This window comes from Nicotiana sylvestris, chromosome 10 (genome assembly GCF_000393655.2).
Source record: "Nicotiana sylvestris chromosome 10, ASM39365v2, whole genome shotgun sequence".
In the NCBI taxonomy this organism is placed as follows: domain Eukaryota; kingdom Viridiplantae; phylum Streptophyta; class Magnoliopsida; order Solanales; family Solanaceae; genus Nicotiana; species Nicotiana sylvestris.
Window position 1 is genome coordinate 11,659,689 of NC_091066.1, and position 72,089 is coordinate 11,731,777.

The 72,089-nt window shown below is 37.1% G+C and overlaps 5 protein-coding genes and 1 non-coding gene across 6 annotated transcripts; 2 read left to right on the plus strand and 4 right to left on the minus strand.

The window, feature by feature from the left end:
* Nucleotides 1-230: 230 nt before the first annotated feature.
* Nucleotides 231-336, minus strand: LOC138880565 (small nucleolar RNA R71). The gene has a single exon (XR_011403299.1). It is a non-coding gene; the product is annotated as a small nucleolar RNA R71 (small nucleolar RNA).
* Nucleotides 337-4,840: 4,504 nt separating this feature from the next.
* Nucleotides 4,841-5,251, plus strand: LOC138879005 (uncharacterized). Its single transcript, XM_070158577.1, has one exon. The coding sequence runs from the start codon at nt 4,841-4,843 to the stop codon at nt 5,249-5,251; it is 411 nt and encodes a 136-aa protein (XP_070014678.1).
* Nucleotides 5,252-19,435: 14,184 nt separating this feature from the next.
* On the minus strand, nt 19,436-24,162 carry LOC104236848 (probable pectinesterase 29). The gene is made up of 6 exons (XM_009790864.2): nt 24,001-24,162; nt 23,023-23,168; nt 22,399-22,558; nt 21,596-21,808; nt 20,538-20,782; nt 19,436-19,732 (listed from the first exon to the last, which is right to left on the minus strand). Exons 2-6 carry the CDS (start codon nt 23,151-23,153, stop codon nt 19,561-19,563), a joined length of 921 nt encoding a protein of 306 aa, XP_009789166.1. The 5' UTR covers nt 23,154-23,168; nt 24,001-24,162; the 3' UTR covers nt 19,436-19,560.
* An 89-nt stretch (nt 24,163-24,251) lies between these two features.
* LOC104236847 (large ribosomal subunit protein uL13z) lies at nt 24,252-28,973 on the minus strand. Its single transcript, XM_009790862.2, has 4 exons — nt 28,619-28,973; nt 25,160-25,276; nt 24,987-25,074; nt 24,252-24,586 (listed from the first exon to the last, which is right to left on the minus strand). The coding sequence occupies exons 1-4, from the start codon at nt 28,888-28,890 to the stop codon at nt 24,443-24,445; spliced, it is 621 nt and encodes a 206-aa protein (XP_009789164.1). The 5' UTR covers nt 28,891-28,973; the 3' UTR covers nt 24,252-24,442.
* Nucleotides 28,974-30,411: 1,438 nt separating this feature from the next.
* On the plus strand, nt 30,412-33,697 carry LOC104236849 (cytochrome b5-like). The gene is made up of 3 exons (XM_009790865.2): nt 30,412-30,598; nt 32,278-32,344; nt 33,292-33,697. Exons 1-3 carry the CDS (start codon nt 30,509-30,511, stop codon nt 33,558-33,560), a joined length of 426 nt encoding a protein of 141 aa, XP_009789167.1. The 5' UTR covers nt 30,412-30,508; the 3' UTR covers nt 33,561-33,697.
* A 4,779-nt stretch (nt 33,698-38,476) lies between these two features.
* On the minus strand, nt 38,477-41,862 carry LOC104236850 (cyclin-dependent kinase inhibitor 5-like). Its single transcript, XM_009790866.2, has 3 exons — nt 41,171-41,862; nt 39,079-39,282; nt 38,477-38,976 (listed from the first exon to the last, which is right to left on the minus strand). Exons 1-3 carry the CDS (start codon nt 41,656-41,658, stop codon nt 38,907-38,909), a joined length of 762 nt encoding a protein of 253 aa, XP_009789168.1. The 5' UTR covers nt 41,659-41,862; the 3' UTR covers nt 38,477-38,906.
* Between the last annotated feature and the right edge of the window lie 30,227 nt (nt 41,863-72,089).

The following is a 72,089-nucleotide window of genomic DNA, read 5'->3' on the forward strand; positions in this document are numbered from 1 at the left end:
GGTCATACATTGAAGATCCTCAATAGCACTTGAACAATTTCCTGTCAATATTCAAAACTCAAAGACAGTCCAACGCAACTCAGGAAGCAATAAAGTTGTTGTTGTTTCCATTCTCGGTGACGGGAGCTGCCTAGACTTGGCTAAACTCACTCCCCATTAACTTCATCATGACTTGGGAGGAGTTAGTCAAGCAATTTGTGAATAAGTTTCATCTATCCAATAAGACTGCTCAGCAAATTGATGAAATTTTGAGCTTCAAATAGAAATCAATGGAAACACTGCAAGAAACATGGGAATGATTCAAAGGAATGTTGGTTATATGTCCGCACCATGCTATTCCAGAGTAGATGTTGGGGCAGTGATTTTATATGGGTCTGATAGATGGTGTGAAGGCTAATGTTGATGCTTTAGCTGGTGAAGCATTTTTGAGTAAAACATGAAGAGAAAGCCAGAGCCTGCTTGACAAGATGGCACAGAATTCGGGGTGGACAACCAGGAATGCACCTATCACTCTAGTAGTTCACTCAGTGCCCTTAGATCCATCCAACACTCTTGCTGAAAATATGGCCACATTAATGACACAGATGAGTATACTCACCAAAAAGGTGAAGAGTCAGGACAGAAGTAGCAGGTACACTTTGTTGACACTACCAATGGGGGATTATGCACATCTTGCATTAGTCAGCCAATTGGTAACCAATGGAATGCAGAAAGTGATCATCATCATTACCCTGAGGACATGAATTATGTGTCTAATTATGGGGGCCAGAGACAGGGTGGTCAGAATTGGGACTAACAGAATCAGCCATACAGGCCAGTCCAGCCACAGTTCAACAATGGAAATATGGGAGGTATGCGACCTCACAATAATATGGCGCCATACCAACGGCCACAGGGATATAACAATCAAAATTAGCAGCAGGATTTTCATCCTCCTCAGCAGCAACATAGTGGGAGACAGGAAGATGGGTTTGCTAGACTCGAGGCAATGATGCAACAGGTTATTGGGTCAAATGCAAAAATGAGTGAAAGGATAGATGCACATGAGTCACCTATAAAGAATATTGAAGTGCAGATGGGCCAAATTTTGATGTCTTTGAATAATCATCCTCATGGGACATTGCCTGCAGACACGCAGGTAAATCCAAAAGATCAAGGCCCGAAGCAGCTGATGGCAGTAAGTCTATGAAATATAGAGACTTAGACTTGGAGAAAGAGAGGGCTCGAGAAAGCAGATAGGCTGAGACACTTGTACCAGTGCCCATTGAGCTAGATGATTCAACGAAACTGATAGAGGTAACAGTACAGCCTGCCCAGGAAGAACCCAACACATAGATTGAGGCTGAGAAAGAAGCTGAGGCAGCCCAGGAACCGGTAGTTGAGGTGGTGTCTGACAAAGAGAAAACCCAAATAATTGGGAAGAAGAAACCTCTAGCACCATTCCCACATAGGCTGGCCAAATACCAGAAAGAGGAACAATACAAGAAATTTTTAGAGATGCTGAAACAAATCCAGGTAAATATTCCATTGATTGATGTTTTGAAGGAGATGCCTGGTTATGCAAAAATGATGAAGGACTTGATGTCCTGAAAATTTGATTTCCAAGACTTGGCCACAGTGACTCTAACTCAGACCTGCAGTACCGTGGTGACTAGACCAGTTGCTGAGAAGTTGTCTGACCCAGGGAGTTTCACAATTCCCTGCACCATTGATAACTTTGCTTTTGCCAAGGCACTTTGTGATTTGGGGGCTAGCATAAATCTTATGCCCCTGGTGATCTATAAGAGGTTGGGGAATGGAAGAGCTAGACCCACATCTATGTTGTTTCAGCTAGCTGACAGTTTGTGAAAAGACCTTCTGGTATCTTGGATGACGTGTTGATTCAGGTAGGGAAATTTGTGTTCCTTGTAGATTTTGTGATTTTGGATTGCAAGGTGGATGAAGAAATTCCCATAATTTTGGGAAGGCTATTCTTGGCCACAGAGAGAGCTCTCATTGATTGTGAAATTGGGGAGCTCAAGGTGAGGTTGAAAGATGAGGAGATAACATTCAATATGCAGAAATCTATGAGGCAACCAAGTGAATTTGCCAATTGCTCTCTTATTGATGTCGTGGATGTTATCGTAAAAGCAGATGATGAGACGTTGACTATTAAGGACCCTCTTGCTGCTTGTCTTGTAAATTTAGATGAGGTGAATGGGGAAGAATTGGCAGAATGGGTACTAGCTTTAGAGGGCACAGGGTTTTGGGATAGAACACTTGAATTCGAGCCCCTACATTTAGAAAACAGAGAAACTCCTCCAGCCAAACCATCCATAAAAGAACCACCAAAGCTGGAGTTGAAGCCACTGCCCGCCTATATCAGGTATGAGTTCCTAGGACCTAGCTCCATATTACCTATTATTAACTCATCTAGTTTGTTAGATGTGCAGGTACAACAACTTTTGCAGGTACTCAAGGAGTGCAAGACTGTCATTGGGTGGACCATGGCAGACATTAAGGGGACCAGCCCGGCATATTATATGCATAAAATTCTGCTGGAAGAGGGGCACAAACCTTTCAGGGAGCACCAAAGAAGGATGAACCCCAACATGAAGGAAGTGGTCAAGAAAGAGGTGATTAAGTGGTTTGATGCGGGAATCATTTTCCCCATCTCTGACAGCAACTGGGTTAGCCCGGTGCAATATGTTCCTAAGAAGGGTGGTATGACGGTGGTGAAAAATGATAACAATGAGCTGATCTCTACAAGAACCACCACAGGCTGGAGAATTTGTATGGACTACAGGAAATTAAATCTGGCCACCCGGAAAGACCACTTCCCACTTCCCTTCATTGATCAGATGTTTGACAGATTGGTAGGGAGGTCCCACTTCTATTTTCTGGATAGGTATTCAGGGTACAATCAAATCTCCATTGCACCAGAGGAAAGAGAGAAGACCTCCTTCATATGCCCATATAGAATTTATGCTTTTCAGAGGATGCCCTTTGGCCTATACAATGCACCCGCCACATTCCTAAGGTGCATGATGGCCATATTCACTTACATGGTCGAAGACATAATGGAGGTTTTCATGGATGATTTCTCAGTGGTGAGAAACTCATTCGACGAGTGCCTTATAAATCTGACCTGAGTGTTGAAAAGATGTATTGAGACTAACCTGGTACTTAATTAGGAAAAGTGTCATTTCATGGTACAAGAGGGAATAGTCTTGGGACACCGGGTATCAAGCAAGGGAATCGAGGTGGATCGTGCTAAAGTTGACGTGATAGCAAAGCTTCCACCCCCCACTTCAGTCAAGGCAATCAGGAGCTTCCTCGGGCATGCCGGTTTCTACCGGAGATTCGTAAAAGACTTCTCAAAAATTGCCAACCCTCTCTGTAAGTTGTTAGAAAAAGATCACCCTTTCTTGTTTTCTGATGATTACAGTGTAGCATCGAGGAGTTGAAAAAGAAGCTAGTCATAGCACCTATCACCATTGCCCCCGACAGGGAGCAACCATTCGAACTCATGTATGATGCCAGTGACTATACAGTGGGGGTGATGCTGGGATAGTGAAAAGACAAGCCAATGCACCCAATTTACTATGCTAGTAGAATGTTTAGTGGAGCCCAGCTGAACTACACTGCGACTGAAAAGGAGATGCTGCCTGTGGTGTTTGCATTCGACAAGTTCAGATCATACCTGATTGGCTCTAAGGTAATTGTATATACTGATCATGCAGCTCTCAGGTACTTGATTGAGAAGTAGGAGTCCAAACCACGCCTAATTCGTTGGGTGCTGTTACTGCAAGAGTTCGACCTGGAGATTTGTGACCGTAAGGGCACAAAAAATCAAGTCGTTGATCATCTATCACGACTTGAAGGAGCTGAAAAATCAGTTGAGGTAGAGGATATTTTGGAAACCTTTCCATATGAGCAACTACTCGCTACAGGCCTTGAGGAAGTGCCATGGTATGCAGACTTTGCAAATTACCTGGCAAGCGGTATAGTTCCCTATGACCTTTCCTCTGTGCAAAAGAAAAAGTTTTATCGTGACTGCTGCATGTATTACTGGGATGAACCTTATCTGTTTCGAATATGTGTTGACAATATGATCCGGAGGTGTGTCCCCGAGATAGAACAATCTTCTGTTTTGCAGGCATGTCATGCATCGGCGTATGGCGGGCATTTTGGAGAAGTCAGGACGGCATCAAAAGTACTAGAAGTCGGGTTCTACTGGCCAACAGTGTTTAAGGATGCACATCAATGGGTGAAGGGCTATAATGAATGTCCTCGAACCAGGAACATTTCCCGTCACCATGAGATGCCCATAAACCCAATTCAAGAGGTTGAAGTGTTCAATGTTTGGGGGATAAACTTCATGGGCCCCTTCGTCAGCTCCTTTGGCAATAAGTACATACTTGTTGCTGTAGATTACGCGTCCAAATAGGTGGAAGCTGCAACACTTCCCACCAATGATGCAAGAGTGGTGGTGGGGTTTTTGAAGAAGAATATATTCACCCATTTTGGGACCCCGAGATTTATTATCAGTGACGGGGGCTCTCACTTCTGCAATCGAGCCTTCGAGAAGTTGCTATAAAAGTACGATATGTGCCACAAGGTGGCAACACCATATCATCCTCAGACCAGTGGACAGGTCGAAGTGTCTAATAGAGAGATAAAGAGTGTGCTAACCAAGACTGTGAATTCCACAAGAACTGATTGGGCAAAGAAGATAGATGATGCACTCTGGGCCTATAGAACTACTTTCAAAACACCAATTGGTATGTCACTATACAAGTTGGTGTTCAGGAAGGCCTGTCACTTGCCAGTAGAACTTGAACATAGAGCTTAGTGGGCAATGAAACAGCTGAATCTGGACACTGAGGCTGCGGGAACAATTAGAGTCGTAGAATTGCATGAGCTCGATGAGTTCCGATATCTTGCTTTCGAGAGCACGAGGTTGTATAAGGAGAGAATGATGCGGTTGCATGACAAGAACATTGTTGGGAGAAATTTAAATCCTGGAGACATGGTGTTGCTTTATAACTCAAGATTAAGCCTATTTCCGGGTAAACTCAAGTCACGATGGTCTGGACCATTTCGAGTGGTCAAAGTATTCCCTTTAGGTGCCGTAGAAATTGCCTCAGAGAAAGACTCTCATACATTTAGAGTCAATGGGCAGAGATTGAAACCATATGTGGGCATGGATGAACCAAAGGAAGTGTTAGTGATCTATCTGACTGAACCTCAGAGGTCGAGCGAGCCTTAAATGCGCTTATCTGCGTCGTGCCGCGATGTTAAATTAAACACTGTATGGGAGGCAACCCATTGATTTGTTGTAACTGTCATGCCACGACATTAACTAAGGCGCTGGTTGGGAGGCAACAATGATAGTAAGTAGTTGTTAGTTTTGATTTTGGTAAGTACTAACCAATGCAGGTAAGCTTGGGCAGGTGATAAGTCCATCGGACGTGGAAAGAACGGGTGAAAAAGTGGAAAATATTTCAGCCCAGGAGCGCGCCCGCTCTACAGGCCGCGCATATGGGCAAACATTCTGCCTCAGCATCTCAACCACTAGCGCGACCGCGCTATGACGGCGCTAGTGACCGCTTTAGAAGCGTGACCGCGCTATTGGCCATGCTAGTGGCTGCGCATATGGCCAAGTACATTGTTTTCACTAGCGCGACCGCGCTAGTCCCGCCTATTTAACTTAGCATTTGCTTTAATTTTTTTATTTTTTTATTTCTTATTCTTTATTTGGTATATTAATTGTATTAAGTGTTTAGTAACCTCCCCCCCTCCAACCAACTATTCCCCTCTTTTTCATCCCCAAAAATCCCTAACGCCCAAATTCCCAACCCTAACTCCCATCTTCTTGAAAATTTCCTTCTTCTTCATTCCCAAATTCCCCAAGGCTCAAGCCCAACTCTCCACTACTTTTCTTCACTTCTCCCCACATTCTCTCACTACAGGTATGGTTTCTTTTTGCCATTTTTCCTTTTTTTGCGCAGATTTTCGTTTTAATTTTTTTTAATTATGTAGTAGCTTTTTCTTTTCTTTTCTTAGTAGAAATTTGTAGTGTTTGTGTAGTGTTTGTGGGTGGTGATGTTGGTGGAATTGTCTCTTAACTTAATGGGTAAATTTGGGGAAATTGTGGTGGTCATGGGGTTACAACGTGTTTAAATTGGAGATTGGGTATATAAAGTCCACAAGGTGTTTGTTTAAATGCCACAATGAGTGTAAATGGGTAATTGTGACCAATTGTGCGAGTGAAGTCTGAGTAACCGCAATTTAGTCACACCTTTTGTGCTGTGCTAATGCTATTCCTCTTCCAGGTACTATGGCTCCATCCAGGAAACGCTGCACCATAGGTGCTTCTTCAAGCAGTCAAGCTGGATCGTCCAGGGCGCGCGGGTCAGCTCCTGCTCGTCCCTTTGATAGTAGCAGGTTCGTCTCTGCCAAGGCTTAGGACCGCTTTGCGGATAAGGCCCCTAAGAAATCGATACCGGAAAGGGGCATGGATATAGGGTCGGTCCAGTTGGGCTGCCCTAACTTGTATAATGAGCTGGTAAGGTAAGGACTCCAAATTTGAAGGGCCGGACGAGGGAAATGTGATGGTCGTCCGTGAATTTTACGCCAATGTAAAGGAACATGTGAATGGCACAGTAACAGTGCGTAGAAAGGCGGTGGATGCCTTTGTTGAGGCTATACGGAGGATATACCAGTTTCCCGCTCATGTGGATCCATATGAAGACTATTATAAGATGTATGTCAGATCACACACGTAGTGGGAGAGGTTCTTTGCAACAATTTGTGTACCTGAAAAGGAAATTGTCTGGATGAAGTATGGTCAGAAGTTTTACTCCGTGGAGCTAACCTTTGAAGGGAAGTGCTGGCTGTATGTTATCAACAACCGCCTGATCCTGTCTTCCAATACCACGGAGGTGAATGGTCCTTGAGCGGCTCTGATTTAGTGCTTTATGAATGGTCACAACTTTGACGTGACCAAGGTGATTCATGAGGAGATGTTCACCCGTTGTCCGGTGAAAAGGTATGGGTTCTTATTCCCTTCCCTAGTCACTCGACTTTGCCAGGCAGCTCAGGTGCCGAAAAATTTTCCTGTGGATGGGATAGTGCCAAAGACCACAAGTTTCGAGCAGATAAGGTCACTATTGGGAAGGAGCCGATGGCAGCGGGTGGTGATGATAATGGTAAATTTGATGACTCTGAGGAAGAGGAGGCTGAGCAGGAGGATGTCAGGGTTGAGTCACCGGACCATGAGCAAATTGCAGAGGGTGCAGCACCATCTAGGGCTGCAGCACCATCTGGGGCTGCTCGGGTTACTCAGTTCACAGCTTTGGAGCAGGAGGTGTCCGGATTGCATACCTTGGTCACTGACTTAGGTACCCGTGTTGACACGGTGGCTGCCCAGAAGGTGAAATCGGAGAAGAAAGTATTGGGCTGTCTAGAGCTCTGGGTCATGCTTGCAATCTGAACCCAGACACGGTCTCCGATCAAGAGTGATCATTCAGGGAAGTTCCTTTACCTCACTATCCTTTATTTTGTATGCCATGAGGACATGTCTTCCTTTTAAGTGTGGGGTGGGGGATATTTCAATGTATGTGTGTATATGTAACAACTTGACTATTTGATGTTTTCTTTGTTTTTCTTGATTGTTTTTGGTGGTTTTGAATAATAGTCAATTAGGTAAGTTAACGTGTCCCGACGATGGATCTCTTTCGACGGGGTTCTTGAGGGTCTAAGGCGACGTAAAAAAAAATTGGAAAAAAAACAGAAATATGTTGGACTCTTCCTGATGACGAATCTTCTAGACAGTTTTCTTGAGGGAAGTAAGTCTAAAAAATACCAAAAAGATTTTTTTTTGTTTTAGGTAGTGTAGTAACTCCCCCTTGGTTCTTCTTTGGGCCACGGTTCTTTTCCAAGGGTTTTTCTTGAACCGGGTGTAGTTAGTTTTTGTTTATTTTGTTTTTAGTTTTTAGTTAGTATTGATGGGCTATGATCTGAAATAGAATGAGAACCCTTGGCGTTAATACACCTTAACACAGTAGACACTAGAGTGTGACACTTAGTCTCAGTGGTTGATTCTTGTTGGACTACCTTAATTTTATGTTTGTAACTGACTTGACTACTCAAACAAGAGTGTTTTGATAAGCCAATCTGGAGTGAGTCATGTGTCATGTGTGTGTGAGTTGTACTACATTCTATACTTTGCATGTGATTCCTAGAACTTGTCCTGTGTGTTTGCAAAGCGAAATAGTAGCTTTATTCAGTCTTAGAAGTGATATAGGCATTTCTTTGTAAGCCAAATATATAAAGTAGACCCACCTAAATGCGATACATCGTAGTTAACCCCGTTGAGCCTATAAGCATGTTTCTTTGGCAATCACATTACAAACCTTACCCAATTATTTGAACCCTTTTACCTCTCATGAGCACTTGAATGGTTATGAAATATGCAAAAGCTAAAGTGTGGGGTGGTGGTTTATTTTTTTGAGTGGAACCGATGAAATAGAGAAAAAGGTGCAGTATTTTGAAAAAAGTAAAAGAATAAGCACCACTTAAAAAAGAAAAAAAAGAAAATGAGTAAATGTAATATTTGATAAGTGGTGACTTGATACAATTGCACCTAATGGAGTTGGGGTGTTATAAATAGAAGTGCGGTGGAATGTCTGGTTTGACATCAGTATGGTTTTGAATGTTAATGTGATTGTATTAAAAGTTCTTAGGGAGGTTAGTCACTATATCCAAATATATCCTACCCGTATCTTGGCCTTCATTACAACCAAATGAAGTCCTAATTGATCTTAGACTGAATGGGCTCGATTAGTAAAGTAGTACACTACGGGCAAGCCTATGGTGCATCTGTGTGGCATGTGAATGTTCGTTTTGAGAGTGAACAAATTTTGTCTATCTAAGTTCCTAATTGTTCTTAATATTATTATTTGTGGAACTACTCTCTTGTGTGATGTGAGGGCATATGATTCACGAAGGAAAGGTAAGTCTTGACCTCTGTATAGAGTAATTTGAGTAAGTGTGAATATTGCACGGCACGTGAGAGTCGACTTTTGAGGCAAAGATTGTCCACTACTAGACGTATCTTTGGTGATTTGTTCTTGGCGTGATACGTTAGGGGAAAAGCTTAGTGAAGGAACCTTTATAGAGTGTGATGGATTGCTCGAGGAATAGCAATGATTTAAGTGTGGGTGTTGATAATAAGCTAAATTCATGTAATTTGGCGACTGTTTATGCCCCAACTTGACTATGCTTCACTGTTCTAGGATAGTTAAATGACAATAAATTGGCTCTAATTGTGAGTTTCATGTTTTGTATGAGCGAGTGGCGCTTATGAGAACATAGCACAGTGTTTAGAGCTAAATTAAAGCAAGGGAAGCCCCTCGGAGCTAAGTACGTGTGAAAGAAGAGAGAAAAGAAGAACTAAAATGATGGCCCAGCTTAGCGCGCCCTTAGCGTGACCGCGCTAGTCCAGAAACTCAAGACAGAATACTATGCTATATGCGCGACCATTAGCACGGGCACGAGTGCGGCCGCGCTAGTCCAGTTCGGAACATATAATTCAGGGGTAAATTTGGAAGTTCGAGGGTAATTCCACTTAACCTATAAGAGGTCCAGCTCGCCCAAAGGGACATTATCAAGGTTTTTACAGCTTAGTTGAAGGCAAGGAGAGGTAAGAGGTAAGGAGGATAATTCGACATCGAGTTCTTCCTTTCTTCCTTTTGTTTTTACCATTTATGATGAATTTTGTTGTTGTTAGTATGAATACAATTATGAGTAGCTATATATTTAGTCTAGGGTTTTGATGGAACCTGTTGAAGGATGAACTTCGTGTTATGTTAATATAGTTTACCCGGTTTAATCTCTATTTGTTCAACTACGTTCTCATTGTAGTTAATTGATAGGATCCTCAATTAGCTGTGCCTATTTAGTATGTATTACTCGGGAGAGAGTGCATATTAAGTAATTTTTTAACAACACCACTCCCAAAGTATATGAGGAATCAATAACCGAGGGTTTAAAGGTGGGATTAGGGATAAAAAAACTTGGGTGCGATCTAAAGTGAGCCGTAATAAAAGTAAGCTAGCGTAACTCGGGAGAGTGCGTCTAGTAAATTATCGTAATTACTCGGGAGAGATTTATGGTAGTAAGAGTGCTTATGATCGATAGAGACGATTAGGCAATTCTATGCGAAACATAACAGGAAGGGATTCCATCAATAGGGGAAATCACAACCTTAGATCCTTCTCTTATTTGTTTACAACTCAATCATAGTTAGCTTTTAGTTTACTTAATTTTATTCAGTTATAGTTAGTAAAAACATCTCCAATTATTATTCAAAATATCTGAGAAGTTGATTACGAAGAATTTAGTGAGTCTAACAAGAGTAATTGGTAGGTTAATTCCCTGTGGATTCCATTCTAGCCTAAATACTTGGATTATATTTTGCAGCGACCGCTTTATCCTTTTTATAAGGCATAGTTGGGCGTGATCAGTCTAGCACTTGATTCTTGCTATAATTCTTTCCACCAGTGGCATACATTGAATTGTTGATAACTTTTTTGTTGACAGTGACACTCCCAAATACTTGAATAGGAACTTCCCTAGAGAAAAGTGCATTTCAGAGAGTATTGAAGTCTTGAATTCCTCATTTACTCTAGCCACATAGAATGAGCTTTTTTCCATATTCGCTTTTAACCCAGGTGACAACAGAGAAGTGATGAAATGCCTTGAGAATTAGTTGTATTGATATTCTGTCAGCTCTGCAACACATGATCAAATCATATGCAAAACACATGTGTGTTAGTTTAAGCTTGGCACACCTTGGATGATAATTGAAATCTGGAACTTGTTCAAGTGTCTTCAAACTTCGATTGAGGTATTCCATGACCAACACAAACAAGTAGGGGGACATAGGATCCCCCTGTCTCAGTCCCTTTTTTGCTTGAAATTTAGTTGTCAAACCCCCATTGAGTAAAAATGAGTAGCTGAGTGTCATAACACATTCTATTATCATATCTACTATCTTTACAGGAATGCCATATTCTAACTGAACCATCCTTAGAAATGGCCACTCCACTGAGTCATATGCCTTTCTTATATCCACCTTGATTAAACATCTAGGAGATACACCTTTTTGTGTGTAACCTTTGACCAATTCATGTGCCAAGATTACATTGTCCAATATATTCCTCCCTTCAATAAATGCAGATTGTGCAAGCCCAACTACATAATCCACCACTGATTTCAGTTTCTCTATTAGGATCTTAGCTATCACCTTGTATAAAGTAGTGCAACATGCAATGAGTCTATATTCTTTAACATAAGTAGGACTTGCTACTTTAGGTACCAATGTCACAATTGTGCAGTTCACACTCCTTAACAGCTTTCCATTTGCAAAGAATTCAAGGACTGCCTTTGTAATCTCTATACCAATAGTATCCCAGTAGTGTTTAATGAATTCAGTTGAGTAACCATCAATGCCCGGGGCTTTGTCATTGGGCAGTTCTTTGACTACCTGAAAGATTTCTTCCTTTGTAACCTGCTTAAGCATCCCCATTTGTTGTTCTTTGGTTAAGCATGGACCAAGCTTAACAATGCTTACATCCAAACATGGTAATTCATCTGCACAAGTCCCCAATAGCTTTTGAAAAAATTGAACAAATTCCTTTTCCACCAGCTTAGGTTCAGTCAGTCTTACTCCTTGTTCATTACATATAGAACCTATTCTATTTCTAGCTTGCCTTGCTTTCACTTAGGAATGAAAAAACTTTGTGTTTGAATCCTCTGCTTGGATCCAAGTGGCCCTAGACTTCTGTCTTAAAACTTGATCATGTATGCCTTCCCATTTTTCTATCTGATGCAGCAACTCTTTTTCCTTTGTGATCAAATGATTATTAAATAAGTCAGTGTTCATCTGCTCTTTTATTTCTTTCAGCTCAGGTCTCATAGGATTCAGTTTCCTCTCCAAAGAGGAAAATTCTCTGTTTATGTGCCTTGCACCTTGCTCAATCAGTTTCAATTTTCTCCATACTGAGTATATGGTATACCACTCTATGTTCCGTCCCCATACCTGTTGCGCCACTTCTTTGAATTCTTGTTGTTGTAGAAGTGCATTTAACAATCTAAATGGCTTGGGCAGCCTCTGTTTGACTCTGTTAGTGCTAGTGAGAATTGGTGAATGACCTGATACACGATGACAATCATAGAAAGCTTCAATCTCATTGTAAAGCATGAACCAGTGAGGATTCCCAAACACCCAATCAATATTGCTGTAGATTCTTTCTGTTTCCTCTCGTTTGTTGTACCATGACCATTGCCAGCCCTTTCTGTTCAGTTGTTCCATCCCCATATTTGTTATACAATTTTAGAAGTCCTAAATTTCTATTTGGTGGGCAAGGTTTCCATTCAGTCTATCATTAACTGACAACATTGTGTTAAAATCCCCCATCACCAACCATGGAACCTTTATGTTATTATTAAGACTTTTCAGCTGATCCCATAGTTCTTTCCTATCTACAATTGTATTGTAACCATAGATAAAGGTCAATTCACAAGAGAAATCAGAACCTTTATCTTTTACAATACAGTGGACCATCTGGTGACTTGCCATAGACACATGTGTTTCCACTAAATGATCCTTCCAAAGCACCCAAATTCTCCCCTTTAGGAGCTACAGTATAGTTGTCATATATTGTCCATTCTCCTTCAAATTTCCTTTTTACTTTAGCTACTTTTTTGTCTTTCACTCTTGTCTCAAGGCACCCTATTATGGACACTTTATTCTTAAGCAGAAAGGCCTTGAGTTCCTTCTGCTTAAAGGGCTTATTTAGCCCTCTGATGTTCCACGAACATACTATCATAGGGGAAACTTATCAGAGGTACTAGTGGCCCTTTCTACTCCTTTGGTAATCTCTTTTGTTTAAATCCTCAGAGAGCTGAATCTGTTTTTGCTTAGCAACTTTTCTACTTCTTCATCAGTCATGACACCTTCCTGAGATTCACTTCTTTGAGGAAGGACTTTCATTTTCCATTTTACTATTCTGGCTTGTTCATCAGTATTCACTTTGCCATCAGCCTGCACAGAAACTTCTTCCTTCCGTTGTTCCTCTTGTTCATGCGGTTTAGGCATGTTATTTTTCACTTTCCATTGGGCTACTGGCTATTTTTTCTGCCTTTGTCTTCTTCCTTTCCGGTTCGGCTCTTCTCCCCTCTCATTTATTATCAGTCTTATGTTCCTTCTTACAATTGCCAGTTATGTGTCCTATTTGTAAACAACCCTGGCAATAAGAAGGCTTCCATTCATATTTCAATTTCTGCTCCTTGAAGCCACCTTTCTCATCCTCAATCAGTACTTGCTCAGGGAAAGTTTGTGAAATGTCTATGTCCACCAATATTCTAGCATATTAGATTCTATCCTCTTGTGTTGTCAATTTATCAGTGCATACAGGTTTACCGAGGTGGCTCGCAATTATGCCCAAATTCTCAATTGCCCAATATTGTATCGGCAGCCCAGGTAGAATTACCCATGTAGGAACAATTCGATTGGTTTCTTTGCTAATATCAAAATTCGGTTCCTAGTGTTTTAGCATCATAGGTCTATTGTTGAATGTGTATGGGCCATACTCCAATACCTTCAGCTTATCTTCATCATTCTGAAATCGGAAAATAAAGTATCCAGCATCATGCAAATATATCTGTGGTGTATCCACAAATTGCCAAACTCCATAAACGAATTTCAGCATTTCCTTGAAATACCTTTCAACACAATTATTACGCAACCTCAATCTTATTTTTTCTCATGGCAAACAATAATATCAACCAACAACAATATCATCAAAGCATGATGTAACCTAGGACTACCCGGACATATGCATAATAGTAGCTACGCACGGATTATCATCACCTCGTACGTACGTAGCCCCTAAAAATAAAAGCACATATCCAATTAATTCACCTATGGGGACAATTCCCTCTTACAAGGTTAGAAAGGAGACTCATCTCGCTCTGAAGTTCCATAACCGACATTCTACGCCCTTTCGAATACTCAAATCGATTCACAACGCTCCAAAACTAGCCAATAATTATGCAAACCCATTAATATATGTTCAATTACTCATAATAATCTAATTTATAATAATTTCTAACCTCGATCAAAAAGTTGACAAAATCGCCTTCGGGACAACGTACCCGGATTCTGAAATTTTTTGAAAATAAAGTTTGCCGACAACCTCACGAACTCAAATATATATTTTACTCTCAATTTCATGACCAAAATCGTGGTCAAAATCCAAGAATACCAAATTTCTAGGTTTTCATCAAAATCCCAAATTTATAGTAATTTCCATGTTAAAACACATACATAATCGATGTATCGAACTCAAACCAGCATATACCACTTACCTCATGCTTGGTGGTGAAAATGGCACTCCAAGTTGCTCCAAAATCGGCTCACGTGAAAGAAAATGGAGTGAAAATGAGCCAAACCCCGATTTTAAAGAACCTCACTGCCTCCGGCCTTTTCGCACCTGCGATAACTTAACCGCTTCTGCGGTACCGCAGGTGCAGCCCCACAACCGCTTCTGCGGTCTATCACCAGGCCCCTCACTCTTCTTCTGTGCTTCTCCTTCTGCAAGTGTAGTCCTGCTTCTGCGGCAAAATGACCGCATCTGCGGTCCCAGCCTAGCCCGGTCCATTTCCGCTTCTACGACACAAGGGCCGCTTCTGCGGCTCCACACCTGCGGCCCAAGCCTCGCAGGTGCGGTTACACCAGAAGGCAGTTGCTTCATTTCTTCTTTAAATTCCAAATTTGATCTGTTAACCATCCGGATTCCACCCGAGGCCCGCGGGACCCCAACCAATCATACCAGCCAGTCCCAAACCGTAATGCGGACCTTCTCGAGGCCTCAAATTACGTCAAACAACGCTAAAATCACGAATCATACTCCATTTCAAACATGATGAACTTTAGAATTTCAAACTTCAACTTTCGATGCCGAAACCCATCAAATCTTGTCCGATTGACCTCAAATTTTGCACACAAGTCATATTTGACATTATGGACTTACTCCAACTTCCGAAATTGGAATCTGATCCCAATATCAAAAAATTTCACTTCCGGTCAAACTTCTCAAAAACCTTCAAATTTCTAACTTTAGCCAAATGACTCCAAAATGACCTACGGACCTCCAAATCCACTTCCGGACGCGCTCCCAAATTTCAATACCAGAGCCACCATACGGAGCTACTCCCAGACTTGAAATCCCAAATGGACATCGATAGCATCGAAATGCACTTCAACCCAAATTTATAAAATTCTTGCAAAATGCTAACTTCCACAATAGGCACCGAAACGCTCTCGGGTCATCCAAAATCCGATCCGGACATACGCCCGATTCCAAAATCATCATACGAACCTGTTGGAACCTTCAAATCCTGATTTCGATGTCGTTTACTCATAAATCAAACCCTAGTCAATTCTTTCAACTTAAAGCTTCCGAAATGTGGATTTTCTTTCCATATAACTTCCAAACTTCCCGAAATTCAATTTCGACCACGAGTACAAGTAATAATACCTGAAGTGAAGCTGCTCATAGCCTCAAACTGTTGAATGACGTGTTAAAGCTTAAAACGATCGGTCGGATCGTTACAATCAACATTGCAGCGAAATCCCTATTACACACCTCTCTTTCACGGAAAACTTTTTACACACTCAACCTTTCAAAAGTGTGTCTAAGACACACCACTTTTGACCAGATAGCACTTGTGTGTTTACACACACAAAAAAGTGCGTGAAACCCGTAAAAAATCACATTTTTTGTCTCCCCTCCCCCTCCCTCTGTTCTTCTTCCTCACCGCCCTCCCCCTCATTTTATTCCCCAAATAGAATTTTTGAAAGAACATATCAATTTTAGATCTAAAATTGAGCAGATTTTGTTGGTTTATTGTCTAAATATTGTGAAAACTATTTATTTATTATAGATTTAAAAGCTTTAATAGTAGAATTGAAGGTTTGGTGGAAAAATCTAGAATCCACCATTGTTGGGGTATCGAAAAAAGCTTGAAAATTCAATTGGGTCTTGTTAATTATTGGGTTATTGAACTCAATGTGTTGCTCCATTATTTTCGGCTAGTTGTTTAGATAGTGTGGTTGCATTTTGGTGTTATTGGAAACTTTCTCACAAACAACCATGGTGGTAACAATAATGATGGTGAAGATAGAAAATGGAAAGATGAAGAAGATGGGTTTTAATTTTAATTTCTAATATTTTTTTCCTTTTTAAAGTCAATGACACATGTCACGATCCTATTAGGCGTGATTTTCACGTTATCTGAAAAATTGATCAAGCACAAAAGTAGTGTGTCTTAGACACACTTTTAAAAAATTGAGTGTGTAAAAAATTTCCGTGAAAGAGAGATTTGTAACAGGGATTTTGCTGCAAGGTTGATGGGTAAACTATGTACTTTGCCAAGGATATATATAAAGTATATACATAATATATATTTTTGGATAAATAGCAAATGAATTACTATGCGAAAGAACATACATAAAGTATATATATATATATATATCTTTCAAAACATGCGTTCAAATATAAAGTTAAATAGTATATACTATTTATATCTCTTTATATATTTATACTTTATATATATTCTTTCTCACAGTAATTCATTTGCTACTAATCAGAGTAGTTAAGATTTGTTCTTATTAAGTTAATTTTTTTTATTATATAAGAAATATTTATGTAGGTATAAAATATAAGTTTGCCCGATTTGTCAATATTAATATGCCTATGTTATTCTTGTCATTAAAATATTTTTTACTGATTATTTAATTTCTTTTCTTATCTTATAAATGATTTATATATTTTATGTAAGATCTTATTTTAATTTACTTCAAAGTCATATGTTATCCCAATTTACATCTTTCTATATTTTTTATTTTTTCTATTATAATTTTGTAACTAATTTTTACCTCCATATTATAGCTAATATAGAAGAAAGTCTATTAGTGGATCTATATATATATATAGAGAGAGAGAGAGAGTCAAAACTTTCTATAACAGCCTTGTTTGTTCCAAATATTTTGGAATTGTTGTTATAGAGAACATATATTATAACAAAATATGACATTTGGTTTCGAAAAAACTTGACTTTTATAGTGAAATGTTGTTATATAAGGATGCTGTTATAGAGAGGTCTGACTATATATAGATTAGATTGCCTAAGATCTATTAAGATTATGTATAAAATTAATTCAACTACTTCCATTAATTATGTTTCCATTTATAATTTTTAATTATTAATGTTGTCTTAAAATTGCCAAGTGACTTCATTTTAGTTTGCCACTTGGCTTAACCACGATGCATACTACTCTCCTTTTAATATAATATAGAAGATTAAGTAGATAGTACTAACTTTTAGTGAATCATAAGGCAATATAATTAGAAGAAAAAGATTTTTGGGGATATCGGCCTTAAGATCGTGCAAGTAAGTAATCTCATATTCTTTTATATTTTTGTATGAATCATCACATGGAATAATTACTTCACACTTGTTCTTAATTATATGCTCGAAATAAGGATGTTATTGTCAGTCGACTATAGTGGTAGCAAAATGATTAAAAGAAAACAGTTAATCATTCATATTATTTACTAAAAAATGGTTGGATAATGAATTTTTGTAAAACGGGTCAAATATCGATAAGAACCATAATATCCACTTAGAAAATGGATAATAACTGGATAACCAGTGGATAACTAATGTGTTTAACTTTTATATTTGTAGAACCTCAAATTGGGGGTTTCCTCAAGTTTGGGAGACTAGAAATTCTCCTAAAAGATCATATTGAAGAAACTTACCCATATTATATCCACCGGTTAACCCGTATTTTCACAGTATTAAATATGGGTCGGGTCGACAATTTATTCGTTTTTTCATTATTCATTTCGACTAGTCCCATATCCGACCTGACCCGCCCGTTTGCCACCTCTAGTCGACTAGTACAAGAAGATGGTCACTTTATTAACACTATATATAGCTTGCCCAGATAAGTGCATTCTCCCGTATTCTCCACCTGCTTCTTATTTACATTAACTATTTTCTTACTTGCTCTTCTTCATAAGTATCATAATTCATATAATGGGTATTAATTATCTCAGCTGGTTTTCTTGGAGTTGTTGTGTTGGTTGTTCTTTTCATAAGTGGGGCCATGGCTTTTGCTGACATTGAGCATCCGTCTGGTATGCCTGCCGGTAGGCGGTTGCTCGCTGACGGTGGCTCAGCCGGCGGTGACGGTGTTGTTGGGGGAGGAGTGCTGGGTGCGATAGCAGATGCTTTCGGTCTTACTGGAAATTTGTTGGGAGATCTTATTGGAAAGGATGGTGGAAACTAATTTAATTTATATATAGATATATATATATAGATATATATATATATAATCCTTGCAAAAGATTTCTATAATTAGGTTGCTGCTATGCATGCAGTAATTAATAACTGGACTTGTGTTTCTTTTTCTTTTGAATAATTGGCTCTTGAGCTTCTTGCTTTTTTCATTTATTCTATGTATTTGTGTGGTTGCTTTCTTCTTTCTAAACTTTCGGAGTTTCAATATTGTATCCAAAGTTTAATTAATGACAATAATGGAGAGTGAATTACTACTTTACATTCGTTTTGTTTTCAAATAGTGTACTACCTTTCATCTCCATATATTACAAGTCTGAGCAGCAAGAGGTGAGGATTTCTACGGGAAAACGATATTGTATAGCCGCTTTTAAAAGAAAAGTCAAAAAATATATATATTTTGTATATATATATATATATATATATATATATATATATATATATATATATATATATATATATATATATCTGTATTTTATATACAAAAATTTTATAAATTGTATACATTTTTTAGACTACCGAACGTAAATAGTTTTTGGCGGGGGCTAAAAGTGAAAAAAGTCCGACTTCTTTTGCATTATTGGATAAGGTCTTCAATAGTGGATATACCTTTGTATGGTTATACGACTTTTAAAAATTATGATCTTAAATATGCTACTCCTATAATGTTCCTGTGACTATAAAAGTTTGTCACCGAAGTAAAATGATAAATTTAAACTTCATTATTTACCTACATATATAGAAATAGATCATTCTTAGGGTAAATTAATAAGAAAATAGTGCTAAACAAATTAGCCAAACACAGTAATAATTTGGGCTAGTTGGAGAAAATAATGCACGAAGATACTCTACGACCGAGAGTTCCAAACTTTGTACGGCACACGTGGCACGTTCTAATTGGTGGTTTTGTGTTGGAAACATTACGAGGAATTAACTTGTGAAATTACCCAAAATGTGTTGGAAACTTCACATGCACATAAAATGAAATGTTTTCACTAATTTTTGTCAGATTGACGTAATTACAGTTGAAAGTTGTAGACAATAAAAATTATATATTTACTTTCTGCTACTTTGTCTTAATTCACTCCAAATATTGTTATATGTCTACGTAATATATATTTAGGTTAAGCTAATTACTATAAACTATAGAAGTACTTTTAGGGGTTGTTTCGTAATCCACCCCTCATTATCAATGAAGGAAAGACTTGTTAAATGTTGCAACTCTTGTTGGCTCAATTTGGCTTCCCACTGCACTCTTTTTGAAGTGCGTGATCCCGTTCCTTTGCAACTTTCCTCAGCAAATGTTAATTGTTTCCTATGTCATAAACAAAAAAAGAGCATATTTAAAATCAACACGAAAGAACTCGATGAATAAGAAAATAAGAAAATTATTGGCCACATAGTATTCTAGCCATAGTTTTTTCCTAAAACAACCTCTAAGGTAAGGCATGCGTACAATAAATACTTGTGATTCGATCTTTTCCCGAACCCTGCATATAACGGGAGCTTAGTGCATCAGACTGCTCTTTTTTATGCCTTTGGTGAGTTTTATTGGAATAGTAGTTAGTATTAAGCTGGGTTCAATGGTGAAGGTTCTATAGTTGTACCATCAAGAGTTGTGGTGGAGCGGTAACTACTCCTTCATCCTTAATTAAAGGTCTCAAGTTAGAGCCCTGACTAGGTATGGAGTCGCCTTTGTCAGGGAGCGCTTTACCGCCCACTGTGGGAGTTCTCTGATCTAGCTTAGTCCCAATATAGATACCGAATATCGGATGGAAAACCAAAAAAAAAAAAAAAAGGTTCTATAGTTGTAAATCACATTATTATATTTTATATTCAAATAAATGAGTATATGTTTTACAAATAACCCAAATCTCGCTAGAGGATATGGTGAGATGATTGAGATTCTTCTATCATTAACACCAGAAGCCTCGAATTCGTATTTTTGGGAATGGAGAATTTTTCGATAAGGAGCGTGTTAGCGTGAATCTAGATTAGTCTTACCATTAAGTTCCAATAAATCCGGAGGGTTAAAAGTAAAACAGAAAAAAAAGAACTAAATAACCTAAGTTGTGATAAAGAGAAGCCCTTTAGTGCAAATTAGAAAGATAGGAACTTACTCTTTGCCAACAAAAACTCCAGCAGTCCAACCCTCAGGAGTGATGACATTTGACATATTGCAATCATAGAATATAACTCTTGCATATTCTCTCCATGGCCTGCCCAAGAATGTTTGTCCACTTCCTATAACATTACAGTTTTTGAACACAAAACCACTTCCATCTTTAGGGTTTGATCTTCCTTGTGCTGTTATAAACCCTGCCAATCCATCTAGTGCTCCTGCATTTACTGATATAGTACAACTCTGCACATAAAAATATTAAAGTATATATGCTATAGTTCCATTATAAGAAAGTATATACTAGATAAAAAGTATAAAACAATGCATATATACAACTTTTAAAACTGATATGTTGGATTTTATTTTCTAATTGTATCATCTAAAAGATTGAAGAGATCATGGTATTGGTTAAAGTTTTGACTTGGCCACTTGGGCTTGAAAGTCGATGTATGACGGTCTTTAGTGTTATAACAACAATAACATACCCAGTATGATCATACAAGTGGGATTTGAGGAAGATAGTCATGTGTACGCTGACCTTACCCCTACTTTGTTGTGAAGATTGAGAGGTTGTTTCTGATAGACCCTCGATTATATCTTTAGTGTTTACCAGAAGTAGCTTTTAGAAGTCATTTCTCTATCTCAAGCCTATAACAATCAAATCCAATGGTTAACACAAGACAAAAGTGGTTTAATTATTATTCTTATGACGGTGGTGTATTCTAATCAGTTTATAGTAATTCCACCGGCATATATACCTAGTAATTCTGCAAAAGTGGATTAATTATTATCATGTGTTGAATAATTTTGAATAATTCATTCCATTTATTTAATTACAAAAATGTTTAGGGCTCGAGACAGCCATGCTAAGATCTCTAGGCCATTGCATATGCACCTTTCTTTGTATTCTTTTTATTTTATTAAAATGCACCGTTTTTTAGGTAGCTTTTTTCTAATTCCATGAAATAATTACAATTAATAACATGAAATAAAATCTCTTAATTAACAAGTCAAAATTAGAAAAAAATATATAAGAAAATGGTAAGTAATTTTCACCTCATAAAGTGATTGACCATTACCAAAGATGAAATCAACAGCTCCTTCAATGGTGCAAAGCTTGAAATAATGTCTTCCTTGAACATCCCATAATGTGTCTTGTAATCCAAGAAATTCACACCTATAAAACACCGACTTGTCGCCGGAAATCATCGCCGCCACCGCCACCACCCTCGGATTATTGTTGCTTTTCGGAGGATAATTGTAAGAATTCTGATTAAAGTCACATAATTTTGTTAAAAAAATATAAGACCTTATGTTAAAGTCAACCATAACTTTGGTTAGAAATTTTAAGAAATTCGAGTGTGATTGTTATATGTGAGAAGTCATTTTCCGAAGAATAATTTTTCAAAAATTATTTAGTTTTTGGAAAAAATATCTAGGCTGATTGTAATATTAGTGAACCGAATAGTATTATTATAAACTATTTAAGTATTAAAGAATATTGATAATAAACTTCTGAGTATTGGTTAAAGAAATTGTATGAAATTAAGAGTTGGAGATAATTGTGACTTCCATTAATCCAATGGCAAAGTCACGAATTTCACTGATGTTCAAGATTTAATATACATATATAAAAGTAATTTTTTATTTATGTATGCAGTATAATTTTTCTACAAAGGGTGGTCAATTGTATGTTGCTACGCTACTGCACTAATCCATTGAGAATATTTTGTGGAACCCAAATACTAGAAAATGAGTTATTTTTTAGAAAACATTTTCCAAAAACTGTTTTTCTGACATACCAAACACTCCCTAAATTTACTCTTGTGAAAATTCTTTCTGTCTTTTTTTTCACTTACTATAAAGGTTATGCTATCCACAATTGTATTATCAGCTTCTGAAGTGAAAGTAGCATCTGTAGCAATTGAGTCATGAGCATCCCAAGTCACAATTGTTTTTCCTTGATCCCCTCCTTTAAGATAAATATATGGCTTTTCTCTAGGGATTTTCACTTGTTCCCTGCATGCAATATCACAATATCATACTAAAATAGTACATCCAATTTCATTAAAAATGATAAGTTTAAGTTCTATGAACTGATAGTATATATATGAATTTTTTACGCTACCATATACAATTTATCTACAATAACAAGTAAGCATTCATGCATAACAAGCTTTATATGGTAACCTAAACTATAGACCGATAGTGTAAAGATTCTATATATATGCATCGGAGCAACGCTAAAATTGTATCCGTGTGACCTACAGGTTAATCGAGCAGTCGAAGCAGTCACTAATATTTGCATTAGGGTAGGCTGTTTACAACTTTACATCACACCTCTTGGGGTGCGGTCATTCCCTGAATCCTGCGAGAATGCAGGATGCTTTGTTTGCCTTAATGCAAAGATTCTATATATTGTAAGTGCATGTAACTTAAATCGAAAAAAGAGTAGTACATAAATCAAGACAGTAAAGAGATACCTATATTGTCCAGCTTTGATGTTAATACAAATCCAATTCTGGTTATTTTGAGGGACAGAATCAATGGCTGATTGGATAGTTTTGAACTGGCCATGTCCAGATGGATCCACATACACTGTTTTGTAGTTCATCTTCTGCTGTTTCCACTGAAAACCAGTAACATATCTTGCATTTCCCAGTTCAACAAACCCCAAGAAGAAAAAAACAAGAGTATTACAGAAAAAAGAAGCCATATTTTCAAGAAAATATCAGTGGAAGGGAAAGGAAATTAGATACTATTAAAAAACTTGAAGCTGAATAACAAGTTTAAAACAAGTTAAAATCACCCCTTAAATACAACTCTCTATATATGGAGTAATATTTCTTTTTTTTTGGAGACTCAGAAGGTAAAAATATAAAAAGCGACCAAGTAAAGAATATTTGTCACAGAAAATAATTATAATGATTTGCAGAATCTGTTACCTTCCATTTTTATTTCATTTTCTCATTTTTTGAAGAATCAATGTTTATTTCTCAAGTACTTTAATTACTAGAAACATTTATAGAACATATGATTGACAATTTAGATTTGACTTTAGAGTCTAACAATGGAAACTTATAAGGAAAAAGTGAAACGTGGAGAAACAATAGTGTTAGAAACTAAAAAAGAATTGCTTTAAAAATGTAAAAAAAAGTAATGTATGGGCGTTATAAATGGGTTGTGTGGTATGGCTATTAACGTGAAAGAAGGTTCTCATTCACTGTAAGTGGCTTTGATCTGAGCTTGAGCACAAGATTATACTTGAATGAACTTTTCTCTAATTCCTTTTAGTTGAATTACATTCAACAATCTAAATTAATATAAATTGACAACATTTGTTGTAAAAAGATAATCTCCTTCCATCCCATATAAAAGGCAACCCGGTGCACTTAACTCCCACTATGCGTAAGCTTCGAAAAAGGACCGGACCACAAAGGATCTATTGTACGCAATCTTACCCTGCATTTCTGCAAGAGACTATTTCCACGGCTCGAATCCTTGACTTCATGATCACATGGCAGCAACTTTACCAATTACGCTAATGCTCCCCTTCTCCTGGTCACATGGCAGCAACTTTACCAGTTACCATATATTTTACATTAATATTTGAGAAGTCAGCACTTGCTTTACTGAGTATGATTTATTCAAATAATTCTTAAACATAAAAGTTTTGACTCTTAGTCATGCAGTTCTTACTAAAAGCATGAAATTTGAGGAGATAACATCTGTATCACTAAAAGCATGAAATTTGATTCCATCACCAAATACAATGAAACAGGGTCTACTGCTAAACTGAAAATAAACCACTCAGGAGCACAATGTAACGAAAAAAGAGAGGTAAGATTAAGGTAAATTATCAATCTTCAACAAAATTGGTACTTCAAATGACTATGTCCCACTTCAATACTTGATAGGAGCAATAACAGCAAGTTGAGGTCCAAGCTTCTCCTCAGCAGCTTTCTCAGCCTTAACTCTAAGTTTTGCCAACTGCTTTCTCCTCTCATATGTTGCCTGAGCTCTCTCCTTTCTCTTGTTCTCAAGATCCTGTTGTAATCATAATTTCAAGGGAGAAGAAGTTGTGTGAAGATCATGGTAATCGCCAGAAAAGAAAAATTGATAACGAAACAGAAAACTAAGACTCTTATTAATAAACGGAATACTACCAGCATGTAAGCTTGACATACACGAATTGTAGAAACAGTAGCCCGGCTGTTAAAGCTAATGCACTCATAATTACAAGAATAAGGGCTACGCAGAAAAGCAGGGAACATAGAAAAACTTCTTACTGACTGAAAACATTAAGATGATGTTGCTATAAAATTCTTATACGAAATAGCCAACGATTACCACATCTTGCTCCTTTATATGCAAGTAAAAGATATCCAAATAGCAAGAGAAGACAGGAGGAGGGGGATATGAAAAGGGCTAAGAACAAGAAACTTACCCTGATAGTATCATAATGGTTCCATCCAACCTCTGATGAAAGCTTGCCCAAAAGACAGTACTTATGCCCTGCTTGGAGCCTCAATACCCTAGTAACAAAGAAGGCAAAATTTTCAGTGTTACAAGAATGAAGATACAAGAATATATAAATTATATCTGCAGCTAACAACTCACTTGAGAGCATCAGGAATGACCATCCTCTTAATCTTGTCATATGGGGGTGGGACACCCTCATAAACCTTCAAGCGGGCAAGTGCAGCTGCCCCGCGCTTGGTCTTGTGGGGAATCATCCTAAGGTAAAATAAACAGACATAATCAGGCAAAACGAGATACACGGCAAGGGCTTGAAATATGTACCACAACCATTGAGTACATTTGAATGCAGAAACAATTCGTAGTAGTTCTAAAGGGACTAATAAACTATAATACTCATCAATCAATCATGAAAACAGAAAATAACATATCAGAGTGAGCAAGTGACTCATGTCAATAAAAAATGATATGAAATAAAAATTACACCGCTTAGACAGACATGCAGATTTAATGCTTAACACACCTTCAGTAAATGCTCATCCAAGTTAATACTACTACATTGTTTTTTTTTGGAGGGGCTTCGAAAATCAGGGATAATGGGTCCGTCCCTCAAGCCTTCTCCACATTAATACCGGGCTTAGTTCGGATGGCGCAGGGCTTGAGCTATGTCACATGTCCCTCAACCTTTGCCACTTGAACTAATAGGCAGGTATTTAGTAAATACAGTTGTGATGAAGTCATCCGCTCAATAACAACAGGAACACCAACTTCATTGTTATACATACACCAGCTAAGCTGTTACTACCATGAAATTGACAGGGCCTAGCTCTGTCATGGCAGTATCTAACATAAGCATAGTTCATACTTGCTTAACTTAGCGCTTTAGATTATTCAAATATTATGCCCTACATTGCACAAAAAGTGATATTCTAGCCTTTCAAATTTGATCCAAGATAAGTGAATTTTTTGAAACCCAAGAGGGCATTAGCTTTTTTTTTCCTCTAAATTTATAGCCTTGTCTCGTAAATGATTTGAACAAATTTCAAAAAATTCTTTCAATACTTCTTTACCTTTCCTATGAGTAGAATGGCGTAAATTGATCAATAACCCTCATAATTAATGTTTAAAATCATTCTCCGGGTCCTATATAAGTGATTGTTAAGGGTTTGACACACTCATTAAGAAATCACTTGTATTTCTTAATGGGTGTGTCAAACCCTTAAAAATCACTTATATAGGACCGGAGAGAGTAATTAATAACTTTAATTTCGGTAAAGAGAGTGTTGAAAGATTTCTTAGAAATTTGTTCAATCATTAGCTAATTTTGGGGAAAAAATTAATACCTTCCTAATTTTTAAAAAAAATCATATATTTTGGACAAAATTAGGAAGGGCTATAATATCATTTTGTGCAGGACCGGAGGGAGTAGTTCTCTTAATGAGTTATGAATGTGCTAAAACCTTAAAAATCACTTATTGTGGACCGCAGGGAGTGCTACGTTGATAATATAAAAAGGTATATCTACCACTGCAACAAGTATGCCTTAATCCCAAACGAATTGGGGTTAGCTTCTTCTGGCACCTGCATTATTCCAACACTCAATAGTCAGCCTTTTAGTATACATTCAAGATTCTCTAACATGACATAATACTTCAATATTGCCCTGAAACGAATCTTGTGCCACAACTGGTAGCATAAACATCACAAAAAGAAGAAATATCATGTACTTCATCTAAAATAAGGATTTAAGTTATATATACTGAGTGTAAAGATTTTTTTACAATGTTAGTGAAATTTAATCTATGATAGAAAATTTAGTTACAATTTTTACCATATTATGAATTAATGTTCATCCAGAGATTTACTTGTAATTACCTAATAATTAACCTAATTGCTTAAATATTAGTACTAAAAATATCAGTACATAGAGCTAATATTCCTAAAATAAAACCATAAAAAACGCTATCAGCAAAGAATTTAAGTTATATACCCTAATGGTGCAATGATTGACTTCTAATCTTTGATACACTTTTATCGAATTATCACTTAATGTTTATCAAGGATTTACAGTAATTAACTATGGTGTAAATATTTTTAAATCGTCAATGCAAAAGCTTAAAATGGGTACTTCCTAAACAATGCAGATTGTAGCAACACAATAGTTTTTAAAAAAAGGTACATCAAGAATGAAATAAAAGCATATCACAGATGGAACGCCAAAGGATTTTAGAAGGAGCACGAAAATGGATGGGACCATGAGAGGGTTTAGTGTTCATTCTTTTACGAAGGAGCCTAAGGTACATCATTTTCAGTCATACAAGTCCACCGGAGAGACATATCTCTTCGAACCTAACAACCACGACTCGCTGTGCATTCAACATTTCTTGGCCAATATTGAGGGCAGCCTTCCCAGCATGTGGTGCCGTGCATCAACTATTAGGGAGTTATTTGACTAAATTAACTTAATATACTCATAAGAAAATGTGAAGATATATCAAAAAACTTCTTAGAAATTTGTTCAAAACATTTACTAGACAAGGGTAAATTTGGAGAATTAACTTTTTCCCTAAATTTACCCTTGTCTCTAACAATGAATTGAGCAAATTTCTAAAAAGTCTTTCAATACTTCTTTATATTTTCCAATGAGTAAATTAGGATAATTTAGTCAAATAACCTTCTTAACTAATATTATTGCAATAATAACAACCACTAATACGCCTCAGTCCCAAACAAGTTGGAGTTAGCCATATGAATCCTCGCTTCTTTCATTAACTAAAGCTATTAACTGATTTTATTGAATGGAAGCATTAATGTAACTGGTAAAGTTGTTGCCATGTGACCAGGAGGTCACAGGTTTGAGCCGTGGAAACAGCCTCTTGCAGAAATACAGGGTAAGACTACGTACAATAGACCCTTATGGTCCAGGCCTTCCCCGGACCCTGCATATAGCAGGAGCTTAGTGTACCGGGCTGCCTTGATTTTATTAATGGGTGCGCCAAATATTACAGTCCGGAAAGAGTACTACATTGTTCATATAAAAAAGTATATCACAACTGTAACAGATATGCCTTATATACTAGCTAGTTGGACCAACTGCAACAGCTTTGCCTTAAATCCATGCTGCCTGGATTCAGTGACATTATGCCAATTAAGCTTCTTTTGGCACTTGCTTCATTCCAATACTCAAATATTTGGCCTTTTTAGTATAAACTCAAGGTTCTCTAACACGAGATAATACTACATAATTCCCTTTCAAAATATCTCTTCTTACAACCAGTAGCATACACATACTTCATCTAAAATAAGGATTTAAGTTATAAACACCGACAATGTAAAGGTACTATTAGTGAATTTTAATCAACTTATAGCAAGTTAGCTACCATTTTTACCAAATTACATCACACCCCTCGGGGTGCAGCGCTTCCCATTGCAGGATGCTTTAAGCATCGGGCTGTCCTTTTACCAATTAATGCTCATCAAGAGATTTATATTTTACACCATCAGCCCATAGAACTTAAAATGGGTACTCTCTAAACGATGTATCAACACAATAGCTATCGAAAACCAAAAGGTACGAAAAGAATGAGATTTAAAGCATACCCACGAATGGTACGCCAAAGGATTTTAGAAGGAGCACGAAAATGGATGGGACCATGAGAGGGTTTAGTGTTCATTCTTTTACGAAGGAATCTAAGGTACTTCATTTTCTGTCTTACAAGTCCACCGGAGAGACATATCTCTTCGCACCTAACAACCACAACTCTCTGCCCATTGAGTAGCTCTTTGGCTAAGATTGAGGCCAGCCTTCCCAGCATATGGTGGCGCGCATCCACCACCGTCCTCTTTGCGCAGATTCCTGAACCTGATACCATCTTCTCTCTCACTCACTCACTCACACACGCAGAGTCACCTTGTGTCTCTGTGCAAAACCTAGGTGCTGCTGTGAAGAAATGGGGGAAAAGCTAGGCTTTTGATGGGGCGCGGGTTGGGTCTAAATGGGCCGTGAGTCCGTGCTTCGGGTTTTTGTTTTTGGCCCATTAGAATCGGAATTGGATGATCATCAATGGGCTCATAAATTGGGGTAAATTTCACAAATAACCACTTTTCAGAGGGGGGAAAAAATCAGAAATAGTCATATTTACAACTGGTAATTGAAAAATAGCAACAGTTTCAAAAGTAATCGAAATTTAGTCATTTTTTTCATGTACGGATATAATCTGAACAAAAATACCCTTAAAAATCCGGAAAAATTCTAGCATAATATGCTGAAGTTTGAATTTTTTACATATGAGATTCTAGTATAATATGCTGGAATTTTATAATGTGATGGAGTTCCAACATAATATGCGGAAAGTTTAAATGGAGGAGCTCCATAATCCAACGTATTCAACATAATATGCTGGAAGTTTATACACAGGAGCACCATAATCCAGTATATTATGCTGAAAGTTTTCGTGTTTCAGCAAAACTGTGACTATTTTTTAATAACTTTACAAACACTAGCTATTTTGCGATTACCGATCCGAAAATTGACTAGGCCGTGCTATTTTCACCTTTTCAGCTTCTGTAAAAATAGGTATTGTTGAATTTGGCCTGTCAAATTTAGAACTCCGTGATAGAGTTAGAGACTATATTTTTAAAAAAAGGACCGAAAAGTGACCAATGGGTGCGATTCCAAACTCCTGTTGATAATTATATGTAGTAAAGATATTTTAGAAATATTATCTTGTCCCTCATTACTTATAATACCACAATTAAGGACAATATAAATATTTTAAAAAGAATCTTAATTGTATAAAACATAGTATTAGTTAGTTATAATATATTTAAAGTGTATATAAATGAAAAGAAGATTGGTGTATTTAACTATTAGTGATCCTTCGGTACGTGCTTCATGTGTATCTCGTGCCAGTTAAACAAAATTCAAATAAGAACATAATATATCGAAAAAACTCATATATGCCTAGTATTTATATCAAATTAATAGATACATAATATGTGTTTCTTAATACACTTCTCTCCCCTAATCATTGTTAATTAATATATATTGTCACCTTATTATTGCCAAACTATGATAAAGTGATATAGTTTAATATGAATATTTTTATCTACTGCAAGCCACGAAACAGCATCTAAGTTTGCAGATAGTCAGATACCCTATTACAAATGTAGCCAAAACAGTGCGATGCTAATTTCAATAGTCAAGACTTTATTATTTCAGCTATTCATTTTGACCCCATTACACATCACCTTTTCTGATCCAGGCAATATGACAAAATAGTAATTATCACTTGAATAGAACATAACATTAAAGTAAATGGACATATCATTTTCCCGGTACAAAAAGAAATAATTATTAAATAGTAGTACTAAATAATACTTGTTTATTTGAATAATTATGCCACAGTTTCAGTTTTCCTTTCTATATAGTAATTGAAGAAATAACATTCGAAACAGAAGAGAAAGGAAAGATTGAAGGGATACGAAGTTATGGGAGCTGATAAGAATGTTTTGAAAACATATGGTGAAGTTTCTTTGCATAATTGTCCAGATGATTGTTGGATAATTATCAATGCTAAGGTAAGTAGAGAACCTTCACTTTTTTACCCTTTCTAATTCCCCCTTGGGTCTAATGAAAATTTTCCATTTTGTAGCCAAAAAAACTAGGTTAAATTATACGTACTCTCTCTATTTCAAGTTATATATTTTATTGGAGCAGCCCGGTGTATACAGTATCTCGTATTTACGTGGGATCTGGGAAAGGGTTGCACTCCAAGAGGGTGTGATGTAGACAGCCTACCCTAATGCAAGTATAAGTGGTTGTTTCCACGACTCGAACCCGTGACCTATAAATCACATGTAGACAACTTCACCATTGCTCCAAGGCTCCATTCTAGCAAAATTCTGATATGATTACGTTTAGGGGTAGCAAATGGGTGGGTCCGGCTGAATTTGGGCGAACCAAGATGGGTTAGGTCAATAAATGGGTCATTGTCCAACACAACTCAAAGTGTACTTGGGCTAAGATGGGTCGGGTCAAGATGGGCTAAACAATGGGCCATAACCCAACCGCCCAACTTGACCTATATTTTAGAATATACTCATCTTGCATAAACAAAGTCTTTTACCTTTTATACACTATAAAAGATAAATATAAATACTTAGTATTTTTAGAATCAAAATACATTTTTTTAAATAACAAATTAGTATTTAAAATGTGTAAGTTGAAAAATATTTTGCGAGTGTGGTGGGGTGGAGGGGTTGGGGTGCGTGGGTGGTGTAGAAAAACGAAAAACAGCAAAATTAAAATACATAAAAAAAAGTAAAAAAAAATTTGGGTGGGGGTGGAGTGGGTGGTGTAGAAAAACGAAAAAACATAAAATAGAAAATTGTAAATAAAAAAAAAGTAAAAAAAAATTGTGTGTGGGGGAGGTTGGTGCAGAAAAACGAAAATATTTTCCGTCATACCAAACATACCCTAAAACTTAAATACCTTGATTCTCATTTTTAAACTTAGATACAAAAATTAATGATGGGGCAACTAAGTAAATTTCTAGATAAGTTGGGATCCATTTGTTTTGGGTGAGCTTCATGGATTGTATTTGGGTTACTTCATGGGTCAGAATAATGGGTTAACTTGGGCTCAACCCAAATATACCCATGAGCTAAAATGTTTGTAGCCCAACTCATTAATTTCTGGACGAGTTGGGTGGGTTGGATGAGTTTGGGCTCGAATTGCCACCCTTAATTACGTTTTTTATAATAGATTTGCATATTCAGAAATCACGTAAAAGTGTTATGATATGCAGCTTTACATTTTAAAATGTTTTAGTATGGATAACTAAGTAATTTGATTAGCGGAATAGCAAATTAAATAAGATATCTAGCTTAGAACATAGTGAAATGTATACTTTCATCAATCTTTCTGGGCGAGTTAATTTATCAAGAAGGGGTAGCATGATTTACATAAAGGAGCCAACCAAAACTAATTGTTGCTTAAAAGGCTAGTTGAGAAATTTGATATGTAGAAAAAATTACTCCTAAGTACTATTTTAATATAAATTAAAGACCGGGCATAATAGACTATAAAAAAGTGAAATATATTACAGTGTAATGTAAGTTTAAGAAATTAAGAGGCTGAATTACTTGCGAAAAATTACACTGTATAGCTATTCTAAAAAATTATAGCCAGTATATATATATATAAATTATGTTTGATCAAACGGCGAAATATGTAACTTCCCCTATTACTTACGCAGGCATATAATGTGACGAACTTCCTAAATGATCATCCTGGTGGTGATGAAGTTTTGTTGGCAGCAGCAGGTATAGAAATTGTTGTAAAAAGTATTAGGTGAACCAAAACAAGTCACATAAAAGAGAATCTGATAATAACTCAACTTGTTTATAATTTGCTCAATCATTGAAGTTAAATTTATGTTGCCATATATAATAGGTCATAACTCAACGTGTACAACTTAATATTCCTTTTTAAACAATTATTACTACAAATTGGATTAAAATTACTCTACACATTTATTTCAATCTATATTATTGTAAACTAAAGAAATGAGTATAACTTATTAAGTGCTTTAGTTTAGGACTTCAAATAGTGAGTTGAGATTAACTTGTTTAACTTATTATGGTAATTATGTATTTATATGTTAAATGAGGTGACAATGTGAAATCTTTTGCATTATCCAATAATAACAACAATAAAATACTTAGTGTGATCGCACAAATGGGGTCTATACACAGACTTTATCCCTATCTTATGTAAGATAAAGATGTTGTTTCCGACATACTTTCGGCATGGAAGCTTTTACATTATCCGTGCACAAAAATAAAACTATATTCATATATATACCCTGACAGTCATGTTTCTATATTTTGTGCCAATTTTCATTTTCTAAGTTATAAATTCATTGTAAAAATCTATCTTTTTTCGTTCTCGTCTGGCCATAAAATCTGGGAGCTTTTTTCAAATTTTATTTCAAAAATCTATTTGTTTATAGATTTAAACCCTTTTTGGCAGATTTTGAAAACAAAATCTTCTAATCCCAAAAATAGTTCTAGAGTAGTTTCTAAAGTTTTCTACTGACAAAACTTTAAATTCTTTTCAAGTAAAATATATGTCCAAACACAATTTTAACTTTAAAAAATCATTTTTAATCTCATCTTAATTTTTATTTTTATTTTTTTCAAGTTTCAACTAAATTTATATCCAAACGCTAGCTTCATATTTGTTCTTTTCTATAAAAAATTGATTTTAGGCAAGGATGCAAGTGAAGAGTTTGAAGAAGCAGGACATGGCAGTGCAGCAAGATTAATGTTAGATGAATTCTATGTAGGAGAAATTGATCCTTCTACAAAAACTACTGTTTCTACAACCACAATTTCATCAACATATTTGCTTCCAAAACTACCTAAAATTAATCGGCAAGGCAAGTCATCTAGGCCAAATATTGTAAAGCTTCTTCAGTTTTTGGTGCCCATTGTAATCTTGGGGTTGGGCAGTACTCTACTTAGGTTTTGGTATTGATCAAGAAAGAATGAAACTTAAGTAAATTTGGCTTTTCACTTCAGATTTGTATCATTTCATGTGCAATTACACTCTTGTTCTACATAATTAGAAAGAGGAATTATAATTTATGAAAACTTCTAAGCTGTTTAATATGAGACGGATCTATAAACCTGTTCAATCCAAGATAATATTTTTCTGGTTTCAATTGCTGTTGAGAGAATAACACTCATGTTTAATATATATATATTTGGATAATTTTATGTATGTATGTATGTATGTATGTATATATATATATATATATATATATATATATATATATATATATATATATATATATATATATATATATATATATATTCGGCTATTTTCTTTTTAGAGCGGCTATATAGTTTCATTTTCCCAAAACAAGGCAGTATTTCAAATTTAAGCTTGTGGCTCTAGACCAAGGTTAATTAATTTCTTCACATAAGGAACAAATAATTAATCACCATATGATCGTATGTGTAGGCCATGGCGGGTGAAGTACACAAATAGCCCTCAAAGTGGATGTTATCTTCATTTGTCACGGGCGGAATTTCAAGTTTAACAAGTCTTGGCTCTCACTTGCCCCATGAGCAACATTTTTAACTTTTGATCTTGAAGTTCTGTTTATAGAATTAGTAAGAGTCAAAAGTTAAAAGTTCCTCCTAAAAAGTATCAATACTTTTGTAATTTTTTGGGCTACGGCAAGTAACGTCCTATGAAGGGGAGTGTTGGGGTAACAATAAAGTTGTTTTCGCGTGATTTATAGGTCACGGGTTCGAGCCGTGAAAGCAACCACTAATACTTGCATTTAGAAAGATTATTTATATCATATCCGTGGGATACGATACTACGATTCCTCTTTAGACCGTGTGTGAACGAGAGATGTTTTGTGCCTCCACTGATAACATTCTATGCAATGGGGTCAAAGGCCATTTCAGGAGCAATAACTTTTGTTTGAAAACAATTGAAAAGGGAAAATTGGAAGGCTGTCATTTCAAATCAGGTAACAAACATTAATTGCTTATGACCATTGCACACACCACAACACAATCCAAACTATATGGCAGCTCTTTGTAAGAGGGCACATGTAATTTGTGCAATATATTGCATGTGTTGCTACAATGACACTAGCAGACTTCAAGAAAGCAACATTGAATTGTATTCTTTAAATAGAATTCACATAATGAAAGAGGTTCATTTGGGAGTTACTTATCCACATTAGGGCACATTCCAGTTCATTAAGTTTTTACTATGCGTGAAATTCGAAAAAAAGTCGGACCACAAGAATCTATTGTATGCAATCTTACATTGCATTTCAGCAAGAGACTTAACTTATCCACATTGAAAATATTAAGAAAATCACATTGTCTTGTGAAATTTAATCAATTTTAAAATATTGTTGACCTTATTTTTCAGATAATTAGTTTCGCTTATTATAGGCGATCGCGCGCATATAGTTATCTTCTTAAGTTAACATAATAATATAAAATTCTTTTATACTATTAGCGCAATTTATTTTATTTTATTTTTTTGCGGTGAAGGAAGACAATATCTGACCTTAGTACTGTTCATGATTACCAGATGAGCACAAATCTCCACATTGTGACTTCATCCCCATACCCTTTTCTACAGTTAGCTTCCAAAACCTATTGCAGAAGTGGGACTATACTTGTCTCACCTTTCCATTGAAACAACCAAAATAGTTCCAAAATGAGATGAATCTTAAAGGGTGAAAACAAATATATCTTATAGAATGAAAAAATTTCACCTAAATTATGTGGGCTCTAGCCTCATATTTAAGTCTAGCTAAGGGTAAAAATAGCACGGGCTAACCAGTTTTCGGATTGGTCATTCAAAAATAGTCAACGTTTGTCAACTCATTGAAAAATAGCCACTATTTTGCTGCAACAAAGACCGATCCAGCATAATATACTAGAGTTCGGTGCACCTGTGTATGAACTTCCAGCATATTATGCTGGACCGATATACTTTGTTGGCTCCAGTATAATATACTGGAATTTTAGTATATTATGCTAGAGTATTTTTCGGATTTTGAACAGTGTTTTCGTTCAGATTTATCTTTACATGAAAAGTGGCTAAATTCCGATGACTTTTGAAACTGTGACTATTTTTGAATGACCACTTATAAATCTGGCTATTTTTGAATTTCTCCCTAGCTAGGGAAATTCAAAAATAGCCAGATTTACAACTGGTCGTTCAAAAATAGCCCAGTTTCAAAAATAATCGAAATTTAGCCACTTTTCATATAAAGATAAATCTGAGCGAAAACACTATTCGAAACCCGAAAAATATGCCAGTATATTATACTGAAGTTCCAGCATAAGTATGCTTGAACTCCAACATATTATACTGGAGTTCCAGGATAAGTATGCTAGAATGGAGTTCCAGCATAATATACTGGAGTTCCAGCAAGTATAATTATCTAGTATAATATACTGGAGTTTGGAGCACCGGTGCTCCAGTCTCCAGTAGATTATACTGGAGTCGGCAAAGTATACCGATCCAGCATAATATGCTGGAGTTCATACACAGGTGCACCGAACTCCAGTATATTATGCTGGACCGATCTCTGTTGCAGCAAAATAGTGGCTACTTTTTATTGACTTCGTAAACGCTGGCTATTTTTGAATGACCAATTCGAAAACTGACTATACCGTGCTATTTTTACGTTTTGAAGATCAAAAAGGCATGAATAAATTAAATAAAAAAAAAACACATCTAACTTTAGGTCACTTTATCCTTGACGTTAACAATTGTCTCGTAATTACTCTTAACCTTAATAGAATTTTACCTGAAATATAATAGAAGATAATGGCAAACCATAATCTAAAGTAGAAAGATAAATTTGGACCGTTTTCTTTGATTTTGACACATAAAATTTTTAATTCACGTTAGAGTTTCATTAAAATTAAAGATAAATACGAGATAATATGCTAACGACAAGAATAATTGACCTAAAATATAATGGAATGGTAAGTGCCAAGCAGTCAAAAGCAAAACTTATTGTGGGAGGCAATATTTTCAAACAAGAAAGAACCATTGGTTAAAAAGCTAATCAATGGCCACTTAAGAATAAAGAGGAAGATTTTTAAGTGATATTCCCATTTTTGTAATCTAGCAAAGAGAGTTATTGGAAATTGAAAATTCCTTAGTTTGACAGAATTGATTATGCTATTAAAGAAATATTTCACATAATTGATGATGCCATTAAAGAAATATTATAACTCCACTATAATCCACCAACTACAAACCTCACTTTTTTCCTCAATACATCATTCAGATGCTTTTTAAAAATTTAATTTACTAAAATATTTTAGACAATTTGTTGTCCAAAGGAATATGCTTTCTCACTCACCTCACTTCTTACTTTTTTAGATTATTTTCAACAATGGTGAAGGGACAAGAAGCTGCCTAACTTTCTAACCTTATTTTCTTGGGATTACTAAAGAAAGCACATTCTGTGTCTTTTGATTACACGGTCAATTGCTTTTAGTCTTGTCAATTCTTTCAGCATAAGTAGTGCATCAAATATTTTTTTAAAAAGAGTCAATAAACTTTATTCTCTATAACAATAAAATCTATTCAATAAGGTGATTTTACTATATAGTAAGTAGAATATAACAATTTTATTATTATTATGAGGAAAACTTATAACTTCACCATTAGGGGTCATATGGTTTGAAAATTAACTATATTGGGATTAGTTATGCTTGGATTAGGTATCTTGATATTATTTCTTATTAACTGTATGGTATGTTGTATTAATTACGGAATTATCAATTTTACTGTTTTATCCTGTCAGGTATAAATTATCCCAATAATTTTTAATCCAGAAATAATTTATTCTAGGATTAGTAACCAAACAAAGAATAAAGGATACTAATATATTATCCCAGAATTATTTTTGTTTATCCATCGTACCAAACGACTACTTATAGTTATTATCAACATTCCATTTCATCAAAATACCCTTCTCTTCTATGTCCTAGACGGTTAGGGGTTAATGTTGAGTCACACTACTTTTTCGTTCCTTTTAGTGCCAGGTTGTATCTACTGATTATTGTTTTGTTGTTCATCTATTTTCTAATTCTGGTGATACTGTTATTTGTTTCATGGTTTCTTTTGAGGATACTAATATATTGCCTCTTTTCGTCTTCTTGAGCCGAGAGTCTCTCGGAAACAGCCTTTCTACCCCCTTGGAGTAGGGGTAAGTTCTGTGTATACACTACCCTCCCCAGACCCCACTAATGAGATTTAACTGGGTCGGCGTCGTTATACCCTTCTCTTCTATGTTAAAGAATTACTGGAATCTTTTCCAAATTTCTCCCTCTTTATGTTCAAGGTTACAACAAAATGACATCCATTGTTAGTCCCTACTTGAGTAATAGGATAGTGGAAAAGGACAAGAATGTGAACATTTTGTTATTTATAGGGAAGAGGGAGGGGGGGGGGGTCTCCACACAACACAATTCAATTCAGTTCATTAGACTGTCATTTCTTTCATTATTTCAAGCCCTGCCCACCACTGCATTAAAATTTCATTAAATTCTTCTAAAGTCTTTCCCTTTTTTGCATTTTTAGTTTGTGAACAAAATTTGAAAATCAATCATATAGAACTGCAGTTTCAGTAATAGAGAAAAAGTTCAACAGACAGATAAAAGGAATCTTCCAACACATGCCAACCAAACAAAGAGAAACCCCACCATTTTCTCACAAGCTGTTGAAAAATGGCAGGTGTCAATTAGCAGCAACATCAAACTTTCATCCTCACAGTGTAGGACAACAGCTAGCTGAGATTATGAAAGATACATTGTCTCATATGTGGAGAAACAAGCCAAAAACCAACCATACATTTTCTCAGAACAAGATAAAGAAAAAGACAGTGATCAAGAAGGTAAACTTTAAAGCTGAATTTATTCATAATATTGACAAGAAAATTTGTTCTTGGGGGGGGGGGGGGGATTACATGATAATAGTAACAAAGATTAGTAGATTTATCTCCTGTACTGCTAAGACTAAGTCTAATTAGTACAAGTTACAACACTATGACTACCACAACCCCTTCTCTGTTAGACAAAGGATCTCCTTATGTTTGTTGTGTAAATTCACAAACTTTGTTATGTTACAGGATCATTAGTCTACAGGTTTAGAACATGCTGTCCTAAATTCTTTACAGGGGTGACTGGAACAAAATATCACCATCACCAATTAGGACTAAAAATCCTTGCTCTTTTCCTACACCTTTTACCTAGACCTAAAGATCAAACAAGAAAATGCAGGACAAGCCTTCATGAGATGTCGATACCATAATGTCGATATCTAACGATCTACTTTCTCCCATTCGTAACGTCCAGGGAGGGGCTTGTCGTTCAATGGATCGAAGTTGTACCTGCATACCATTTAAAAACACGGTCAATTTGAAGAAGGGGATGTATATGTCAGTGCAATTGAGAACCAGAACTTAAAATATGCAAATCGTGCAAATTCATACTTCTCAATGAACTGTCTCTGCTGCTGCTCTTCTGGACCACCAAAGAAGTCATTCATTTCACGAGCAGTTGGGATATGTCGACGCGTTGAATTTGGCATTCTGCTGTTATCTTCAGTTGCATTGGTAGGTCTTGTACTGGAACCAGGGGTTTGTATGTTATCCGCGTCCCGGATCAAACTGCAAGGTGTGCTCTCCCTAGTGGTCCTATAAGAGAAAGTGTAAAACCTCTTATTAGTACTAATCATAAATACTAGTTCAAAATTTAAACCTTAACCTCAAAGGTAGCCCTTCTCAAATAAAATAAAGAACACATTACTGATTGCAGACAAAAATAAATATAAAAGAAAGAGATAAAATGAATAAAAGGAATTTAACTAGTGGCTGTCAGAAAGTTCCTCTTTCCTTCACCACCTCCACAAATAAAGAAGAAAAAAGGCTTGCCCTTTTTTCTCCCTCTTATCCATTCAATGCCCCAATCATATAGGGTGCCCTACATTCATTTTCAATGGTAAATGATCCCAACAATGATTGCAACTATTTAAAATTTAAGCAGAAATGGTACCAATATGCATGCACCATGCAGGTACAGACACTAAACTTTTTTCACCATGGAATTTTGAAGGACCATAAGATGTACAATGTTACAGCAAATATGTAGGTAGTAGTGCAGTTATTTGTCATTTTGATAGGTATTTCTCTTTGGTAGGTAGAACAACCAGGAACTGAGTTCATCTATGTACCTTACATCATACTCACTATGTCACATCAAATGCCATTCGTGGTTCGATAATTCAGTCTTACAACAACTACAAACCTAGTGGATTTCCACGAGTGGGGTCTGGAAAGGCTAAGATGTACGCTACCCTCGGAGGGCAGAGAGGCTGTTTCCGATAGACCCTCTGCTAATAATTCAGTCTTACTGCAGAAAAATTCATCAGCACCGTTATGCTATGATCATGAATGGTGCAAAGGAAGATGGTATAATGAGCAATTTATCGAATGTTTGGTAGTTAAAGCAGATTTTGGATGAGAAATAGTAGTAACCAAACCAGGAAAAAAATTTGCAAATCTTGATAAAACCACCAATTCTATTTCTATCATTTCAGGAAATCAGGGAATGGGGTGATTTTACTCCATTTAACACACACACAAAATTTTTAAGATAGGATTAATACATATATATATATATATATATGAAGTTTGTTTCAACATTTTGTGATGTTGAACATAAGGTAGTCCTTCACAGCATTAAGCAAGTCAGACTCTCAATAACCAAAAAGGAAAATGAAAGGAAGAAAGCTGTGGAAAGTGACTTCACTTCTAAAAATTCCCTGTGAACCAATACGGCTAGAAGACAATTTTCATCTTGTGCATTTTCCACTTTTTACCGGTAAGCATTCATTACCAAAAAAAAGGATAAAAAAGAAATTAGTTTTGATTAAAAATTAAAAAATGCAAAGGATAAACAGGGGAAAAAGAAGAAGCAAAAACCAACACTCTATTAATACTAAAGCACAAGAGAAAGAACCAAAAACAGGCAGTAATAAGGGGAAAACAAAAATCAAGAAGGAAAATACCCTTCTATTGAAACTCAATTAAGAAAAATCGAGACTAAAAAATTAACTAAAAGCTTTCAATTCTTAAAAAATTGAATTCTCTAATTAACCTCTGAACAGAGTATAAACAGGATACACAGCTAATACTAAAAACTGAGACCAAAAAAGAAAAAAGAAGAAGGATTCAGCTAATTTCTTTCGTAATTAAGAAAAAGAACTAAAAAGCAAAAAATAAACCTCCAAAAAAAAAACATAAGGGGGTCAATTTTAACAAATAAGTAAAGATTTTTGGTACTCAGCTATGAACAGAGGATAAACATGACACTCAGCTAATGTAAAAACTGAGACAAACAAAAATAGATTCTTTTCTTAAACCAAAAATATGTCGAGGACGGGAATTTTCAAAAAAAGGAAAGATTTTTGGTAGAAATTTAGAACCCTCTAATCATTTCACAAAAAAGAGAAAAATAGTGACATGCAAACTGGTTAAATTTGAGCAAATGAAGAAAATTTAAAAAAAAATCAGGAAAGCTCACCTCTCTCTACCTTCAAATTCCAACAAATTCTCTCCAAATGAAGCTTCAACTCCCCCTTCACCGCAACTATTATCCTTAATTTCATTCTGGATTTCCTGCAAATTAATTTCTTCCTTTTTCTGTTCACCCAAACGGTCCTCTACAGACACAGAATTCCAAGAATGCCCTTGCCTCAGCCTAGTCGAACTCGTCCTCGAACTCTGATTATTCTTTATAGGGTTTGGTAAATTAGGATCTTTCAAAGGGTATTTCTGTCTTTTCCTTTCCTGGTTTGGTTTCTCTAACCTTCGACTCCGCAGCTGAAGGTAGGACCCACCACCACCACCACCCTCACCGCTTCCGTTTCCGGTTGAGTTCGATTTCTGCAAGCGTTGAAGAGCTAGGGTTTTAGCTCTTGTACGGACACCAAGAGGTGATGACTGTGTGTGACTCACCTCTAAAAGAGCAACTTCGCCTGTAGTTTTTGACTTCCTCATGTACTTTCCCATTTCTCTTTCTGGTCCCCCTTTCTTTTTTCCGTATGAAGATTTTCTTCTTTTTTTCCCCCTAACTCTGCTAAGCTCTTCTCATGGAGCTACTAGCTTCAGAGAAAGAGAGAGAAGATAGGTGTGAATGGGAAGAGAGAGAAAGTAGAAAGATTTCTTTTTCAGTTGTTGGTTAGAGAAAGAAGGGGGTTTTGCAGTTGTTGGTTAGAGAGAGAGGAGTGGGGGGGGGGGGTTTATATATATAGGAATACCCTTATTGGAGTAAGGAAAGGGAAAGGAGAAGAAGAAAAAGGACAGTGAGAGAGGGTGGGGACTTTGGCTATGTACTTTTGATTATCTCATGATATGTTTCTTTCTTTTTAGCTTATCACCTCTCTTTTTTTTCTTCTTAATTTATACTTCCTTTTATTTGATAAGGAATTTATTTGTTCTTAAATTTTTCTTTTATTGATGCATGATAGTATAATCGCTCATTTAATGTAAAATCAAAGCGTAGATTTCAGTTCTAGTGGAGTAACCACCCTTACCTTTGATTTAGCTTAGGTACGACTTTATGTCTATCGATACACAAATTTTAGACTTTTTCATTTAACTACTCAAACTCGTGAAACCTTTAACTAATAAATACATTTTACCCTTGACCCTACGCGCGTGTATTACACATTCGCTAACGTGTCCATCCAATTAGCAAATGACCAATGAAATTATTACACATCAAGAGCGCGAAAATAAATCCCAACTGATTAGGGTCCCCCCTGTTTTAATCAGTAAACCGACCAAAACACACATTTTTCGTCTCTTTTCCTCTTTCTAACCAACCCCTCCCTCTTAAATCTAGGTTAAGTAATGGCCTAAAAATTAGTCATCCCCTTCCAAAATTAATCGTAATCACTCCAAAACCAACCGAGGGGTCCCCCTCTTTTAATCAAATGTTGATCGAGCTTTGTTTGGTATGAGCTTTCGATTCTAGTCGCATTATAGGATCTGAAGGTTACATTTTTTTTACGCCGCTTTCTGTTTTGTCATCTAATTTCTTATGAAATAATGTGGGTAATGTGTGATAGTCAAAGCTATTTTTGTCTGCATGCACAAATTGTCATATGTTATTTTGGAATTGTATATTAGGGTTTTGGGGGAAACAGTCGAATATTCACTCTATTTTAGGGATTTTGTCTTGTTCATGACTGATCTGGCATTTGGGGTTAAAATATTGGGCCTTTTGTCTGCATGCACAAATTGTGGGATTTTATATTAAGGTTTTGGGGAAAACAGTCAAACATTCACTTTATTTTAGGGGTTTTGTCTTTTTCACGAGTAATATGGCATTTAGGGTTAAAAAATTAGAGTTTTTTTGAATATTAAAATATTCTTGTCTCCCACTTTGTTAAGGTTTATGGCTTTTTAGGATTAAAGTGTATCTGACTTGGCCCCTCCTTTTTTTATAGGTTTCAATAGCTGTCTATGTGAAATTACAGTTTCATCATCTAGGGTGGTTAGTGGCTGACCCATTATGAGGTATGTAAATGGGCAAACTTGGCCAGTTGTTCTTCAAGCTGACATTGATGAATGCATATAATTCGTTTTCATGATTGGGCTAAGGATATATGGTACTTAACAGTAGATAAATATGCATGTAAAATTAACCAAAAAGAAGAATTTCGATTTCTGAAATATGATGCTGATGTGTTAGCTTTGTGTAAAAACCTTAAGGATGGGAATTTTATTAATGTGTATATATGTCACACAATTAATACACTATGTATTGATTTGGACCTAGATGAAATGTTAAGTAGTAGTGGTTTAAATGTGGACCCCTCTGATGTTCAACCATGTGGCTTTAATGAAATGCTACATGGGCAAATAAGTGATGTTAATGCTACAGCAACACATTCTCCTAAGAATGATATAAATATGGATGATAACACTCATGGGAAGGGTAAAGAGAGGGCTGCTGAAAGTGATTTTGATATAGAAGAGTCTAGTAAAGATGAAGGTGAGTTCTATAACTTTCATTTAGCAACTGATTCTGAGGGTGATGCTGAGGGTGATGAGGTAAGTACTGAGAGTGAGGATAAGGATTACGAGGCTATTTCTGAAGATGATGATAATGATGATACAAATGAGTCATTATATGGTGCTGATGAGGATATTGTTAGAGAGACAAGTGACCTAGAACCTAAAGTTGTTGCTGCTAGATATGCTAAAGTGAATGCAAAGAGTAGTAAATTAAGATCTAGTGAAGTTAATACTGATGAGATACCTAGTGGACCTGTAGGTATAGACCCTGGTTTTGAAGGCATGTATAAAGATAGGGGATCCAAATATGCTGGAAAGTTGGAAGGGGATGAGATCTAGACAGTTCAGATCCAGGTAGTGAGGATACAGATGATGAAGTAGTTGAAGAAGAAGGGGTACATAACCCTCAACCAAGAAGATATAGCAACAGAGTATACTTTGATCCTGCTTGTAAAAAAAATTTGTTTCCAGTTGAAAATGGTGTTAGAAAGTGTGAAACAGTTCAGATCTGCTTTGCAAGATTATGTTGTACAAAAAAGAATTCAAATTAAGTTGAGGCCTAATGAGCAACATAGGGTTAGGGCAAAATGTGCAAACTCAACAAGATGTAGATGGCATATTTTGGGAAGTTTGGAGGGACACACAGGGAATTTCATTGTCAGCAACTACTATCCTGTTCATAAGTATGTTAGAGAAACTAGAAACAAGATGGCTAATACATCATGGGTAGCTAAACATTTCAAGAACAAGATTATCAACTAACCTGATATAAAGCTTAGGAAGTTGCAGGATTTGATTAAGATAAAGTGTGGTGTGTATGCGAAAAAATCCATATGTGTCAGGGCTAAACATCAGGTCATGGGTCAATATCTTGGTGATTACAAGTAGGAGTTTGCTAGAATATATGATTATGCTGACATATTGAGGTCTACAAATCCTGGAAGCACTGTTGTTGTGAAGACTTCAAAGGAGACAATACCTGGTAAAGAGGTGTTTGTGGGTATCTATATTTGTCTACATGCTTGCAAAGTAGGTTGTTTGGAAGGATGAAGAAATGTTATTGGCTTTGATGGAGCATTTCTGAAGGGTGTGTGTAAGGTGAGCTACTATCATGTATTGGTAAAGATGGTAACAACCAAATGTACCATGTTGCCTAAACAGTGGTTGAAAAGGAGACAAAGCACACATGGTCATGGTTTTTAGGTACCTGATGCATGATCTGCAGCTCACAGAATCCCAAGGTGAAGGGCTGACCATCATTTCTGATATGAAGAAGGTATATACTTCACCCATGTTCTTCCTGTAATTACTTGTCTACTTTATATATATATTTTTTTGATATTCTAATTATTTTTTTGTTGCTTAAGGGACATGTTGCATCTGTTTCTGAGTTGTCGCCAAATGCTGAGCACAGAATGTGTGCAAGACACATATGGAGCAACTAGAAACAAAAGTGGAAAGGAGAGGAAAAAAGGAAGAAGTTCTGGGCCTGTGCAAGGGCTTCATTTGAAGCATATTTGAAGGCTAAGATAGATGAGCTGGCAGAATTAGGTGACAGTAAGATCATTGAGGATTTACTGAAATACCCAAAATAATGTTGGTGTAGAACATTCTTCAAAGGTTGGAGTAAATGTGATTATGTAGAGAACAACATGTGTGAGACATTTAATAATTGGATCTTGTCTGCTAGGCACAAGTCTATCATAACCATGTTAGAAGAGATTAGAGTGAAGGTGATGGATGACTACCATGAGAGAATTTGCAACAAGGTGGATTTCTGATGTATCTGGCAATTGGGTACATTGAGGAACAATCTCAATATGCAGTTAAGCATGAATTTAAATGGAATGGAGACACTGGGTATAAGATACAACATGGGGTTTACAAACATATTGTTGACTTCTCCAACAATACATGCGCATGCAGATCATGGCAACTCAAAGGAATACCATGCTCCCATGCAATATGTGCAATATTTTTTAATAGATTTGAACATGATGACTATGTTGTTCATTAGTACAAGAAAGAAACATACCTAAAGGCTTTTAGAGTAGTTGTTACATGCAACCAGTAACCAATATGGAGATGTGGCCATTAACACATAATCCAACTGTTGAGCCTCCTGTAATTACTAAGATGCTTGGTAGACCTAAGAAACATAGAAAAAAAGCTCAAGATGAACCTAAAAAGGAGTTTGGTAAGAGATAAAGAAAAGGGACACAAATGACATGCTCTCATTTTAAGACATTAGGCCATAACAAGAAAGGGTATCCTATCCTGGTAATGCATTCAATTTGTTTCTGATTGTGACTTGTACTTTGGTTGTTTCTATAACTCATTTTATTTTTTGAAAATTTCAAAAAAGACAAGGATCTAGAACAACAAGAACCAGAAATGCTAGTGTTACTGAACCATCACAGGCTGCTCAAACAACAACTCAACAATCAGCTCTTGCACGTGATTCTAAAATTGCCTGGACCAGAAATACTCAACCATCAGCTGTTGCAAGTGCATCTGTAAGTATTCATTTTTTACTTTAGTTAATCTGTATTAGGACCATGATTTTTAAATTACTAGATAGTATTTTATCTTATATCAGGATATTAGAAGTATGAGACCAAGAACTTCTGAGGATATTATATCTAGTGTTAGAGGAAGGCCAAAAGCTAGTGGACTTCGAGGAAGACCAAGAACTATTGGATTAGTGATTCAGGAACAATGATAGAAAGGGTAAGATCATTGAGGATGTGAATTTTTATTTAGATATTAGTAGTTTGGGTGCTAATTTGGCTTCCTATGCAGTGTGGGTCAAGAGATAGGATACATTCTGCTCCTACAAAAGTAGTGGATGTTGGGCAGACCAATATTGATCTTGGATACAATGCACTTGGACTAAGGTGGAAAGGAAGAAATGCTATAACACAAATGTAACTTCAACAACAGTTGAAACTCAAGCAAGCCTTAGCCAACCTTAAGTCCATTCTTCATCTTAGCCAAGCCAGTCTCCATGTCCAAACTTGAGCCAATCTCAGCAAAACATCAACCAATCTTAACCTTGAAGATGACTGAATGTTTGTTTTTGTGATAACTTAAGTCTGTTAGTTGCAGAACTTAATTTGTAGGTTAACTTAAGTCTGTTTAACTATGACTTTTCTTTTGGAACAATGTTTAAACTATTTTTATTACTAGACAACTTTCAGTGCTACTTTTGTCAACCAAGAAGGCTTATCGAACTTGGTTGTTTATATATGTCTGCTTGTTTCTGTCAAAATTGCTTTTCATTTCACAAAAATACATCATTTATTTTGTCATTATCATTATACATAGGGTTATGAAGACATTAATTAATGCTAACTAGACTAAGAAGAAAAGTACAATTATTAGTGCTAATATAACAACTAAAGTTATAATGATCTTCACCCTCTTCCTATGATATAGTCAATCTCTCTCTCTCTCTCTCTCTCTCTCTCTCTCTCTCTCTCTCTCTCTAATTCTTGATAACAGTCCTAAAATCACTTGTTTATAGTGATCTGGAAGAGGTGGGTCAAACCACCTAAAACAATTACAAGAATTGGCTCGACCATAGTTTGAGCACCCATAAAACCTTCTTCCTGGATTTGTTGACTTTCAAGTGATGCAAATATGAGCTTCAACTCCACAATGATAAAATACAAGACTTTGAATCATTTTCACAGTCTCAAAAAAGAATTTTTTTTAAATAAAGCTTCAGATTTTAAGAAAGGAGAAATATGAAGGAATGAAGCTTCATATACTGTATAATAGAGGGATAATGTGTTTTACATTGAAGGAATAAAAACCCACTTAAATAGGCCCCATTTTGACCGTTGGGCATTGGGAAGGGGGCTCTCACGCTCCTAAACATCGTGAGACTCACACAGTAGGCTGACTAGGACCAACTGATGCCACATGGGGTGGTCAACGGTCAAATGTGTTTGTTAGTTATGGTTTTCACGAGTTTGAGTATTCAAATAGGAAAGTCCCAAGTTTGTGTATTGGCTTTCAAAAGCCATGCAAGTTTAAGTGGCCAGGAAGCCTTTTTCCTTGTTTTACAACTCGTTTAACTTATACTCATACTTTAAAACTATTTAACTTATATTTTAATTTTAACAACTTCAGGCCAATTGTCGCCTAATTTTCTTCCTCTTGCGACCTATGCGCTCCTTTCTTCCTCCTCTTCTTTTCATCTTATTCTTTTCTCTCTCAAACACATGAAATTCTGTGTAAGTATTATTGATTGGATATGAAGTACACAGTGATTTAGCACTACAATATGAATTATTAACTAAAATCACCATTAAAGGAACTTGAAAACTCAAATAAGTAATTGAGATGTTAAAGATCAAATCTTGAAATCATCTGGGTATTTAAATATGAAATTTTAAGGTTGTTAATTCAAAATTATTTGACAAAAATTCTTAGACCTGCATTCCTTGTTGGAAACGTGATTGAACATTGTCCGGGAGCGTAAAAGTCGAAGAAGTATATGACGCTCAATTATTGAACGTCTTCAAAGGTACGAGTTTGAAGTTTGGGACTGCAAGGCCAATCTTCATACGTTACCAGGTTAAACTTTGTCTGAAGTTTGCAACTATTAGGCCAGACTTCACCAAAAATTATTTGAAGTTCAAATATAACAAGTTGATTTTGTCTGAAGTTTGTACTACAAACTGAAGAACTTCAGACTAATTTGTCTAAAGTTTGTACCATGAACTGAAATTTTTCCGATTACCTTTGCAAGTCAGGCTAAACTTTATGTGAAAATATTTAAAGTTTTGCTTTGATAAGGCCACATTTCTGGCAAAAAAATTCTGAAGTTCAAACTTCAGACATACACAATTGAAGCTTTACAACAAAGTTTGTGCACTGAGGCACTGATGGTTGTTCAGTTGTTGAAGTTTACACTATGAACTGAAATTTGCATTACACTATGAACTACAGTTTGCTTGATAGTCTTTGCAAGTAAAGCCAAACTTTAGGCAAAAATATCTGATGTTTTGCTTTGATAATGCCACACTTCAGGCAAAAAATTCTAATGTTCAAACTTCAGACATAATTTTTGTTAATTCAGGCCTGTACGTCTAAAGTTAACCGAAAAATGAGTAAACTTGTAACTTTTTGTGCAAAATTAATATAAATTCAATAGCGACCCCAAAATTAGGTATAAATGCAAATGCCCCCATCAAAAGAGGACATATGTCACTCGAGGAAAAAAGTGAATTCAAACGAGCTTTGTTGTGCCATAGAGATGTTACTAGAAATAGATCTATATAAGAACCTAACGATATTTGCCTAGTGTTCAGTGAAATGAGAAAAAAATCATGAGATCTCATGAACAAACTACCTAGACAAAAAAACACTTATTATTAGATGATTCCTTTGCATCCCTCGAAATCTTGGTGGTTGGAGTTTCTCAATATATATGCTTATGAGAGACAAAAAAAATATTCAATGTAATAATCGGCGTGTGCTTCATGTGGTCTAGACAATGGCATCATAAAATATTCTTTATAACAAATAAATATGATCATGTAGTTACACTTAGGGGTCGTTTGGTTCGAAATAAGTTATCTCAAGATTAATTATCTCGAGATTATTTATTTCGGGATTAGTTATCCCGCCTTCTTATAATGGTTAAAAAGACACTCCAATTACGGGATAATTAATCCCATGATTAGTTATACCACGATTTTATCCCAATCAAATATGGGATAAACTCTTCTCAAGACATTTTCTTCTTTTACTTCACATAGCTTTCCGTCTCCTTGATAGCTGGAAGTTCTCCAAACTTATGAAAAGCCGGAGGACTTTGTACCATCCATTTTAGTGTGGTTGGATTCTATTCAACAGCCCAAGGACTTGGAGCATCCTCTCACATTGAAAAGTGCATTCAATTCCTATATTATTCGCGCACCTACCTACCACAATCCGGTTTCAAGTCCTTTATTTTAAAATAAAGGAGTAGTTCAACTTTTTTCTCTTTGAGACTAAGAGAACTTACTTACTAATTAATTAAAATTTAATCCCAAAATTAATTATCTTGTATCCCTCTTATCAACGGATCCTTAATGGCTTGCATAATAGAGTGTGACACAAAACCGTTTGTTAGGCCAGTAAGCAAAAGATAGAAAAGTGGGTATCCAATACCCTTTTTCATTTTCTACGATCACTCAGCAGCGTATCCCGAATGCAACAACAAGGTTTTACCTTGGCAGCCCTTTTGCATGGATAGCACTGGACACAATCAATCAATCTCATAAGTGTATTGGGAAAAAACTGAGTTTATATTAAAGATGATGTGGCATGACACGTGGTTTGGTTAAATGGTCAAAGCGCAACAATTGACTAAGAGGCACGAATAGAGACAGCCACGGGAGAAGGAATTTAAATAGGCACGAGACGAAGTGCAGATACGAGTCTCGTACCAATTCAAGTCATTTACAGCCAACGGATTAGAAGGCATTAAAGACAAAGATCTGATGATAGAAAGGAGTCCAAATTCATTATTAAATACCTGATACGTTAGAAAATTGGTATTTAATAGGAATGATTGTATAACGGCTTATTTAATATCATTTATTACTCATAATTATACCATTAAAGCTGAGGCTTCATTCCTTTACCTAGAATTACCTATAAAAGGAAGAAGTATCATCATTTGTAAGGACACGAAATACTATTGGGAACTCATTGAAATACAAAATTATTTACTATTTTACCTTCATTCTCAAAAGTATTTTATTTTCGTCTCTTGATTATCAGTAACCCGAATTTATTTTTAGCTTTGACCAAAGACCCAAATTTTTGGTTAAACAAATTGGTTCCGGTATTGGGAATCTGATAATCTTTTCTTTTAAGCTATATCTTGTCGATTGTCGTCACCATGTCAAACAACAACACCGATAATAACAGTAATAACACATTGGGAAACCATGAAAATCAATTTCATCAAAATCAAGATGACATGGTTCCCTCCCCTCCAGATTCACCACGTCAATCTCATGAAGGTACTCCTGTTACTGAATCCCGTGCTGATCAACAAGAACAATCTGAACACTTTGAAGTAGTTACAACTGAAGCTTTACAAAAGCTAATTGATGCACAGGTCGGCAAAGCTCTTCAGGCACTTGTTAGTCGATTGTCTGCTGCACCACCCACATCAACTCCTAATAATAATACATTGGAGAATCCCCGTTCTGGTCTTGATAATTCTGGAAACGGAGCAACCCCCAGTGAACCACAGGAAGGGGGACCAGGTAATTCAAATAATTCATATTTGCAAAATTTAGTACTAACCTTGCAGAAACAGATTAAGGAACAAAATGAGCGTATTGAACAAATCCCTGGAGTTCCGCCTGTAATAAAAGGAGTAGACATGGACAAATACTCACAACAACCATGGAAGCCAAGTGCTGCTCCCCTTCCGATTCCGAAAAAATTCAAAATGCCTGACATCCAAAAATATGATGGTACTACAGACCCACGTGACCACGTGACTGCATTTACAACAGGCGTGAAAGGCAATGATTTGACCAAATAAGAAATTGAATCAGTACTGGTCAAGAAATTTGGAGAAACACTCACCAAGGGTGCATTAACCTGGTATTCTCTTTTATCTGAAAATTCTATTAATTCTTTTGCTAAGCTTACAGATTCTTTTATTAAAGCACATTCGGGAGCACAAAAGGTTGAGAAAAGAATGGAAGATATTTTCAAAATCAAACAACAAAAATAAAGCCTTCGAGAATTTCCTGCAACCACGTGGAATGATGTTTACAACAGGTATAGTACGAAGCTGCGAATTGAAGAAGATACCATACCTAAGTTTCATCATGAAGAAAGGGGTGGTCCCCGAAGATCAGAAACCGAAAAAAGATCAGGTAAAAACAGGTACGATCCATATATGGGACCTGCAGGAAAAGACCCACGGTCGAAACAAGATAGCCAGCAATATGATCAAAAATCAAGGAACAGGGACTCTGGATCTTCTTCAAAGTTCAGGAATGATCGGAACAGACAAGAATCACGAGATGATGACAGCAGTTTAATGGCACGATTCGGCGGATATAATTTTAATGTCTCTACCTCCGAGCTCGTAGCTATTTTAAGAAGCATGGGAGATAAGGTACGGTGTCCAAAAGAGATGCGGTCAAATCCAAGTAGACGCAATCCAGATCATTGGTGTGAATTCCACAATGATCACGGGCACAAAACTTCCGAATGTAGATTCTTGCAGAGTGAAGTAGATCATCTATTGAAGCAAGGATACCTCACTGAGTTATTTAGCGAGAAGGGAAAACAAGCTTATATGAAAAATAGGCAAGAGCCACCGCAACCTCCTTCACCCAAGAGGACAGTGAATGTCATAAGCGGGGGAGAAGATATTCATGGCATAACCTACACGGCCTCCAACAAGGTTTCTAAGGTAACAATTACACACGGGAAACGGGTGCGACAGTTCCTAGAAAATGAAAGTATCTCGTTCGATGACGCAGATACCGAAGGAGTGACAACTCCACATAATGACGCACTGGTAATATCTTTACTTGTACATGATACTAATGTAAAACGAGTTTTGATTGATCTAGGGAGTTCTGTAAATATTATATTACTAAAGGTACTACGGGAAATGCAAGCTGAAGACAAAATGATACCCAAGGCGCACACCTTGTCAGGCTTCGACAAATCAAGTGTAGTAACAAAAAGAGAGGTAATTATAACCACTTTTACTACGGGTGTTGTTAAAGAAACTAAATTTCAGGTAGTTGATATGGAAATGGCCTACAATATGATCATGGGGAGACCATGGATACACGATATGGATGTTGTCCCATCAACTCTGCATCAGGTTATTAAATTCCCATCACCATGGGGAATTTTCCAAATTTGTGAGGATCAGCAGATGGCTAGAAGTGTCAACGCTGTAACAGGTATGAGCACCATAAGTAAAGAAAAATAGCAATTACAGGAAACAGTTGAAGGTAAAAAAGATCAAACTTCAGTTAAACAAGAAAAGATAGATTTGGACTCAAGGCCTGACACAATTCAAGAACCTGAAGAAAATGAAAGCATCAAAACGACAATTGAAGAGCTTGAGGCAGTGATGTTATTTGAGCAATGGTCTGAACGGAAGGTTTATGTCGGGGCCAATTTAAGCTTAAACATGCGAGGTATGATAATCGAATTTTTAAAAGCTAACTTAGACTGCTTTGCTTGGTCCCATGCTGATATGACAGGGATACCACCGGATGTAATGACTCACAAACTCAATGAGGACTCTTCTTTCACACCAATAAAGCAAAAGAAAAGAAAGCAAGGTGCTTTCAAGAACCAGGTAATTCAGGATGAGGTCCAAAAATTATTAAAAATCGGATCGATCCGTGAGGTAAAGTATCCTAGTTGGTTGGCTAACACGGTGGTCGTACCCAAGAAAAATGGTAAGTGGCGTGTTTGTGTGGATTATACCGATTTAAATAAAGTCTGTCCAAAAGATTCCTTTCCCTTACCGTATATAGACCAACTAATTGATGCAACCGCAGGTCATGAAATTTTAAGTTTTTTAGATGCATACTCGGGATATAACCAAATTAAAATGGATCCTGGTGATGAAGAAAAAACTTCTTTCATCACAGACAGGGGGACTTATTGTTATAAGGTAATGCCCTTTGGTCTCAAAAATGCTAGGGCAACCTATCAAAGGTTGGTCACCAAAATGTTCCAAGAACATTTAGGGAAAACAATGGAGGTATATATAGACAATATGCTCGTCAAAACCCAGTGATCTAATGATCATATTTCACATCTGTCTGTTACATTTGAAATTTTGCGAAAATTTAATATGAAGCTCAACCCAGAAAAATGTGCATTTGGAGTTGCATCAGGTAAGTTTTTGGGTTTTCTTGTTTCTAACCGTGGTATTGAAGTGAATCCTTCTCAGATCAAAGCAATAGAAGAAATCCCTGATATCCTTACTAATAAAAAGGAAGTACAAAGATTAACGGGAAGAATTGCAGCTTTGGGGAGATTTATTTCCAAATCCTCAGAAAGGTGTTTTAAGTTTTTCTCTGCACTCAAAAAGCAAGATCATTTTGAATGGAATGAAGATTGTCAACAAGCCCTTAGAAATTTGAAAGCTTATTTGTCAAAACCACCATTGTTGGCAAAACCAAAGGTGGGGGAAAAACTTCTCATCTATCTGGCCGTATCTGAAGTCGCGGTAAGTGCTGTTTTAGTCCGTGAAGACCAAGGTAAACAATCTCCTATTTATTATGTAAGTAAGTCCTTATTGGAAGCTGAGACAAGATACCCACCGCTAGAAAAATTAGCATTAGCTTTGATCATGGCATCTAGAAAATTAAGACCTTATTTTCAATGTCATCCCATTAATGTAGTTACTGCTTTTCCGCTTCGAAATATTTTGCATAAACACGAACTTTCAGGAAGATTAGCAAAATGGGCTATAGAACTAAGTGAATATGAAGTTGTTTATCACCCAGGACCGCTATAAAGTCTCAAGTACTAGCTGATTTCGTGGCTGATTTTAGCCAGGGGATGCATTTAGAATCAGAAAAAGAATTACTAGTTTTTAATGGTGCAAACCCGGGGACTTGGGTTTTATTCACTGACGGTTCATCTAATGTAAAAGGGGCAGGTCTAGGAATAGTCCTTGTACCACCTGTGGGTGATACTATAAGACAGGCTATAAAATGTCATTCTATAACTAACAATGAAGCAGAGTATGAGGCTATAATTGCAGGTTTAGAATTGACACGAGAACTCGGCATAACACAGATTATAATCAAGAGTGATTCTCAACTCGTGGTCAATCAAATGCTGGGGACTTATACAACCAGAGAGACGCGAATGCAAGAGTACCTCGCAAAGGTACGGGAGTTAATAAAACAATTCCAAACTTGGAAAGTAGTGCAGATCCCAAGAGATGAGAATGTAGAGGCAGATGCTTTAGCAAATCTCGCATCTGTAGCAGACGTAGAAAACAATACAAATGCTTCAGTCATACATCTATTTCATTCCGTTCTCGAACCTGACAAAAATGAGGTAAATTTTAATTATTTAATATGGGATTGGAGAAACGAAATTGTTGCTTTTTTACAGCACGGTACCGTGCCTAATGACAAAGGAAAGGATCACGCGCTTAGCAAAAAAGCTGCTCGATATTGTTTATACAAGGAAGTCTTTATCGAAAGATGTTCGGTGGACCACTAGCAAGGTGTCTCGGACCCTCTCAAACAGAATATGTGATGAGAGAAGTACACGAAGGACATTGTGGGAATCACGTAGGGGGACGGTCACTGGTAAGAACATTAATTCGCACAGGATATTATTGGCCTAAGATGGAAGAAGAAGCAACCAGTTTCGTGTCCAAATGTGATAAATGTCAAAGATACGGCAATAATATGCACAGACCAGCTGAGTTACTACATCCTGTTATAGCCCCGTGGCCCTTTATAAAATGGGGAATGGATATCGTAGGTCCACTTCCACAAGCAAAAGGTCAGGTAAAGTTTCTACTTATACTTACAGATTACTTCACTAAATGGGTAGAAGCAGGGGCATTTAAACAGGTACGAGAGAAAGAAGTTAAAGACTTCATATGGCGAAATATAATATGCCGCTTTGGAGCACCAAAGGAGATCGTGTGTGACAATGGACCACAATTCATTGGAGCTCAAATCACAGAATTTCTTCAAAGTTGGCAGATTAAAAGGATAACATCTGCGCCATACCATCCAATAGGTAATGGACAAGCGGAATCCACAAACAAAGTCATTATCAACAACTTGAAGAAGAGGTTATAGGATTCAAAAGGTAATTGGCCTGAGGTGTTACCTGGAGTATTATGGGCTTATCGTACAACGACTAAAACAGGCACTGGAGAAACGCCATTTTCAATGGTTTATGGTGCGGAAGCCTTAATTCTAGTTGAAATAGGTGAGCCAAGCACATGGTACGATCAAGCAACGGAGGAATCTAATGATAAAGAGATGCGGATCGACCTTGATTTACTTGAAGGAAGAAGAGAAGCTGCATTGATAAGGATGACAGCACAAAAGCAAGTAATTGAACGATATTACAATAGGAAAGCACGCCTCAGATTTTTCAAAATTGGGGACTTCGTGCTTAAAAAGGTGTTCTAATCTGCAAAGGCTGCCAACTCAGGAAAGTTAAGTCCAACATGGGAAGGACCGTACAAAGTCTGTGACATTGCGGGAAAAGGAGCATACCAGTTGGAGACAATGGACGGTAAAATTTTACCCTCACATTGGAATGTCGTCCACTTAAAAAGATATTACTTTTGAGAAAGTACTTACGATCAGGTATCACCGTGTTAAAATTTCTCTCTTGGATTATTAATATTTTACTAACGATTTTAGATGCTAGGCAAAATACCCTAACTCGTGCCAAATGATGAGTCACAACCTGCAAGGCAAAATGGAGTATTCTTAAATTCCTAGCCCAGGGTTACAATTAATCTGATGGAAATACACACGAGTTAGGCAGTCTTCATCTAGAATCGCACCTTCGAGTCCCGTATATCTTTCTGTTTCAGGAAAAGGGCCAAAGTAAAGGAAATAAATAAGTGCTCGAGGTTTCATACTTCACCGCTCAAACACTTGGGGGACTACAATATTCTACACAGATACGTGTTGAGTAAAAGTTACGAAGTCTTCAGCATTCATGAGAATAACAGAGTCATCTCTCAAAACTCATAAACAAAGTCACCTCTTAAACCCTTCTTAATATATAAAGATAGGGTCATGACTATGTACTGAAACAGGTTATGAAGAAAAACCTTGTTTATTCTATGTTATGTACAAATCTGTTACAAGAAAAACAGTTACGAGAAAGTTGTAGATGTATTGTAATACATGTAATAGTCAAACACTTGTTAAAGTTTATGAATAAAAACTTGCCAAAGTTGTTTCATACAAAACGTGTGTATTCCTATTTCTTTCATCGTATTATAACACCATTATGAAGTTGAGACGTCTTCTTCATTAAGTGTCGATAAAATAAAAGGGCCCTCTTTTATAAGTCTCATATTGATAATCCATGAGAAGAATCATAAAGCATTTTATAAGGATAAAAATGCTAAGCTATTCCATAAGTCCTAGATAAATAGGCAAGAATAGAATATACAGAAGTACCGATAAAACTTCTTAATATAAAAAAAAACTAAGTACAAACTTAGTCAACAAAATATTTGTTTTATACAAATGCCCCATTATGATAACTGGGGACTTCATCAAAAGATCCCTTACAACAATTTCATTTTCAGCTAGCCACTGAAGGGTTTGGAACATCAGAAGTTTCACCCTCGAGAGCAGGAATTGCAACCCCAATTGCTGCAGTAGCCACTTCTTCATTTAAAAGTTCTTCCGTTCCAGGAGCTTCAAGTACAGGAGAAGGAGTATCAGTAGATTGTTGACTTTTCTCGATGGTATCTACTACTTTGGCCAGTTCAGACTGCAAGTCAAAGCCTTCCTGAGCAGCTTCCATTAAAGCATCACGACGAGATTTTAGGAAAGCCCAACTCACTTCTATGTTGAAGTTCTCTTCCAGAAGCCCATATTCCTTTTCCCACATAGTAAGATCGTTTTTTAAGATTTGGTGCTCAGCTAAATGGGAATCAAGGGAAGCTTCAAGAGAGGTATGAGAACTCTTCAAGGCATGAATTTCGTCAGAGGAGGTCTGTAAGTCAGATTGAGCTTGAGTCAAGCTTTGCACTAACTCTCCTGCATACTCTTCTTTCTTAGCCAAAAGTGCCTTAAGCTCCCTAACTTCTTCACTAGCCTTTGATAATTGTTCTGACAAAGAGCATTCCAAAAGCTCTTTGTCTCTTTTAAATTGGCTTGAAGAAGCCTTGGCAGTTGCCAGTTCAGAAGTCAAACCACGGTTTTGCTGCTCCAGGAGGTTTTTATTTTCTTGCAACTCCTCTATGGTCCCTTGAGCATTCTCGAACTGTTCTTTCCAATTGGCTGCTTCAAGCTGGGCTCTCCTGGCAATTTCTTCGGCCTCGTGGACAGTTTTTTCAGACTCACGGGCTTTTCTTTCCAGAAGGGAAATTCTTCCCATTAATTCCGTACCAATGATGTTAGCCTACAGAGACAACTCATAGAAATGAGGGATTGAAGATAAAAAAAAACTTGTTGGTAAGAAGAGGAAAAATACCTTCAAAGTAGAATGAACTATGTCATTCATCAAAGTCAAACAGCTATGGCTCTCCATCTTCTTCTTCTCAATATCTCCAATTAGGGGTTCAAGCCAAACATCGGCTCTACCAGTCTTTATCAAGAGGCTATGGTTGGCAGGAACTTCCAGAGTAACACTTCTCATAGTCATACTCCCACTGCTAGAACCCGTCTCTATATGATGAACAGAGGGAAGAGGAGCAATGGAAGGAATGGAAGGAGAAGATGTAGAAACAGGAATGGAAGGAGAAGATGTAGAAAAAAACGCAGGAACAGACATAGGAGCGGTAGAAACTGGCAAAAGAACGGAAGTCGTCAAAAACTGGTAAAGAAATACTTACGGTTGGCAGAGGAATGGAGGAAATAGGAAAATGAGGAAAGAGGAGCTTCATCAAAAATAGGGCCGAGCTCGCCACTCCCGAAACCACTATCAAAAAGATGCTGAATTGAATCATTATTATCTCTTGGTTCGGTGTCCTCGTCAGAATGGATCAAAACAGGCTCGGTGGTGGAGGTTCGAGCAGGAGTGTCTTCAATTTCATCATCAATGATTATTCGCCTCCTGACCCTTGGCCTGGTAATTTGGGAGGTACCCTCCTCTTCTTCAGAACTTTCTTTTATAGCTTTCCTTTTTGGTAGCAAGGCTCGAGCCTTATCCAAATAAAGAGCAGCATTCGTAGACATGCGAATGGCCATAGCTACTTCAGCCGTCATTCCTCTAACGCCAAATCCTGATTAAAGGATGGATATACATGATCAAATTTGAGGAAAAAATGCTTAACATATTAAATATATATATATATATATAAAGGGGAATACCATGTGTTTTGACCTTCCAGCCATGTAAGGAAGAAATCGATTTCCAAGTTCTTTGCTCCCTAGAAGCAATCTTCAAAAGTGAATCTACCCAACCACGGAAGTTGGGAATAGGTTCCACATCTTCCATGGTTGCTACAAAAAACCAAGTTAAAAACAAATTTCTTTTGAAATTCTCAAAAGTAGGTACGGTAAATAAAAGGAAACCTACGTTCAAAATTCCACTTCTTAGGGAAGGGAGTATTAGTTTCGCCAATCAAGTCCACCATACGAACAACAACGTAACGGATATACCATCCACGATCTTTGTCATCTTCAGGATTTACCAGAACTTTTTTGCTCCTTGCAGTTAAGGTAAAAACCCCATGGCGTATTAAGTTAGGGTGGTATAAATGAATGAGGTGAGAGAAGGTGAAATTAACATTGGCTTTGGAGGATAAGTATCTCAAACAAGCCACTGTTCTCCACACTAGTGGACCGATTTGGGCCAAACAAATTGTAAAGAAACGACAAAAATCAAGAATAACTGGGTCAATCGGAGGATTAAAACCTAAAGTGAAGGGGTAAGTATAAACAAAAGAATACCCACTTCTAAATGAGGAAATTCTCTGATTTGGGGAAGGAATTGACATTCGAAGACTATCCTTCCAGTTACAATCTTTTCTTATGGTGGGGATTGTATGTTCGGTTACTATTGTAGGGTAAGTATCAGCTTTTTCCAAATTTGCAATTTGCTTTTGAAGAGACGTTTTGTCACTTTCAAAAGACAAATCGCTGGGAACTATCTCATCAACTGAGGGTTCTTGAGAAGAATCAAGAATTTCTCTACTTCTAGAAGAGGGGGACTTTGGGATAGAACTCCTTGAAGAAGAACCAGAGGAGCCGCCTCGAGTAGATTCTAACCCTGTTCGAAGCCTACCTCCTCCGCCTCTTTTGTGTCTAACAGGGGCGTTGGGAAATTGGTCTAGAATTGGAACTTTTTTACGGTTATGGTTTGAAGAAGACATTGTTAAGAAGGATAAGTCGAAAGAAAGTAGAAATAAAGAAGAAAGTGTTTGCTGAAGATTTGTGAAGAAGGCAAAGGAAGAAAAAGTTATGTATATAATGAGAACCGTCAAACTTAGAAGTGTAATGATGGAAAGCCTATAATAAAGGCAACTATCACTTCGTGAATAGTGAGAATGAAGAAGTCTTGAAAAAGGGTGTAAATAGCAGAATCAATCAGAAAATGACACATGGGTGGAACATTAAATGGAAAAGACTACTGAGGCGTTAATAATGTCATAAGCATTAATTGTGGCGAAAATTCCTTTTTTATGAAGATCCACTTCCCAATTATTTAATTGATAAATAAATGGAAAGTGGGGGGGGGACTATCTGTATTGGGAAAAAACTGAGTTTATATTAAAGATGACGTGACATAACATGTGGTTTGGTTAAATGGTCAAAGCGCAACAATTGACTAAGAGGTACGGATAGAGACAACCACGAGAAGAGGAATTTAAATAGGCACGAGACGAAGTGCAGATACGAGTCTCGTACCAATTCAAGTCATTTACAGCCAACGGATTAGAAGGCATTAAAGACAAAGATCTGATGACAGAAAGGAGTCCAAATTCATTATTAAATACCTGATACGTTAGAAAATTGGTATTTAATAGGAATGATTGTATAACGACTTATTTAATATCATTTATTACTCATAATTATACCATTAAAGCTGAGACTTCATTCCTTTACCTAAAATTACCTATAAAAGGAAGAAGTATCATCATTTGTAAGGACACGGAATACTATTGGGAACTCATTGAAATACAAAATTATTTACTATTTTACCTTCATTCTCAAAAGTATTTTATTTTCGTCTCTTGATTATCAGTAACCCGAATTTATTTTTAGCTTTGACCAAAGACCCAAATTTTTGGTTAAACAATAAGATAAATCATGATTTGCAATAAATAAACCTGCTCTGTTACTAATTAGGCTTGTAATCAATTATCAGTACTTTAAATTTTAAAAGATGAAGGTACGAGACACGACTTCTGACCTCGTATGGTTGAGGTTCACACCCGCACGAATCTTTAACTTTAATGTTTATAATAATAGTACTCCACATTTAAAATTCATAAAATAAGAAAAAATATATACATGACAAACACAAATAGCTCAAGGCGAAAAAACTTATTTATGAGTTGTGACCCTAATAATTAGATTAAAAAATATATAAAATTATGATATTTTCACCCCCCCCCCAACTTTAAGGGCACCTCGCTAATTATCGCCTTTAACTCGTGATATCATACGAGTTGTATAGCTCGAGATTAATTCTACAAACAGTGAAACATTGGATTCCTCCTATAATGTCTACGTGGAAAGAAAAAACTTCTAAATGTTGAAAACTCTTTCACGAGGAAAAAAAAAACAACAAAAAACTCTTTCACGCTCTATATCCAACTCGCACGCCACGGGCCTCTTTGGAAAATCGATCTATATCTATCTATATTTATCTATACTATATTAAAAACACAAAAACTCTTAGTGAAATGTCGTTCGCCTTTTTCACCCTTTAAAAATAGAGTTCACATTAGATAAAATAATCATTTAGTTATTTCTCTAATATTGGTAATATGAATAGTCATTTAATATTTCCTAATATTTATGAATTCAATATCACCTAGATTTTATGTATCAAAATCTTCCTTATTTGAATTATGTAACATAATAATTTGTAAAAGAAAAATCAAAATATTTTGTGAAGTGTTCCAAAAAAATAGTTTACATAAACTTTGAAGCACTTTTACGTCTTGAGGTTACTTTTTTGGTCATAAACTTCAACAATTAATTATATAAAATAAAAACTAGGTAATCTAGGTAAAAGTTTTAAGCATTTTCAATTCCTTTTCTAGGTTTAGGAGTTTTTTTTTTGTTCTAAATTATAAAAAGAAATTGAAAATTTGTTTGAGATTTAGGAATATTTCTTTTAATAATTCTTTATAATAATGTTAGGTAAAAAATTCATTAATTCTTTATAAATATTTTAGGTAAACTTTTCGTGCACTTTAGGTTTAGGAATATTTGTTGGGGGTAAAATTCTCAAGCAATTTTACCTCCTTTTAGGTTTAGGAATATGTATATATTCCAAATATTTAGGACTTTAAATTTATTAAAATTTTACTTTTTATAAAGCCCCTCATTAATTATATAATGTAAGATGACTAAAATTTCTTACATGTTTTATTCATAATTCCTTTTTTTTTTTTTTGGTTACTAAGAGACACACAAGCATTGTCATTGAATCTTATAGGCATACCCTTCCATATTTTTAGCATTTGTTAACATAAATCCCTATAGGTATCCAATATGAATTCATAGTCCTTCTCCGTTTTTAAAATTTCTTTTAATTCCTTCAAATTAGAGGTTTTTGTCTTTCTTCATTAAACTTTTGAGATTTTTAATTTATTTGTATCGTGTAAACATAAAAGGTAAATTCAATATTCAATGCTTTTGTTTAAACAGATTCAAGCTTAAATTTTATAACTTATAAAAATAGGTCTTGTTGATTAGCTTAAGAAATATTTTCATAGTTCCTTTGATTAAATATTCATGGTAATTTATTCTCATTATTATAAAGTAAACGCGTCAATGATTAAACGATAGAGTCATTATATTTGTTATATCATTAAATAAATAATTTAACTTTTTAGGACCAACAACATCATCTATGAAAGAGAAATTAGGTTAGATTCAACAATATACTAACGTGTTATTATCTCATATAATAAAGTACCTATAATTATAAATAATATATAAGCAACTTAACTCAATTATTTATTATCTTTGCAAGTTCAGAAAATATCCATACTACACTTATGTGATCGCGTTTATTTTTGTCATTAAAGTGATAGTTATTTTAAGAATCTTATTTTAATGTCATTTGATATTTTACATAATCAATTTTCTTGTATACAAGTTTTAATTGACTGATATTGCATGCACGTGCAATGCACGTACACTAAAACTAGTAAAATAAAACACTTAAAGACATAACTTAAATAATCGCTCACTCAACCACCTAAACTAAAAATAGCTGGTAAATGTATAATATATATGTAATAATTTATATATAATATGTGTATAATCGTATATAATTAGTGTATAATCGATTTATACTGACCAAAGATTTAAAAGACGTTTTCGGGGCCGAGGCCTGGGGTGAGACACACCAAAAATGCCCTAAGGCGATGGTGGTGGGCGAAGGTCTTAAGAGGTGTATGCCCAACAATTCGAGACGTACGCCCGGGCGTTAAGGCACGTTTTAAAGTGAGGCGTAAGCCCCAAAGACTTTTTTAAATTAAAAACAACATTTGCTGAATAAGTCCTTAATATAATACGTAAATTCTCAAAAGTCAGCTTGTAATTATACAAAAGTCTTAAAAAGGAACTAAAATATTAAATTTAAAAGTCAAGACCTTTTTTTTTTAATTGCTAGAAGCCATAATTTATGTTCTTTCCCAACTCTTTATCTTGTCCGTTAGTCTGTTACTATCTCCAAAAGCAACGAATAATTAATTTTTTTTAAATATAAAGAGATCTCTATTCTATTCCGTAGTAACAAGTTCAAAGGTCAAATTGCAGGTTAGTCATCCTTGTTGTTCCTTAATGTTGAAAATTTTATTCTTTTCAACTCAAGTAATTTATGCTTGTGAGCGTATAATGGATTGTTTTGACACGTTTTGTGGGGATGGAGCATATATATATATATATATATATATATATATATATATATATATATATATATATATATATATATCACATATTTATAGTTTTCTTTATTTTTATGCAATTTAACTATTTATAAATATTTCTTGTAATTATATTATTCTATAAAAATATTAAAAATTAAATACACATGGGACTAACGCCCAGTGCCTTGGGGCTTATGCATCGCTGAGGCATATGTAAAGCTCCTTGCTTTACGACCACCAGAAAAAGTAGATAGTGAATCCATCCAGCTATTTGTGAAAAGATTTTTATAATTAATCTTTTAATACTCTAGTATCTAATACTATCTTTTGCTTTTTCTTAAGTTTGGTTTTGCTACACCCCTAGATTCTAGAGTTGGTAAGGCATTTTAATATTGTTTGGAAAACTATAGAATTTGTCACGACCCAATTTTATTATAGGTCATGATGGCACCCAACACCATTGCCAGGTAAGCCAACTCGAAGATATTAACGTGTTCTCATTTTTACTTTGTCAAAACAACTCCATCATTTTCTTATCTTGAATTTAAAACAATGATAATTAACAACTTTAAGTAATAAATATACAACCTAAAAGAATAGTCTATCAATGTGTGTGCCAAAATCTGGTGTCACAAGTATATGGGCATCTAGTAGAATATATAAAAGAATAAATCTATTCTATTGTCTGTAATAGAATAGACAACCAAAAGCAAAGAGAGACTCCACCATGCAGCTGAACGGCATAGGAAGGGAGCAACTCACAGTGGAATCTCAGACTACGATCAAGAATGCGCACCAGACTGGTAGCCAGATGTACCTGCCTCGGATCCTGTACAATTAAGTACAGAAGCGTAGTATGAGTACATAAACAATATGTACCTAGTAAGTATCCTGTCTAATCTAGAAAAAGTAGAGACGAGGGGTCGACTTGACACTTACTAGGGTCAAATAATATGAAAAAGTGTTATGCTAAGTATGGATGTCACAAATAAATAATAATTTATAGCAAGAAGTAATAGGTCCTTTCCTAGATAATATCACAGTTAGTCATTTACATTTCAGGGCATATAACAAAGTTCAATTCACAGAAAAATACCGAGCAAGAATCATACGCAAATAGTGCCGAGGTCATACAACCCGATCAAACATAAAAATAAACTGTGCACTACCGGAGGGTCGAACGGCGGAAACCATAAATGCATCTATTATCCCGCTCGCGAATCATACATGTGATGCGGTCAAATATAATTAAACACAACAAACAGTCAGACAAGAATATATCAGGGCAATTACTCATAGAAATGTCAACTTCTCTTTAAAAGGTCAAGAAAATGATGTTCCTCTTATTAATTTCATTTACCACATTCAACATGATTTAAGCAATCCAAATTGACCATAAAGTTACAAGAATATCACATAAAGAATGCTTTTGGGTCCTAGACTTCCCGGACTTAAGCATAATAATGGCTACACACGGACTCTCGTCACCTAATGCGTACGTAACCCCCGCATTTAGTGGCAATTTATTCAATTATTTCACCTATGGGGACAATTCCCTCTTACAAGGTTAGAAATGAAACTCATCTCGCTCCAAAGCGTACTTCCAATATCAAGAACTTGCTCAAATCCTCAATTTGGAGTCAAACGCTCCAAAACTAGTTAAGCGGGGTAAGAACTAGTCAATACAAGCTCAAGAGTTCATATTCCAACTATTAAAGTAATTCCCCAACCTTAAATATAAGATTCCTAAAATCCATCCCCGGGCCCTCATGCCCGGATTCCAGAAATTTTTAAGGGAAGTCGTTTGCATAACCTAAAGATCAAGAATATATGATTTCTATTTCATTGCATAATAAATTTCGTGGTTAAATCTTATTTTTATCAAAACCCTAGGTTTTACTCTAATCCCATAATTTTTCACTAATCTTCATGTGTTAATCTACCCAAAACCCAAATATTAAACTAACAATAAGTAGGGATAACTTACCTCTCAATGCTAGGTGGAAATCTCCTCTTTGGAAGCTCCCAATCACCCAAACAATGAAGGAAATGTGTCAAAAATGACACATTCCCGTATTAAATGAAGGCACTACCTTCAGCGATTTCCGCACCTGCGGTTAGGGGACCGCATCTGCAGTTTCTCTTCTGCGAGGGATAGCCTGCATCTGCAGAATTGGGCTAGGTTTCCGGGACCCTTCTGCGGTCTAGGGCCGCTCCTGCGATTCCGGTTCTGCGAAAAAGGAGCCGCATCAGCGGTTCCTGGGCTCCTTCCCCTTGGCCGCACCTGCGAGAGCTCGATCACACCTGCGCTAACCAACCGCAAGTGCGGTTATGATAGATGCCTAGAGCTTCAGCTCCTTCCAAAATTTTCCAACTTCACTCGAGCCTCGTCCGATTGACGCTCAGGACCCCTGGGCCCCACCCAAACATACAGACAAGTTTGAAATCATAAAACGAACTCGCTCAAACCCTCGGAGCGCCCAAAACAATGCTAAATCCAAGAATCACTCCCTAAAACCAATTGAATCAAACTTATGAATTTCAAGTTCTTCAATTTACTTCAAATGCAACGAAACACACTTATATTGGAATGACACCAAACTTTGCGTGCAAGTCTTAAATGGCAATACAAAACTATTCCCGATCTCGGAACTCTGTTCAGACCTCGATAACATAAACAAATCGCTCCAAACTGAATACTTAAGAACTTCAAAATCCTTAAGGAATCAACTTCCACTATTAGGCGCCGAAACGCTCCCGGGTCATCCAAAATCCGATCCGGACATACGCTCAAGTTCGAAACCATCATACGAACCTATTGGAATCATCGAATCCCGATTCCGAGGTTGTTTACTCAAAATGTTGACCGAAGTCAAACTTGACCTTTTAGGCTAACCTTAAGGAACCAATTGTTCCGATTTCAACCCAAACTCTTTCAAATCCCGAACCAACCATCCTCGCAAGTCATAAATCAGTTAAAGCAAGTACGAGCAGTCTTAAATAGGGGAACGGGGTTCTAGAAAGCAAAATGACCGGTCGGGTCATTACATTCTCCACCTCTTAAACAAACGTTCATCCTCGAATGGGTTTTGATTCATACCTAAAGTGTCGAATAAGCATGGATATCTGCTCCACATGTCCTCCTCGGATTCCCAGGTTGCCTTCTCGACTTGTTGGCCCCTCCATTGGACCTTCACCGCAGAAATCCTCTTGGACCTCAACTGGCGATTATGTTTATCAACAATGGCAACTGGCTGCTCCTTATAACCCAAACTCTCATCCAGCTGAATAGTACTGAAGTCTAGCATATGTGACAAGTCGGCATGATACCTCCAAAGTATAGACATGTGAAAAACTGGATGAACTCCCGATAAGCTGGGGGGTAAAGCAAGCTCGTAAGCAACCTCCCAAACTCGCCTCAACACCTCAAATGGGCCAATAAACCTTGGGCTCAACTTGCCCTTCTTCCCGAATCTCATAATACCCTTCATTGGCGAGACTTTCAAGAGAACCTTCTCGCCAACCATGAATGATATATCGCGTGCCTTCTGATCCGTGTAACTCTTCTGTTTGGACTGAGCTGTGCGAAGTCTCTCCTGAATCAACTTCACCTTTTCCAAGGCATCTTTCACCAAGTCTGTACCATACAACTTAGCCCCACCAGGCTCAAACAACCCGATAGGTGAACGACACTGCCGACCATATAAAGCCTTGAAGGGAGCCATCTTGATGCTGGACTGATAGCTGTTGTTGTAAGCAAACTCGGCCAAAGGCAAGAACTAATCCCACTGCCCTCCAAAGTCAATCACACAGGCTCTAAGTCCTCCAAAATCTGAACTGTCCGCTCCAACTATCCGTCGATCTGAGGATGGAATGCTGTGCTAAGCTCCACACGGGTCCCCAACTCATTCTGAATGGCTTTCCAGAAATGGGAAGTGAACTGAGGGCCTCTATCTGATATGATGGAAACAGGCACACTGTGTAACCGGACTATCTCTCGAATGTAAATCTTAGCATACCTCTCTGAAGTATAAGTAGTCGCCACTAGAATAAAGTGGGCCGACTTGGTCAACCTGTCAACAATGACCCGCACTGCATCAAACTTCCGCAAGGTCCAAGGAAACCCAACTACAAAGTCCATAGTAATGCGCTCCCACTTCCACTCAAGTATAGGCATCTACTAAAGTAGGCCACCTAGCCTCTGGTGTTCATACTTAACCTGCTGGCAATTCAAACACCGAGCCACATACTCCACTATGTGTTTTTTCATCCTCCGCCACCAATAATGCTGTCTCAAATTGCGATACATCTTCGTAGCACCCGGATGAATGGAATACCGCGAACTGTGTGCCTCATCTAGAATCCTCTCCCTTAGGCCATCAACATTAGGGACACATAGGCGACCTTGGAGACGTAGAACACCATCCTCGCCAATAGAAACCTTTTTGTCACTACCCTGTAGTACTGTCTCTTTGAGAACCGCCAAATATGGATCATCGAACTGTCGGGCCTTGATCTGCCCCAATAATGAAGATTGAGTAACAATACACGTAAGGACTCGGCTTGGCTCTGAAATATCAAACCTCACAAGTCTGTTTGCCAAGGACTGAATGTCCAAGGCTAGTGGCCTCTCCTCTGCTGAAATAAATGCCAAGCTACCCATACTCTCTGCTTTCCTGCATAAGGCATCCGCGACCATATTTGCCTTGCATGGATGATAAAGAATGGTGATGTCATAATCCTTTAGTAACTCAAGCCATCTGCGCTGCCTCAAATTAAGATCCTTCTGCTTGAAAAAATGTTGTAAGCTATGATGATCAGTATAAACCTCACATGACACCCCATACAGATAGTGCCTTCATATCTTAAGAGCATGAACAATCGCGGCCAACTCTAAATCGTGCACAGGATAATTCTTCTCATGAATCTTCAGTTGACGCGAAGCATATGCAATAACTCGCCCCCTCCTGCATCAATACACAACCCAAGCCAACGCGTGAAGCGTCGCAATACACAGTATACATCCTCGAACCGGAAGGTAACACTAGGACTGGTGTTGTAGTCAAAGCTGTCTTGAGCTTCTGAAAGCTCGCCTCACTATCATCGGAATAAAGAAAAGGAGCACTCTTCTGGGTCAATCTAGTCAGAGGTGATGCAATAGATGAAAAGCGCTGCACGAATCGACATTAATAACCTACTAATCCCAGGAAACTCCTGATCTCGGCCACTGAAGTAGGACGTGGCCAACTCTGAACTGCCCTAATATTCTTGGGATCTACCTTAATACCCTCCCCTGACACAATATGCCCCAAGAATGCCACTGACTCTAGCCAAAACTCACACTTGGAGAACTTAGCATATAGCTTCTGCTCTCGCAAGGTCTGAAGCACTACTCTTAAATGTTGCTCGTGCTCCCTCAGGCTACGTGAGTATATCAAGATGTCGTCAATGAAGACGATGACAAAGGAGTCAATATAGGGTCTGAACACAATCAAGTCCATAAATGCTGCTGGGGCATTAGTCAAGCCAAATGACATCACCAAAAACTCATAATGACTATATCTAGTATGGAAAGTAGTCTTCGAAATGTCTGAGTCCCAAATCTTCAACTGATGGTACCCTGATCTCAAGTCGATCTTAGAGAACACCCTAGCACCCTGCAACTGGTCGAACAAATCATCAATGCGCGGCAACAGGTACTTGTTCTTGATGGTAGCCTTGTTCAACTGGCGGTAATTAATGCATATCCGCTTGGTCCCATTCTTCTTCTTTACGAACAACACTGGTGCACCCCAAGGTGACAAACTTGGTCTAACAAACCCCTTTGCTAACAACTCCTCCAGCTACTCCTTCAACTCTTTTGGAGCTATACGATACGGTAGAATAGATATAGGCTGGGTTCTTGGAGCCAAATCACTACAAAAATCAATATCACAATTCGATGGCATGCCAGGAAGGTCAGAAGGAAACACATTGGCGAACTCTCGAACTACAGGAACTAAATCAGTCATCGGAAACTCTGCGGTGGTATCCCGAATATAAGCTAGATAATCCAAACAATCCTTCTCGACCATATGTCGAGCCTTCAGAAAAGAGATAACCCGACTAGATGTATTAACTGAGGAACCCTTCCACTCCAACCTTGGAAACTCTGGCATTGCTAATGTAACAGTCTTGGCATGGAAATCTAGGACGGCGTGATATGGAGATAACCAATCCATGCTCAGGATGACCTTAAAATCGGTCATGTCAAGCAACAGGAGATCTGCTCTAGTCTCAAAATTGCAAAATGTGACCAAACAGGACCGGAAGATCCGATCCACAACCACAGAATCGCCCACAGGAGTGGACACATGAACAGGAGTGCCCAAAGGCTCACGAGGAATATCTAGGAAATGAGCAAACAGAGATGACACATATGAATAGGTAGACCCCAGATCAAATAGCACTGAAGCATCCCTACCGCAAACGGAGATAATACCTGTGATAACGACATTTGAGGCTAATGCATCTGGTCTTGCCAGAATGGCATAGAATCTGGCTGGAGCGCCAGCTGGCTAGCCTCCACCTATCTGAGCAGTAGATGGCTGACCTCTCTCTGTCTGGCCTCCACCTCTAGGATGACCCCTACCTGTCTGTCCCCCGCCTCTAGGAGGCTGGGCAACCGGTGCTGAAATCATGGGTTGCTGACACTGCTGTACTACCTTGCCCCGAAGTCTGGGGTATGTCCTCATCATGTGATTGGCACCATAGCCTGCTGTCTGGAAGCCTGGCCCTGATGGCCTGAATACCCACCAGAGGAACTTTGAATAGCTGTTGGACAGTATAAACTCTCTGGCATAGCACCAAAATAGGAACCAGAAGAACCCTAGGGACCTGAATGTCCACTGAAAGAACCTTGAATAGCTGGTGGACGGTAGGAACTCTCTGGGATGGCGCTGTAGGGGCGCGCTGGAGTGCCTTGTGGAGGTGGTGGTGCTGAATATGGGGGCCTACTAGGCTGACCCCTCCCAAACTGACCTCTGCCCCTAGTTAGGGCATCTCTGAACTCTATGAAGAATCGGGCCCTCTTGTCCTGCTGTGCCTGCTCTCTACCTCTCAGATGGTAGCCCTCAATCCTCCGAGCAATCTACACTACTAGCTGATAAGGAGTCCCCATCTCCACCTCTCGGGCCATGTTTGCCCTGATTCCATAATGCAACCCTGCAACGAACCTCCGCATCCTCTCTGCGTTAGTAGGAAGTATCATCAATGCATGGAGGGATAACTCAGCAAACGTCCCATCATAGTTAGTCACGGACATCTGACCCTGCTCAAACTGATACCGCACCTCTTCCCTCTTTGAGGGTGGAATATACCTATCCAAGAATAACTGTGTGAATTGACCCCAAGTGATGGGAGGAGAACCTGCTGGACTGCCAAGAACATAAGACTATCACCATCTACGGGCCCTGCCCTCCAGCTGGAAAGTAGTGAAGTCAACCCCATGAGACTCCAATATCCTTATGTTATGCAGTCTGTCCCTGCACCTATCAATGAAATCATGGGCATCCTCATGGCACTCACCCCCGAAGATAGAAGGGTGTAGTCTAGTCCATCTGTCCAATAAATTTTGCGGGTCACCATCTGCAGCTGGTCTGGGCTCTGGCACCACTGCACCAACTGGCTAAGCCCCATCTGCGAGTAGTGCACTCGGAGTCTGATACACTGCAGTTTCATGACTAGGAGCTTGAGCAGTAGGGGTATGTGCTCCCCCTCCTACATGTGATGTAGCTAGATCCGCTGGAAATAAACCAACTTGAGTCATGGTGTCCATGAACCGCAACATACAACCCATGACCACCTAGAAACCCGGTGCTGTCATAAAGACTGTCGGGGTAGGCTCAGCTGCGGGCGCTGATCACAGCCTACTCCGCACCACTAAAAAGTAGCGAGAGAGGGTCGCAATAGCTTTTACCTGATTTTGGGTCAGGATCGATTTCCACAGAGAGTTAGGAATGGACTTGAGTGTCTATTTATCTTAGGATTGCGTGATTGTTCGAAATTGCACTTCTCATAATTTTTGGGGTTTTCTTTTATAATTCTACTTTTAACAAACTACAAATTATAAATTAAGCTAAGAGTTAGATGCTATAAGTTGTATCTAATGGTTTAAAAGGCACCATGGTAGTGACTTCCGCCTAGGTGGTCAATTGACAGGTAATTGCATCTAAGGCACGATTGACATAATTGGGGAATATATTATAACCGTTGCTTGATACTACCCACTCTACACCTCTCGGTAGAAAGAGTGATTTTGCCCAATTGACTTTTTCAAGACCAAATGGGTTTGCATATTTGCCCAAGCAACTAGGGTTCAAGTCGGGTATTACTTTCTCGAGGTTTAACCCTTTAATTGGGACTATCAAATCTCTTGAGTCCATCCCAATTCTTTGTTGAGTCAATTTCGGAGACTTAGGCTCTCTTTCTCAAGAAGAGCCCAAGTCCTTAGCACAAACTAGTGTTTGCAACCACTAATTCATAAATTAAACCATGAAATTGACCCAAATAACAAACACCCATAGTTAATCTATCCCTAGATCACAACACCCATCAATTACCCACACTAGGGTTGATCCACAACCCT

Bases quoted from the DNA above. Each gene is read 5' to 3' on its own strand.
- LOC138879005 (XM_070158577.1), top strand. From the start codon at position 4,841: ATGAAACAGCTGAATCTGGACACTGAGGCTGCGGGAACAATTAGAGTC.
- LOC104236848 (XM_009790864.2), bottom strand. From the start codon at position 23,153: ATGAACTACAAAACAGTGTATGTGGATCCATCTGGACATGGCCAGTTC. The intron at 22,559-23,022 runs GTATCTCTTTAC...TATTGCATGCAG, and splicing joins ATCAAAGCTGGACAATATAG to GGAACAAGTGAAAATCCCTA. The intron at 21,809-22,398 runs GTAAGTGAAAAA...GACTTTAATCAG, and splicing joins TGGATAGCATAACCTTTATA to AATTCTTACAATTATCCTCC.
- LOC104236847 (XM_009790862.2), bottom strand. From the start codon at position 28,890: ATGGTATCAGGTTCAGGAATCTGCGCAAAGAGGACGGTGGTGGATGCG. The intron at 25,075-25,159 runs GTGAGTTGTTAG...CTTTGTTACTAG, and splicing joins GTCATTCCTGATGCTCTCAA to GGTATTGAGGCTCCAAGCAG. The intron at 24,587-24,986 runs GTAAGTTTCTTG...TGATTACAACAG, and splicing joins ACCATTATGATACTATCAGG to GATCTTGAGAACAAGAGAAA.
- LOC104236849 (XM_009790865.2), top strand. From the start codon at position 30,509: ATGGGAGCTGATAAGAATGTTTTGAAAACATATGGTGAAGTTTCTTTG. The intron at 30,599-32,277 runs GTAAGTAGAGAA...TTACTTACGCAG, and splicing joins GGATAATTATCAATGCTAAG to GCATATAATGTGACGAACTT. The intron at 32,345-33,291 runs GTATAGAAATTG...AATTGATTTTAG, and splicing joins AGTTTTGTTGGCAGCAGCAG to GCAAGGATGCAAGTGAAGAG.
- LOC104236850 (XM_009790866.2), bottom strand. From the start codon at position 41,658: ATGGGAAAGTACATGAGGAAGTCAAAAACTACAGGCGAAGTTGCTCTT. The intron at 39,283-41,170 runs GTGAGCTTTCCT...TTTCTCTTATAG, and splicing joins GAATTTGAAGGTAGAGAGAG to GACCACTAGGGAGAGCACAC. The intron at 38,977-39,078 runs GTATGAATTTGC...AATGGTATGCAG, and splicing joins CAGAGACAGTTCATTGAGAA to GTACAACTTCGATCCATTGA.